This window comes from Diplotaxodon limnothrissa, linkage group LG20 (assembly GCF_057381915.1).
Source record: "Diplotaxodon limnothrissa isolate DT_005_m linkage group LG20, D_limnothrissa_male_GT1.1, whole genome shotgun sequence".
NCBI classification, from domain to species: domain Eukaryota; kingdom Metazoa; phylum Chordata; class Actinopteri; order Cichliformes; family Cichlidae; genus Diplotaxodon; species Diplotaxodon limnothrissa.
Window position 1 is genome coordinate 18787734 of NC_140615.1, and position 72089 is coordinate 18859822.

The 72089-nt window shown below is 41.3% G+C and overlaps 1 protein-coding gene across 4 annotated transcripts; it reads right to left on the reverse strand.

Moving 5' to 3' along the window:
* Window positions 1-6479: 6479 nt before the first annotated feature.
* On the reverse strand, window positions 6480-52004 carry myt1b (myelin transcription factor 1b). Of its 4 annotated transcripts, XM_085343790.1 has the most exons (23): window positions 51980-52004; window positions 43156-43262; window positions 37181-37235; window positions 35390-35420; window positions 34229-34291; window positions 32199-32560; window positions 29647-30768; window positions 27551-27685; window positions 27053-27143; window positions 26642-26758; window positions 24713-24963; window positions 23382-23569; window positions 21130-21384; window positions 20390-20544; window positions 11880-11942; window positions 11425-11493; window positions 9676-9738; window positions 9294-9374; window positions 8491-8712; window positions 7822-7913; window positions 7542-7645; window positions 6758-6901; window positions 6480-6623 (listed from the first exon to the last, which is right to left on the reverse strand). In XM_085343790.1, the coding sequence occupies exons 1-23, from the start codon at window positions 52002-52004 to the stop codon at window positions 6480-6482; spliced, it is 3939 nt and encodes a 1312-aa protein (XP_085199916.1). The 4 variants fall into 4 exon arrangements, with proteins under 4 accessions (XP_085199916.1, XP_085199918.1, XP_085199917.1 ...); XM_085343792.1 differs by lacking the exons at window positions 43156-43262; window positions 51980-52004 and having other exon boundaries at window positions 29647-30770; window positions 32243-32560; XM_085343791.1 differs by lacking the exons at window positions 43156-43262; window positions 51980-52004 and having other exon boundaries at window positions 24713-24927.
* Between the last annotated feature and the right edge of the window lie 20085 nt (window positions 52005-72089).

A 72089-nucleotide genomic window follows, 5' to 3' on the forward strand; every position in this document is an offset into this window, starting at 1 on the left:
GCAGACCACACTAATGCATCACCGATTCACCTTGCTGCTAAGTGATTGCCTATTCAGTACCAGTGCTTGTCACAGTATTCACTTGTATTATAATCCCACTATGCATTTTGATGTGTTTAAGGCATGATCGAGCAAACAAACGACAGAATACTTTTTCTGAAACCTTAACTGTGTTACCTGTTATGGCAGCTAACAGGTAATGAGCTGAGCTTCTTTCTTATTTTCCTCTTTACTTCTCTTAACCTTAAACTTATGTCTTAGCAATCAGATCCTGCCATCTTGCATTACCGCTTCGTGCTAGTTATGTTGACTTTTCTCTTCTTTTTACTCCACTTTTTTCACCCGTGTTTGGACACTCGGGGCATGGCTCCTTTGTTTACATTAGGGATCAGCCTATGGTAAACCTCCGCCTACCCCCCAGTCCTGCTTTACAGGTGAAAATAGAGCAACAGGACCGCTGAGTCTTTGACTTTATTTATTTTCTGCTGTGTTTTACTTGCATCTATTTGAAAGAGTGAGTGTAAACACAAAAAATATTTTATTTTATGTGCTGGAATGTGCAGAAAATAGGTTTAAATGTTAAACTAATTTATTCAAGTCAGAGAATGTTGCATATAATTAAATTTTTGCTTGATGCATAAAGTTAAAAGATTAAAACAAGTTAAAAAAAGAGACTTTTCCATTTGATTACATTTTGTATGATGGATTATGCAGAAAAAGTAGAATTGGGCTGAAAGATCTATCGCTTTATCACCTCTTCAGGTTGTAAATCGTGGTTTTAAAAAGTAACTAAGTAACTAATTACTTTTGAAAATAAGTAATCAGTAAAGTAACGGGATTACCTTTTTGGGGAAGTAATCAGTAATTAGTTACTGATTACTTTTTTCAAGTAACTTGACCAACACTGGTGTTGAAGGGGCCGAACAAACAAAAGCAGTCCTTTGAAAATTGTCAACGGAATATATTTAAAATGGGTGGATAAAGCAGAAAAACAAAAGGCCTGAAGAGCTACTTCTTAAAAAAAATACAAGAAGATCTGGCTCCTTGGAAGCAAAATAAGAAGAAATGCAGACACTTTTGCTCAAGCATTTCTTTAGTTTGGAAAATAAATCGTAATGACTTTGAATTTTCCAGAAATTTAAATAAACTTTACTCAACACTGGCAAAAAGTTTTCAGCTGTGGGCAATCAACTTTGGTTTCTGAAGGGACGAATGATTAAACTGTTGTAACTTTACTCTAAAACCAAATCTTAATCATCAGTCAACCATGTGATGCTGTTAGGACCAGTCAAAAGATCCACACACTGGAGAGATGTGTTTAAGATTTTTCTTTTATCATAACAGAAAGAAGAAAACACACATGTATTTACTTTGTGGGGACCCTCAAAGACAATATGGATTAACCATTCTAATCTGAACCTGATTCCTCAGGCAGGGATCAACAAATGTCCCTCACAAGGTGTAAAATTCCCCACATAGACAGATATACAAGATCACACACACACACACACACACACACACACACACACACACACACATGCACAAAATGATATAACAAAGTCACACTTGTCTATGAGTCTTTATTTGTGTTTTTCATAGAGAACATTTAAAATGGTTCATACTCCCACAATAACTGACATCACTTCTCTGCTTTATAACACTGACACAGGAACAGGGGAACATACACAAGTACACAAACAATCAGTCACAAAATTGGCCCATCTACAGTGTTTTACTTCCCAAACAAAAACAAATTAGGCAAAAAACCCAAACAAACAAACAGGAGACCCCAAGGACACACAGCCAAGGCCTGTCCCACTTTAAAAAACGTTGCTGTAGCAAAGGAACGACCACATCTACAAAAGTAACAAAAACCACCGTACAATCTATCGTTGTGGAAGTGCTTGTAATTTTGGAAGTTTTGTACTTTAAAAGGATATCAGTATCAATACCTAGAAAATCACCAGTAAAAATAGCTCATCTGTGTAAAAATGTGCTAGCAGGACAACCCTTGGCTGTGGATTTTTTTTTCTCTTTGTCACAACCTATTTTCTTTTTTTTTTTTCCTTTTTTTAAAACCATTTTCAACTCGTCTTCGATACAACAACAATAACACTGTTTCTTCTTAATACAAATATGTACAGACACTTCCACTTGTTTCAAAATAATGCCCTGCACACTAATGCATTATCTAGGGATGGATAGGATGATGATGATGATGATAATGATGATGATGTTCTTCAGATTCCTTCACAGAAACTGTCCATGCAGTTTTGGTACCTGAATCGACAGAATGGGATCACAGTTTCCTTAGGCTCGTTGTTTCGTGCCATCTCTGTCACAGAACGGCCTCTGCCTGGATGTGAAAACGCATATATTCGACATGATCGGCCCCAGCCCCTCCCCAAAGCTAACCCCGCCCCTGAACGTAAAACATCTAGATTCAGACCAAATGTTTTCAGCAGTATTTGAACCAGGTGTAAACATACCCTATCTCAAAATGAGTTCAGCGAGAAAGGCACACATGATAAGACCACACAGCTTGCGACTACAACAGGGAGGATGTTGGGGGTCTTTTGGTTTTGCTCAGCTTGATATTTCTTTCTTATTCTCAGTGTAGAGTGTGCGCGCGTGGGCATCAACCTGCTCTCGCCAGGTGACGATGCGCTCCCCTCCCCCGACCCCTCTGAAACAAGATTCTGGTTCCCCCGAATGTTTCATCAGGTTCAATTCAATTTTCGTCCCAGGTGCTTCGGGGGAAACTGAGCCCTGACCACTTTTGTTGTTCCTTTGCAATTTAGAATAATAAATCTGCTCACTCCATCACTCGGTACTTTTATGTAAATAAGAAAACATACAGTGTGTGGGCGCAGAACCAACCGTGGGCTGCATTTGCTTTCTCAGCTGACATTTTTTCTCTTTTTTTTGAAATGCTATGCTTTCATGGCCTCAGTGTTATTCATTTACATACCTCAGTAGACAGTTTCATCAAGCAGTTTAAAAGGGGTCATGCCTTATCAAATAAGTTGGGAGAATATTCAGTCTTAACACTCTCGGGTAGTATTCTCGTGCATTTCAAGAGAGGGAATACGCTACTTTGTTAACCAAATGCATCCAAACTATTTTTCCTGGAGAGAGGTTACACAAAATATGAGGAATGGGGGGTGTGTGTGTGGGGGTGGGGGGGGGGGGGGGGGGTCATGGTGTGGGGGCTTTGGCGGGGGGTGTGTGGGGAGTATAAAAGTCATAAAAGGCTCTGACATTCTTTTGAGTGACGGGCTCGTATTTATGCAACAAACGCCTCCTCCTAAAGCAAAGGGGAGATTGTGTAGCCGGGCAAATCAATTTCCCACTCCCACACACTCATCTAGGCCTTGATCCAGCCGCTGCTGTTGCCTCTAGCCTCAGCTGACTGGCTGACCTATGGCATTGCTCTGCTCTGCTTTAGCAGCTCTCCCCAATCACCTGAGAACCAAACTCTGCTTCCCATCAGTCTCTTTTGGTTGTTCTTTTTTTCCTGTTTGTTTGGAAAAGAAAGTACCACTTCCTTTTTTAAAAAATACATTTTGAACCCCCTGAATGAAACGGCTTGTTTTTTTGTGTGTTTTTTTCTATGTGACAAACAGGCGGGACAATTGCCTGTCATCTATCTATTGGGTTTCTTACAAGTCAAGACTTAAAATGCTGGCATCTTCAACAGTTATTGAGAAAGTGCACAAAGGAGATTCATTCTACATTGGCTAAAAGCACATTGAAAACATGCCTTCGACATCAGAGTTACACACGGGGTCGTGTACACCACAGCAGGTGCAACGCAAAGGCAGGTTACACTACGGTCTTCTACTTGCTCACTTCAGTATCGGAAAGCTCACAGAGCATGAGCTGTTTCCATTATTAACACAATCACTGCACAATGTTGCTAAACACTATGCGCATTACTCAGAGGCATCATCATCGTCTTTTTTTTGTGTGTTTTTTTTTCAAAAAAATTTTCATACATGAACTCACATGACACTTAGGAACAAAGAGCCAACCATCTAAACTGATGGTTTCATTTCTCAGATTCAGTAGTACAACATACAGTAGATGTTTCTGACATTTCTGGATCAGGGACAGACAAGGAAAGAAAATTTTAAAAAAGGAATCCTATGAGAACACTTCCAAAGTATTGTACTGTATCATAGCCTTCAGCTTTGACTCAATGGTATGTTTAAAGCCACAGTTGAGCAGGTCTTAGTGATATTAATTAAGGTGTAACTGCCTCCTACTGATAATCCCTCCTCATTTCTCTTTCCAATAAGCTAGTGATCTTTTGATAAGGATATACAAGAGAAGAAGAAGAAGAGCAAGTCAACAATTACACTGTAAAAATATATGTATGTTTATATTCATATATATATATATGTATATATATAGCATCTTTAAAATCTATTTATACAGAATGTATATATAGTGTACTTATGGCCATCTTGGCAGAGAAATAAAGGCATCTGAAACAATCACCACTCTCTCGATGCTGTGGTCTCCTCAGGACCAGACATTGTTACATTGCAGAAATGCGAAGAGTCAGGAAAGAAAGTGAGTTCTCTTCTTCTCCTTTATTTATTTATTTTTTAGTGGCACTTTGTGCATCAAAAAATTAAAATCTAGAGTAAGGCTACAAGGGTGTGTATGTTTATCTGATAAAAGTTTGTCAAAGGAGGCAATCCTACAGTATCCTCGAGGGTTGGATATGTCGCTGTGTGTGTTTTAGACTCGTACATCCAGACTAAAACACTGCTGGAATAGAGCTCTATACATGTACCACTGCACTGATGTAAAGAATTCAAAACCGTTACTTAAACAGCCATGGTACGTCACAGAGATTGTGGGTGAGCCACTTCTGGCTGCTACAAAGCGCTTGGGAGAGGTAACATTTTTTTAAATTCCTCTACAAATTGTTCTCATCACCTGACAAAAGCAAATACTCAGAGGATAGTGAAAGTGATTGCTTTTGAGTGTTTTTTTTGTTTGTTTGTTTGTTTTGTTTTTTAACAATCAGCTGCTGGTACATCTATGCCTAAGCAATCAAACAGTATTTGTACTGATTTTATTTATTTTTTCGTTCTTTATTTAAATATTAGCAGAGGATCTTTAAGACTACTCAGACTCAACTGTCACATCACGCACATAAATAACAAAATAAATATACAGCCATATCAGTCAATTTCTTTCATATTAAATAAATAATAAATACATACTTTCTTTTTGTTTTCATCTCCTCATCTGTGTTTTTTTTAATGTAACAGAAAGAACACAAACAAAATAAAAACGAGGAAAACAAGAGCAACAAGCCAAAAAAATATTTTTTTTTACTGTAAAATTATCAAAAAAAATTTGAGTCTATTATAAAATATTTGCACTTAAAAAGGATTTTTAAAAAGTACTCCAAAACAAACTATGCCTTGTCATTTATCTATATAGACTTTTAAAATATTGACGTACGACATCTGCAAATTGCTTTTTGACCTTGATAATCAGTAAAGATGCATTTGTATGTGTGTGTTTCACTAAACAAAGTTAATAAATAGATTGCTTCAAATAAATAAACCTCAATAACATAAATGGCAATAAGTTACAATTTAAAAGTTCACAGGTATAAATAATTCATATATAACAATAATTATTGTACCACAAAAACTAGTCATTGAAATGAAGTGCAATTCCTAGGCTGATAAGTACTATAGATATGACTAACTGAATTCGAAATGTGTGCACACTATTACTATCATTTTATTGGGGGGGGGGGGGTGGCTGCAGCGTTTAAATCTAACTCGCGACCTTGCTCGATGAGGTTTTTTTTCCCCACTGATGATTGCTGCAGTAATACCACCAAGCAAACGCACATTCAGTTTGGTGCATGCCGGGGGGTGTGATGCGAGTATGGTTGTGGATCAGAGAGATTTTCAGAGCCGCAGATGCTTGCCATTGAGAATGCTACAGGAGACAGTGGCGTTGGGAGTCTTCTGCTCCAGTTAGTGTTCCTCTTCCTGTCTCCGGGCTCTGGTGAGCAATACTCGAGCCTCGCCTGTCTCAGTGTTCCGGCCGAGGAGAAATGCTAAAAAACTGACTGACCAGTTGCGAAACCCTCTCCGAAAAACAGTTAAGGACACAAAAGAGACAACAGGTAAACATACAGTATATTTAAACCCCCAGATACAGCTTCTAGTAACATGGATCTTATTCTGGTTCCTCCTTTGAATCCCAGCAGCAGCATGATGTGGATTTTGGTCCGCGTCACTTTTCTTCAACAGAGTGCTCCCTGGGTTGATTTTTTTAAGTTGCCATTTACTTAAATAACCTGAATTCCCTTTTTTTGTTTTTGAATCATATTTCGATATATCATAGAGCTTTTCAACCTCTCTCCTTCCTGACTCCACCTCCACCGTGTTCTCCGCACTTTGGGACAGTTTGCGTTCTCCATTTGTATGTGTGGAGCCTCAAACCTTGATGCCCTTCACAGCTTTGTTGATGCTCTCCAGCAGAGCCTTGTTCTCGGGGCTCTGGAAGCAGTCCTTGTTGGTGTACATGTCAGTCAGGGTGCTGATGTATCTGTCAAAGTTCTGCTCTGTGATTGGCTCCTGCTGTGGTGCAAATGAAAACCAATCTCAACTGAGGGGGGCAAACAGAAACAAGGCTCCACACGCTCTTCAGCGCACCAGATTTGCCTTCAAACAAATGCACAATCAATGACAACAGGGTGTGAATGCGGACTTACCATGTGCGGCAGACGGATATTAGCCAGGCTGCGGATGAGGGCTCGGCTCAGACCAGACAGCTCCATGAACAGAGCCTCATTCTGCTCCTCAATCATCTTATTCTCGTGCTCAATGCTTTTCAGGTTCTTCTCCATAGAGGAGATCTGCAACGCACAGCAGCAGACCATCAGCAAATGTTTTAATATTCAACTAGAAATTCATATCTATTTAATAACAGCTGTGGTGACTGGCAATGTAGTGGCCATAGTCCAGACATTATACAGACATTTTTGTCTTCTCTAGTGGCTCGCACCATCTTCATTGTTCCTGGGTCCACAAATCTAATGTTGGTTCCAGTTCAACATTGCAAGTAACCAGTCAGATTGTAGCGATGACATAATTTTGGGATGTGGAAACACCATGCATCACACATCACAACAATGTGATTGGTCAGATGCAGTACTGATACTGGACAATTTTTACCCATCTTTAAAGTGTCCTGCTGCCTGCAGTGCTCTTTAGAGTCTTAACTGCAGAAACTGTAATCCTGGTAAAAGACGTTCCAGATAAATATCCTCCTAAAATTATAGTTCTCTATTCATTCTCAACAGTGTCATGCTTATGAAACCAAGGTTTCATAAGGTGGTGACAGTGATCAATAATTACTTTATCTCTTTTGCAAGAGACTGGCTAAGGTAGGCAGTACTGCTGTTGCATGGAGAAACTATAGCTCCTCGAGAAAACAAGAGCATACACTGAAGATCACACTAAAGGGGAAAAAAAACCCCAACAACAAACACACACCTGAGTCTGCAGGTTGACCATGTCAGCCTCCATTTCATTGTTGGATTCATTAAGGTCATTAATCTCTTTGTTGAGCTGCTTGATGTCCTCATCATTGTCCAAAACTAAAGGAGAGGCGAAGAGAAAAGCACGTTTTGCAAAAAAAAAAAACCCCAAAAGAAAACAGAAAAAAAACTCTATTCTAACATTGGCATTTTTATTATTTGACTCAGTAACAAGGGGGGGGGGGGGGATTTTCCGCTCAGTAAACACATAGATTTTTCTTAATTAACCATCGTACCATCACTGGCTCTGAACTTAGTGCTCAGATAGTCTTCTGTAGGGAACTTGGCCTTCTTCTTAGCATACAAAGCTCTGGGGCATCCTGAGAGGCTGAAATGAAATTCAGAGAGGGTCAAATTTAACATTACATCTACATAAAGAACATTATAAGTTACAGTGGCATGTGTTAGTTATATACTGCTGCTATGGGGGAAAAGCTTAGCCTAGAAAAATAACTGGAAACGGCAAGACAGACTATTTAACACATGGTGAAAACATCTCAATATTCTTATTTAACTTTCGACAAAGCAAATAAATATTTCCAAAGTGTTCAAGTGCTCATCTTTAACTATCAAGCTGTAAATTAGCTTAACTTAGAATAAAGACTTGACTACGTTTAAATCAGTTTAAAGTTGAAAATGACCAACTTATGGGGTGTTTACAGAGATTTGCGTATTCTTCTTTGGGTCAGACATAGCGATTTAAAAATATAGTATCAAACTGAAGCTTTACATTTTAGCATTTGTGATACATTTTTAAAAGAGATAACTAAATAACTAAAATATCCACACATTAAAAAAGAGAGATTCAGAGATACTTGGCCGTTGGCTGCATTTTATAAAATCTGAATTCCTCATTTAATCGATTTGTTTCAAATTTGAAGATACTGATCAAAGCCTAACCTTACCTGCGGTGTGTGAGGAAACTTCCGTTAGCATGTCCAGAGCCATCACAACCTGGGGTGGGGCAGGTTGGACCCTCTGTCTTGAAGGCCTTCCAGTTGAATGGCGTGCCATTCAGAAGACCCTCCTTTTGTCTACGGGCCGCCAGCGGGCACCCGTAAGCGCTACGATGTGTGGCGTACTTTCCACTGATGTGGCCCAGGCTGTCACAGCCCGGCACCGGACATCTGCAGAGAGCAGAGGTGGTAAGAAGAAGAAGAGAGGAGAAGAAAAAGTATGGAAGACAGGAAGCAGATACGGAAAGAAAGAGAATGACGGGGCACAAAGGTTAGACAAGGAGAATGCAAAAATGAAAGTAAAGCGAAAACTAAGATAATTCTTATCTTAAAAACTGAAAGGTTTTTAGCAGTTTTGCTAAATTCTGTATTGGACATATTATTACAATGCAAGATATTGCTGACAAATGAGCTATTACAATTTGGTACATGCTTTCTCCACATACTGTTATATTAACAGTTTTGTGTGCAATATGAAGCCCATGTATTTCTTATGTAATAACAATGTACTCTGCAATAGTCTACCATGAATTATATTCAGAATCAGTATCTGCAGTAAGTGTATTTTCCCATGAGTAAGTTGATTCAGTTACGGGGACAGATCACTACCTCTGCATATGATTCACAGTGACTTTCCTCTCTTTCTTTCTCTGTCTCTCTCTCTCTCTCGCTCTCTCTTTCCTTTATTGCATTTTAGTTTTACCGTCAGTCATGCTAAAAGCAGACGTTATGACTTTCTGAGCGGTACGAACTTTAAAAGCTCGGAGTCCTCCTGGTTGTCCTTGGCAGGAGTTTTAATTCCACTTTTCTTGGCACGCGGGCACCCAGAGAGACTGAAAACAGAAAGTATGGAGTTGATAACATAGGGCTGGAAAGAAAAGGTCTGGTGAAGTGATTACTTAATAAAGGAAGAGAACATGGTAAGGAAGAATAATTTTACAGAGGTTCTTCAACCAAATGACAAACCAAATCCATTGAAAAACGCCTAATATGGATGAAAATAGGATTATGTGTATGTGGTGCCTGTCTAATCTATCGTGAACTGTCGCTAGGCCTCTCTGACTAGCTATACATATGTATGTTTGTGTATGTGTGTGTGTGTGTGTGTGTGCACGCGCATTTGTGTTCTGTTACCTTCTGTGTGAGGCATAGTTTCCTGTGATGTGACCTGAGCCGTCACATCCGGGAGTGGGGCATCTAGGGAAAAAAAACAAAGCAATGTTCAAAGTTAGGCAGAAAAAATTAACACAGGGAGTTTTCACAACTGAAAACTGAGGTTTACTATTTATCTGCTTAATCTTAAACAAACGATCACAATGTGTATATTCAATTCAGTTCCGTTTTATTGATATACTGCCAAATCACAACAATAGTCACCTCAAGGCCCTTAATATTGTAAGGCCCTAAAACAATACAGCAAAACCACATCAATCAGATGGCCCCCTGTGTGCAAACACTTTGGCAACAGTGAGAAGGAAAAACTCCCTTTTAACAGGAAGAAACCTCTGGCAGAACCAAGCTGAGGGAGGGGCTGAGAGAGGTGTCTCCCAGATTCACCCACCCTTGAAACCTTGAGACACTAAAAGTCTAGCTGTTGTTTTAGACTCCCTTGGTACCGTCAGCTCATGAATGGCACACAGCTTTCTCAGCTGCGCCTCACAAAATCAGAAATCATATTTCTTAGCCATTGCAATACAACTTTCATTCTAAAAGTGACCTAATCTGCTAACATGGAAGAGTATAGTTTCAGAACCACACATCAACGCCGCTCTTTTCTCTCTTCTCTTTCCACTCGCCCCTTCCAGACCGGGTCTGCCTGAGGCGTCTTCATGTTAAAAGGGAATTCTTCTTTCCCACTGTTTCTAAGTGCTTACACATAGTTGTCTGATCTTTGAGGTTCTCTGTCTAATCTTTCATTATTATTATTATTATTATTATTATTATTATTATTATTATTATTATTATTATTATTAATAATAATAATAATAATAATGTTGTTGTTGTTGTCTTTACAATAATAATGAACACTTGCTGTGAAGTGGTGCTATATAAATGTAATTGTAATGACCAAGAAGTTGCTTCTGTTCATAGATGTTGTGTTTTCAGTGGGAGAAATGTTTATTTTCATCTAAGTGACTATTTCAGTCAAACACCAAAGATCTTGTCTAGTCCTGTCTTTCAAATAAGGCCCATGGTCAAAATTAATCCACTGATCTTAAAAAAATAAAATAAATTCAGCCCTTTTTTCCCTTCTAGGCTTCAGTTTCCTCCTTTCTGATACGCACACAAAAAACTCTCTCTGGACTCTGGTTTAGTTCTGAGTGATCATCATTGAACACATATCATCCCAATCCTGCCCAGCCATTTACACCTTGTATTTGTATTAGAACTGATTTTAGGATTTTATAGATCTATAATTTTTTTTAATGTATTTTTTTTATATTTGTCAGCTGCTTTTCAGCTTACCTGTGTATAATTGTATAACTGTGTTATAATTGATTTATTGCTTGTTTTAGTATTTATCAATTACATTGATAATTTGCATTTTGTATTGTATTGTAAGCTCTGATTTCACCGTGCTATATGAAAAAGTTATTCTAGCTTTCCAGGCTCTTTGCCATTCGAACACACCCGGTATCTGTACATGTTGAGCTGTGAAAAGCCTTTGTAAGTTTCATTCACATTTACATGAAGTAATTGAAGTGAAAGCAAGCACAGACATAGGAAAAACCACCATGACAGATGCAGCGGTAGCACAGAAAGCAGCCAGCAACAATAGATAAGTTAACGTCAGCAGAATGAAGTGCTGTGGTGCTGGACAGTGTCAGTAGCAGTGAGCTGAAGTGGCAGCGAAAAGGCAGTGAAGGTGTAGAGCAGACATACTTGAGTTCAGGGGTGTGGGCCGCCATGAGGGACCGAAGGCTCTTATCAGCGAGAGGACACCCAGACAGACTGAGAGAGAAAAGACAGGCAGAGGAAGAGAAGGACGAAAAGGGGGGAAGCAAGGGGTGAGAGGGGGTTGAAAGGAGAGAGGAGAAAGATGTGAGTAAAGGGAAATCAAGAATGCAAGGCATACCAAGGTCATTTAGCAAGAAGAGGACAGACAGCAAGAAGTAAATTACTGATGCATATCAAAGTCAATGACCGTCTTTGCTTCCTGGGCTCACGCTACATTATTGCCTCTGGCATGTCAGGATCAAATAAAATGTTTGAATTAGTCTCGGTGTGCCGGCTTTGGAGTGAGAAGCAGAGGGAGAGTCTCAGTAGATCTAACATTTCATGTACAAGCTTATATAGAAAGCAGCAGTGCACACTAGTGCCCGAATAAGCCTACATACCTGCGATGGGACGCATAGTTCCCAGTGATGTGGCCGCTGCCATCACAGCCAGGTGTTGGACACCTGCAGAGGGGACAGACACGCAGTTAGCAGTGGCAGAAGGAGAAAGCGACAACTTTAGGGATTAGATGTACAAAGTTATTTTTTATAAAGGAAAAACAGAGGCTGATCATACACCTATATTCACGGCAAATATGTACATAGAGTTTACATAGAAGGTCGTTAGTTGTAAGGTTCCCATAAATACCTGGGGGTAGTACATTTGTACACACTCTGATGGAACGATCAGAGTGTCACTACCCTTCTCACAAAGCACCAGACGTTCAGGGATGATTTTTATCCCGGTTGGCTGGTCATGGCCTTAAACTCACATCCACAGAACATCTAAATGTGGTTGAAAATTGCAATATGAAAAGTCATCTTTTCAGGATGTTACAACAAACTAGTTTCAACCTAATTTCACTAATAGCCCACTGAGCAATTTTCTGTTTATCAGAGCTTTAAAAGACGTCTAAATGGTACATGCTAAAACAGGGTTACATGTGGTTCAAGGGTCAATGTTTAGTAGATTTCTACATCACACCGAGCAGGTTGTTTGTTTTTTTCCAGAGCAAATACATGTGTCTGTGTGTTCTAACTTTAATAATTGATTAACAAAGGATTGCGGCCAGACTATCACGCAACATTCTCTCTCTCTCTCTCTCTCTCTCTCTCTCTCTCTCTCTCTCTCTATATATATATATATATATATATATATATATGTATATATATATATATATATATATATATATATATATATATATATATATATATATATTGCTTAGAATTGTACAAGATCAACAGGACCCTAAGAGCCTTCATCAGGAACTCAATGGGGATGTGGCGTACAACACTAGAGGCCAACTCCAAGCCCATAGCACAAGTCACCATCAAGTGCGGGATCTACCAAGGAGATGCTCTGTCTCCACTGCTGTTCTGCATAGGCTTGAACCCCCTCAGTGAGGTCATTAACAAGACTGGCTACGGATACAGACTACGGAATGGAGCAGTTGTCAGCCACCTCCTGTACATGGATGACATCAAGCTGTATGCCAAGAATGAATGAGACATCGATTCACTGATCCACACTACCAGGCTATACAGCAATGACATTGGAATGTCGTTCGGACTGGAGAAGTGTAGTCGAATGGTAACAAAGAGAGGGAAGGTAGTCAGAACTGAGGGGATTGAACTACCAGAAGGCCACATTGCAGACATAGAGGACAGTTACAAGTACCTGGGGATCCCGCAGGCAAATGGGAACCATGAAGAGGCCGCTAGAAAGGCTGCAACCACCAAGTACCTGCAGAGGGTCAGGCAAGTCCTGAGGAGTCAGCTGAATGGTAAGAACAAGATCCGGGCTATCAACACGTACGCCCTGCCCGTGATCAGGTACCCTGCTGGGGTAATAGGCTGGCCAAAGGAGGAGATAGAAGCCACTGACATAAAGACAAGAAAGCTCCTTACCATGCATGGAGGGTTTCACCCCAAGTCCAGCACCCTGAGGCTGTACGCTAAGCGGAAGGAAGGGGGCCGGGGACTGGTGAGTGTCAGCACCACAGTCCAGGATGAGACAACGAACATCCAAGAATACATTGGGAAGATAGCCCCAACTGACCGAGTGCTCAGTGAATACCTCAGGCAGCAGAAACCCAAGAAAGAGGAGGGAGACGAGGAACCATCATGGAAGGACAGGGCCCTGCACGGTATGTACCACCGGCAGATAGAGGAGGTGGCTGATATCCAGAAATCCTACCAGTGGCTGGACAAAGCTGGACTGAAAGACAGCACAGAGGCACTAATCATGGCAGCACAAGAACAAGCTCTGAGTACAAGATCCATAGAGGCTGGGGTCTATCACACCAGGCAAGACCCCAGGTGCAGGCTGTGTAAAGATGCCCCAGAGACAATCCAGCACATAACAGCAGGGTGCAAGATGCTAGCAGGCAAGGCATACATGGAACGCCATAACCAAGTGGCCGGCATAGTGTACAGGAACATCTGTACCGAGTATAACCTGGAAGTCCCAAGGTCAAAATGAGAGATGCCCCCAAGGGTGGTGGAGAATGACCGAGCTAAGATCCTGTGGGACTTCCAGATACAGACGGACAAAATGGTGGTGGCTAACCAACCGGACATAGTGGTGGTAGACAAACAGAAGAAGACGGCCGTAGTGATCGATGTAGCGGTTCGGAATGACAGCAATATCAGGAAGAAGGAACACGAGAAGCTGGAGAAATTCCAAGGGCTCAGAGAAGAGCTCGAGAGGATGTGGAGGGTGAAGGTAACGGTGGTCCCCGTTGTAATCGGAGCACTAGGTGTGGTGACTCCCAAACTAGGCGAGTGGCTCCAGCAGATCCCGGGAACAACATCGGAGATCTCTGTCCAGAAGAGCGCAGTCCTGGGAACAGCTAAGATACTGCTGGGTGTTTTTATATATATATATATATATATATATATATATACAACACCCAGCACGCCCCTGCGGGCGGTTTATCCTTCAAGCTCGGGTCCTCTACCAGAGGCCTGGGAGCTTGAGGGTCCTGCGCAGTATCTTAGCTGTTCCCAGGACTGCGCTCTTCTGGACAGAGATCTCCGATGTTATTCCCGGGATCTGCTGGAGCCACTCGCCTAGCTTGGGAGTCACCGCACCTAGTGCTCCGATTACCACGGGGACCACCGTTACCTTCACCCTCCACATCCTCTCGAGCTCTTCTCTGAGCCCTTGGTATTTCTCCAGCTTCTCGTGTTCCTTCTTCCTGATATTGCTGTCATTCGGAACCGCCCCTATAACCCCGGCGGAAGGGGCTACATGAATAGGATGAGGGACCTATGGATATATATATATATATATATATATATATATATATATATATATATATATATATTAGGGGTGCAACGATATTCGTATCTATATTGAACCGTTCGATACAGTGCTTTCGGTTCGGTACGCATATGTATCGAACAATACAACATTTGTAATTTATTTTATCAACTTTCCTTCTGACGATGCTGTCTGTGTTGAGCGCTCAGTGAATCTGCGTTCGACTACTCCGCCTAGGCTGCACTGTCGAGCGCAGATCCACTGAGCGCTCAACACAGACAGCATACTCAGAAGGAAGAGCGCAGGGCAAGCTAGCGAGACAGAAGTTAAGCTCTCCTTGCAACATGGACCTCCCCCACCCTCATTCAGATCTGGCATTTGGAATTATTTTGGTTTTCATGTGACGTATGACCCTGAAGGTAAGCGAGTCATGGACTAAAGTAAAACAGTACGTTGGATGTGCCATGCAATGCTCAATTACATGGGTGGGAAACTAGTGTGTTAGCGCAGTTAGCTCGTTAACGTGTTGGCTGTCTAGCCCCATGCACGGGGCGATCGGCGGTAGCTCGTTAACGGAGATTTGCCGTGTTGTGGCGTTAAGGTCATTTCAACGAGATTAACCTGAAAGCACTAGTGGGAACACAACGAATATGACTGCACATTTACGCCGACATCATCCTAGTGCAAAGACAAAAACAACAAGCATGCTACTAACTTTAGCCGAGTCATTTAGACAGCTGTTAGCACATGATTCTCCTTATGCTGCTGAGAATATAGCCCAGAAGAAGCGGATAGTATAGCTTTTATTTTGGAAAGAGACATTTCTCTGTAATAAACTCTCTTTTCCAAAGATGAGTGATTCCTCAATCAGATACAGGGCTTGCAATATCGCTAGCCCGAAAGTATCGAACCGAACTGAACCGAACCGTGAATTTTGTGTATCGTTGTACCCCTAATAAATAAATAAATAAATATATATATATATATATATATATATATATATATATATATATATATATATATATATATATATATATATATATTTTTTTTTTTTTTTTTTTTTTTTTTTTTTTTTTTGCAAGCTTTTTTGTGCGAGTCTCTGGACAGTCAGAACGGTGGTATAGTGGTGAGTATTACTGGCTCAACATGAGAAAGTTCTGCTAGTCAACAGAAATCTCTTCTTTAACTTTTATTTAGAACTAAAAGGATGTCTTTTTCTACATCCCTTTTCACTGATCTTTGTACTGAACTGTAGGGATGGCAAAAAAATCACTACAGCACAGTATCGATATACACAGCAAATTCAAAAGTGTTAAATTTTTTGGTGTTAATAGTCTCCTTGCAAAAGTAGAGTTAATTTTACTCTAAGCAGAGTCACATTCTTTTAATGTATCTCTGAGGTGTAAAATGATAGTAGTTAAAATCGAGTGTTAAAAATGAGTGTTTCTCTGTCAAATCTGGAGGTGTTAAAATGGAAACATTAACTCTTGACCTCTTAACTCTGAACTCCTACAGGGGCTATGACACCAATAGAGTAAATTCACAGACTCCGCCCCCAGCACGGCTCCAATCGAAGCTGAAGTGAAGCCGTTTCAGAACATTTTGCTCTACATATTTGAGTTGTTTGCCATGCTTGGTAAGTCATTTTTTCAAAGATTGTTTCAATTATTATTATGAGCTTTTACTTCTGTGGCTCTTTGGAGTTGAGACAAAGCTGTGTGAAAGGCATTAGCCATGTTGCTCGGTGATAGCATAATATTCTGTTTTAGCTAGCTGAAAGGTATTGTCTGCGGGCAAATACCACAGCCTTGAAAAAAAGCTTGCATGTGAATTTTCAGTCAAACTTTTGGTCAAATACACCTAAAACAATGTCTAGAATGTGAAATGTTGGTATAATGGTGCTACTTGAAGCCTGAAAACGATCGCCCATAAAAAAAAAAAAAAAACACGAGCAAACAGCAGTAGCTGACGTCCTGACTGGATTCTACGTTAGCATATTCCCTCCAGAGTTTTGTGCACACGGTTTAGGTAAAAATGAAAAAGGTTGAGGTTTTACATTTAGTTCAGTATTACCTGTTGCCTGTGTCTTTGTCTTTTGGGAAAATACTTTACACAAGTAATGGCTCAAAGAGGATTCCTTTTTCTTTTTTTTTTTTACTGTGCTGCAATTGTTTACTGGATTATTTGTGCCATTAATTAGTGTCAACTAATTTTTATTCAATCTCCGCACAGGATATGCTTGTGAAGATGGAATATGGGGGAGAGCAGAAGTGCGTTGAAGTTCCACAAAGTGATGAATGAAGGACATGCATATTGTATTGAAGAAATAAGTGATGAGAATGCTGTTATTTGCATTTACCATGTCAGACCTTTTGATAAACAAAATTCTAATGAAAGTGAGAACATGTATACTGTTACATCTTTCAGAAAATGTTTTGAAATTGTGGTGCACAGTTCAGAATAAATGTTTTTCAAAAACCATTGCGTCTTTTTAGTAAATGTTTATTTCCAAAAGAAATTTCTAGAAGTTCAGAACAGTAAAATTCCCGCTTTTTAGAATGAATTAGAAGATAACTCTTACGTAGTTAAACTAAAATACTCTTTGAGAGCTAATATATAAACTCTTAACACCAAGTGTTAAATTATCAACTCCAGACAGATTTGGTGTTTAACACTAAATCAGAGTTAACGTACCAACTCTCCAAAAAGAGTTAAATTAACACTCTCTGGTGTGGACCCATATAGACACTTTAATAGTGTTGAAATCAAATCCGACAGTGTTAATTTGGACATGCTGGATTTGCTGTGTAGGAACACTAAACATTGATATTTTTTATGAAATTAATTAAAATACCATGGGAGCACTATGAACAAGAGTGCTGATTAAATGTGAAGATATGTTAAAACCGAAAAACCACCACTTAGCTTGACAAAGCTACCTCATAACGAAGTGCAAGTTTATGGTTTTAGTCACACGAGTAAAAAATACAACATCAACCTTTGTGCATCTACAAAAAAGATCAGTGACTTGTGACTATAGTGAATTTTGTCACATTTGGTGATCAGTTGCAACTCATAGTGATGGCTTGAGGGTGTTGATTGCAAGGTGATTGGATTGCACAGGTTGCCTGATAGGAGGCTACATTTCTACAAGCAGTCTGCAATCACTCTCAGAGAGATTGTCAAAGATTTGCAAATAACTGCTATTAAATGTATACATTTATAAATTCAGACAGATTGCCAGCATGTTGCCATCAGTCTGAATGAGTCTGTCAATGAACACAACGCGAGGGGCCTCAACTCTGGTTTTGTTCTGCTTATATTCCTATGAAACAGAAACGTTACAGTTAAATGTGAATTTCTGTCTATTTAGACAGCAAATGGATATGTGATTTATCACAGTTAATTGCTGTTTTATCAAAAACAGATTTCATGTAATTGCCAACTTGACCTCATTCAACTGTAAACTGGTAGCAGATTGATAGCAGACTGACTCTTATAACAATTTATGGCAGGTTTTAGTGACAGTGTTGTTTTGCTGCAAAAAGAAAAAACATATTCAATAAAACAGATATTGACAAAGTGTAAATTTGAGGGAATATTTTGTAGTTTTAAAAAGGTGATAAATTACAGTATATGTTATTGCAGTAATCAGGATGCAAAATGTTAAAAATCACAGTAATACTGTAACTGAACCCTGACTCCTCCCTTAGTAATGCTGCAATTATGATGCATTGAGTATTTTTTCCTCACCTTTCTCCCTCACTATGTGTTAATAGACCTCTCTGCATTGAATCATACTTGTTATTAATATGTGGCTCTCTTTCAGAGCATGTATTTCATCCTGTCTCCCTTCTCTCTCCCCAACCGTTTGCAGCAGATGGCCCCGCCCCTCCCTGAGCCTGATTCTGCTGGAGGTTTCTTCCTGTTAAAAGGGAGTTTTTCCTTCCCACTGTCACCAAAGTGCTTGCTCATAGGGGATCTAATGATTGTTGGGTTTTTTCCTCTGTATGTATTAAAGTAGGGTACTTTACAATGTAAAGCACCTTGAGGTGACTGTTGTCGTATAAATAAAAGTGAATTGAATTGAATTGAATTAACCTTGAGTTCAGTTGAGATATTATGATATTGTTGGGTATGTATCGATTCCCTCTACTAACATAAAGAGAAAACTTTTTCATTTTTTAGCCAAATCTCAACATCATGTCTAATAAAATCTTCTTCTTCTATTTCCTTTAAATTAGTTTTTTATGATTATTTCTTAACCTGGGTTGATGTAATTAAGCACATATAATCTTATGTCTGTGAAGGTTCTCAGTCATCCAGGTCATCGTAGTCAAAGGAGCTTGCAAAGAAAAGCACCTGGGTCAAAATCAAGACACAAGAAGTGGAATCCTTCACTGCGCACATTAACTCTGTGGATAAAAACATCAAGTTCACCAGGGAAGACACAAAGGACAACTGTTTGCCTTTCCTGGACTGCGCTGTGCACATTGAAGAGAATGGCAACCTCAACATCGAAGTTTACCGGAAGCCCACACACACGGACCAGTACCTCCTGTTCGACTCCCATCACCCTCTGGAACACAAACTTGGAGTAATTAGGACCCTACACCACCGGGCAGAACATGTTCCCTCTAAGCCTGAAGGAAAAAAGAAGGAACACACACATGTAAAGGAAGCACTCAAAAGGTGCGGCTATCCTAAATGGGCATTCTTAAAGTCAGCAAAGAGGCACAGAAAAGAAGATCAGACACCAGCGAGGGAGGATAAGAAGGACAGACGCAACAACATTGTCATCCCCTATGTAGCCGGTGTATCAGAGAAACTCAGGAGAGTTTTCTCCAAGCATGACATCCCAGTGTATTTCAGACCCAGCAACACGCTCAGACAAAAACTGGTTCACCCGAAAGACAAAATGCCAAAACACAGACTTAACAATGTGGTGTATGCTGTACAGTGCAGCGAGGAATGCCCAGACCTCTACATTGGAGAGACCAAACAGCCACTTCACAAGCGCATGGCACAACACAGAAGAGCCACCTCCACAGGACAAGACTCAGCAGTCCATCTGCATCTTAGGATAAAGGACACTCTTTCGAGGATGCCAATGTTCACATTTTGGACAGAGAGGACAGATGGTTTGAAAGAGGAGTGAAAGAAGCCATCTATGTCCACTGTGAGCGACCATCTTTGAACAGAGGCGGGGGTTTACGACACCAACTCTCTGCCATCTATAATCCAGTTTTGAGATCCCTTCCCAGACGCCTTAACGCCCACTCACATCCTGGGCCATCTGACCTCAGGAATTCGCATGATAAGGTGGGGCCAGGTTTCACAATGAACTCACCCGAAACTCTGGCTGATTGGGACCCACGCCCAGTTTCACACCTTGGCTCAGGCGATTAGAGGATCATCAGGGGGTCCTTTTGTCCCTCTGTGGGGGGATACTCCCACTAGGTTTATATCTGGGACTCTCCACCATTTGACCTTAGAACTGAAGAAGCTTCTCGGATGAGAGGTGAAACGTCTTCAAGCAACTTAAAGAAGTCCAGACGCTTTTCTTTGCAAGCTCCTTTGACCACATATAATCTTGTTACCCATCAGGATATAAGAATGACTTCTAACTCATTGCCTTATTACTTACGAGAGCAACTCCTTCTTGCTATCTTTGGGCTGAAATTTGACCTTGAAGCTTGGGGTTGTGACCTCTCCTGGGTATTTCCTTTCCTCTAGGCAATCCTGCATCATGTCACAGTCCTCTGGTTCGGATGAGACGTACGACTGGCCGGTATGCTCCATCTGAAAAGTGATTAACACACTGGTAAATCCACTGCAGGCCTTTTGCTCTTTAAATTGTGGCTTGACCTATTATCTGAATTTAGTTTTTTAAATATCTGCTTCCAGGTAATAGTTTGCTATTGTATATCTGAATGCAAGCAAAGAAACTTTGCAAACACCATGTGCACACAATCCTCTTTTATTCTTTTGCAGACAAGTGATGTTTCCAAATGCAGAGTGTCCTCATAAAAAATTAACATTCAAGGCCCTTTATATTTCTTTTGAAAAAGTTCAAAGGAGTAAAAATTAGCATATGCCAAATCCAGGATGGTGCAATGCACCTGACACACTACCTCTGTTACACAGTGCAATGTTTTAACTGTACAGTAACTCTCACATTTCAGTGAAATAAATGAATAATACAAAGAGGAAAAGGGAATTACACAAAGACAAAGTGATGTAAACAATTAAGAGTTTTTCATTCAAAAGGCTTAGGGGGAATTTTGTCTGTTGTTATTTATGTCGCAATATCTCCTCTGTGAGTAACATCTGAGGAAATACACCGTGTTTGGAGCTCGTACTTTTGTTCTGTCTAATTGTACTGACCTCGTCCATTTCCTCCTCTCTTTGACGGTTAGGTTTGGTGTAATCCAGAGGTCCCTCCCAGTCCTCCTGCTTGTAGGTGTGTATGCTTGGTGATGTCATCCCGCTGTTTCCACCATGATGCAGTGAGGAAGAGGAGGAGGAAGGGTCTGGAGACCGAACGCCGGGGCTCGTCCCAGACAGACTTCCCTCTCGTTTAATGGGTTTTTTCATGCTCAGGTCCAGGGTGCCGTTCTCATCCACTTCAATGTCCATTTCCTGGAGACAATGCAACAGGAATTTATAGCTGAGCCTATGTTATTACCTGCTTATAAGTATCCTTGTAATTTTCAGTTGAGCCCCAATTTGAGACTTCAACAAATAAATAATTTTAGACAAGTGACAGTGAAGTACCAAATGAAAAATGATTAATAATATCCCTATATGCCCACTTTGAGGGTATACTACACACGAAATAGTCTGCTGAAATCTGCACTGAGATACCATTACAGTAGAATTTAATTGAGCTTTGGGCATACAGAACTTAGTCTTACACACATTCATGTCATTATTTGAAACTTTTGCCCTGTTTGAAACTTGAGTTTTAAAATATATTTGTTTTTATTGCAGCTCACTCTGTATATGAATGCAATTATGCTTTATTTCCTGTTAAAAACTTTGGAGCTCAGTGCATAATCTGGGAGAAAATTAATGGAGAAACACAGCTAACTAATACATCTAATTAAGTATTCTCAAATGTGAATAACTAATGCAGTCTCCTCTGGTGCACTTCACTGTATATGTGAGGCAGTCCTGTGTGATGATGATTGGGATTATTTTAATTACCCTCTTGAGCAGATTCTGATGCAGCGCTACATATCTGCCTGAATTCTAATTTCATATATTCTAAATAAAAACTGAACTTTCATGTGGAGAAATGTTGCTTTCGCTTCTACCTGCTTGTAAAACTGCCCTCGAGCCTGTATCAAACAAGCATTTTCACAGTCATGCACCAGAGTGACGGCCTCTTTCAGAGCACTACACACTCAAGTTCAGAACACCAGCCTCATCGCCTAAGCATGTTAGTCATGATATCTAATGTACTCTGGTGCCAACAGCACGAACACTGTGCTCCATCTCTCCATGCTTTATTATAGTTCTGGCAGGTGAAGAGAAACAGAAGGGTGAAAAGAGCAATGTTTTCAGCATTCATGTAAAATGGTGCTCATATGGGCTGGTCAAGGGCCAGAAAATTCAAAGGGTTAGGAGAAGAGGAGAGAAAATGGGAACAGTTCCCAGAAATGTCCCAGGTTGATAAGCTCAGTGTTCCAGTGTTTCAATATTGGATTTCAACTGGCTCCAACTCTGATTCCAGATCAGTCCCCAGTTGATCTGCACAGCTAAGGCATGCTCTTGGATCTGTGCCTTGCTGAACACCTTGCTCTGCTTTGCTGCCAGAGACATTAATTTTCACTTTTTATCTTCCTAAAAGCATGTCAGAAATCGAAAAATGATGAAGCAGTCACTTTCTCTCCTCTGTGAGGCAAAAAGGCTTTTAAAAATCACAATATGGGGGAAAGTGGAGCTCCTATTATACCTCCTGTGCACAGAAAAGAGAAAGAAAGTGAGGGAGATAGGGAACGAGCGAGGAACAGGGAGGCTTGCTTAGGGAGGAAGAGAGAAAGAGGGTAAAAGGACATGTGAGAAAGAAAATGATAGAAAGAGAGTGGGAGATCCGTCCAGCAGATAATGAAAAAAGGCTACCTGGTGGAAAAGTAATCCAGGCAACTGGCAGTCAGCCAAATTCAATAACAACATGAAAAGTGTGTGGGATGGAGGGATGAAACGATGAAAGAGGATGGGAGAGGTGATGCAACTGAATCTCAACACCATCCTGTTGCTGTAAACCAATGCCTCCTGATGATATATTCATGCAGAGTTGATGGAGAAAAAAAATGAGCGAGAGGAGAGGAGAGAAGAGGGGTGGAAAAGGCACACCCACTGCTATCTCCTCTCATCTTACCAGCTGTGGCCTGCAATGTTTCATCTGCACTACAATCAGATAATAAAATCTTTCTCTAAGTGTTTTGCAGAGAAGAACAAGGCAGTACTTTACGACAGTAAAACCATCTGTACTTGACTCCCTTCAAATTGAGTACATTTTTGATCATCGAAGAACTACCAAGTGATGATGAAACCAACTGTGCTGTTTTCATTCCAACTGTGCTCCTTTATAATGACTGGGAAAAAAACATTTGAAAAAATGGTGGGTTTACCTTGTTTTGGGGTTTGGTGCTAAGGTTCTCAGGTTTCTCCCAGCAGCGAGTAGACAGGTTAAGGATGGCAGTGGCAGCCATGTGAGCAGCTTCGGCATCATGGGCGTAGTCGTAGGCCAATGAGGAGCTTTTCCCATAACCGTGGAGGCTGAGACTAGGTGATGATGACTTGGGGAATGACGGCTTAGCTGCAGGGGGACAAAGGCACAAATCCCAAATTGGCTAATATTCTGGGAAAGTACTAAAACAAAAGGGGATTGAAAAAATATGTGCGCTCAAGAGAACCTTTGTGTTTTGCTAACACTCTACCTTCATTTTTCATGATTATTTTCTGCCCCACACTGCTGAAGCTTTTTAATTTAGCTGATTTTTTTAAATTAATATATTTCAATATATATTAAATAAAGATCAATCAATCAATCATCTTACGTTTCTGTATTTTTCAGAAATACATCTTCCTCACAGGACAGCCAATACAAACACATGATTTATAGAATATGATGCCAGACATTAAACAGATAAAAGTACTTAAAATGAGCTCAACCTTAAAAATATGCAGAAGTAATATTAAACCATCCAATACTGACGAGGAACATTTTTCTGCAGAATAATAATCTTTTAATTTGCTACTTCATGCACAGTTTTCCAATAATGCAGTTTTATGTGTACTGAGGTGCGTTCACTGGGTTTTATTGCTTCTTTTCTTAAAGGAGTATCCACCACTTGTCATTGTCATTTGGTAAAACAGCAGATATTTATTCAGCTACCATTCTTCAGCCATGAAGGAGTGCAGAATACGTCCACGCAGAGTGCAGACAGACAGCACAAATGGCACATGTTTATCTGATCCAATTTATCTTGTTATAAAGTTAAATAGCAGAGGAAGATGTTTTCGTTTGTGTGTGGCAATTGTCTCTGCTTGCCTTTCTGTAAAAGTCACTGCACACCACTGAGTCACAGCCACTGCTATGCATGCAGACAGGACAGAAATGGCAAACTGAGTGAAACAGTAACTGAAATTTGAACATTTGTCTCTCTCTTCTTTTCACTCATTTTGAAGAATAAAAGTCAGCCAAAGAGCCATGCTGGAGTAACATTTTCAAGAGCCTTAGAAAGGCCAACACTGAGAGCAAGAATTAGCACAAATGAACATATCACACTATCTCACATAGCAATGAGTGAATGGTTAGTAAATAACGTGGCCCAGATCTTCAGTTTTCTGTGTGGCTCACAGTGAATCCGGCTGCTGTAACCTAGCCACAGGTTTGCCTTATAGAAAAACAAATAAATAAATATGCACGATAGAGAAGAAGCCCGAGGTTCCCTCTTACTTTTGAAGGCTTTAGGTGAGGTTTCGCTGGTGGGCATCTTTGGAGCAAGCGTGCGCTTCCCGAACACTTGAGCATCGAAGCTTGCATAATCGAAGGACACCTTGGAGTACTTCTCCAGCTCCTTGGCCAAGTTGGCGCGAGGTGTGGAAGGTGCCATGTTGGGCCTGTAGCTCCCATACTGGGGCACCTCTAGCTGCTTCACAAAACACATGGGTCTGCAGGGGGGAGAGGGAGAGGACGTCAGGGTGGGGCTGGGGATTAAAGACAAAAATAAAAGCAGAAACAAGAGATGAGAAATAAAAAGAGGATTGATGCAATAAAAAGACACACACACATAAAAGCAAAACGGGGGAAGAAAAAGAGAATAAAAGAATGAGAGAAAAAGGTAGAATGAAACAGAAAGAGTGAAGACAGGAGCAATGGTGTACTTAGCGGGAGTGCAGCAGGATTAAAAGCTCTCTTATCAGCAGAGGGCACATTTGCATGTTGTACAGCACGGAATTTATGAGCTTTAAGCCCTCTCGTTTTCTGGAGAGCCCGGGCTTTTGTCAGACCTGTTGGCGTAAATCCACTGATAGACCAGGGGGAGGTGGAAGGGCATGGGGAGTGAGAAAGAAGAGAGAAGGGGGAGAAGAGAAGACTAGGAACCAAAGAAGGGGGAGTGGTGAAAGAGGAGAGACAGAGGAGGGGTAGGTTGGGGGTATAGAGCCTGGAGGAACAAAGTGACCTTACTCATTTTTTTTTTTACATCCCCTAACCATCTTATCCAAGCCCTCCACCCACTTTGGCCCAGCCCTATTTATTCTCCTCTGCACCAAAGCCTTTCCTCAGTGTTTTTCATTAATAGTCTACAAGACCTGGCCTGTAGTCATACTGCTGCAGCTGGGGTGGCCATCACATAGAAGCCCACTAATAATAAGTGTGCAAAGCAGAGCTACAACTGATCACAGGTGACTTTTTTCCATTTTATTAATTCAACATTGTTCCATTAAAACGAAGAATTCTGCAGCTCCACGTATAAGAGGCAAGGAAGCTCATTTGAATAACAATCTATAACAAAAAAACAAAGCAGGCCTTATTATGTTTTAATACTCGATGCTTTGTCCAACCACTGATGAGGTTTTCCTCAAGGAAAGCAATTATTTTTCCTATCCCCCCGCAATGCCCCTATAACTTGCATAATTAGCTTATCGGTTGCATTATTAATTAAAATACCAATGAGGAAGAGCACAGACAGCATAATACCAGTGTCTGGTTTGCACTAATTATCATTCTTTTGGCCGGGATCTGGCCGGTCGGGTGAGATGAATGTAGATAAAGAGATCTTAGCATGTGAGGTGACAGTAATGATTAGCCTGCCAGCCAGGATGTTTCAAGACTTTCTTGTTATTATTGAGCCGTTCAGAGGCCAGGCTCCACCTTTCATGCAGGGTACCGTAACCAAGGTCAGGATTCTCTCTGCGGTTTCAATGTGGCTCAGCAGTAAAGTGGCTAACCTTGACAAGGACTCAGCTGTGAGGGGTTTGGATTGGAGGAGACAGCTTTTATGTAGGTGAAAGGGTCACTGAGCCCAGTCTATCTTAGTTTCTGCTATTCATTGTGTCATCTATGATGGGCTTTGGAAAAGGACAAAAGGCATGAATTTTTTTGCCACATAAACCTTAACTGTGCAACATTAATACAGTTATTTACAAAATTTTAATCAATATAGGAATCAAAAAGTTCCCTTCTATGCATATAACTTGTAATTAAATTATCAAATAGATAAAATCTTTACATGTCAATGTAATGATATTGGCCAAAGTCAATAACTGCCACGTTTGTATAACTGACCTCTCGTGAGGGCATTAGGGCTCCATATCTACAGTATGTAATGTAATAAAGCAGAAAAAACCTGAACTATGAGTTTGTACTTTTTTGATGACCCACCTCAGCACTCTGTCATTGGGACTTCCTTTGAGGTGCTCGCTCGCTGACTGAGAGAGATGCTGCTTATCGTGGCTCTTAGATAGCTTCTCTGCAGCAGCGATGGGACAACCAGAAAGACTGCAGGGATAAAGGAAGCAAAGCAGATGAATATTACAAGTACATACTGCTGACTGTGTAAATCTACATCACAGTACTGATGTGGGCTGACACATTTGCTGCCCTGCATACATGAATATACGAGCTTGCAAATACACAAAGTGCACAACACTCTAACCTGCAGAGATACACACACACACACACACACACACACACACACACACACACACACACACACACACACACACACACACACACACAAACAACTTTCATATATAGATATACAGTATAAAGGTGCAATGTATATAAATATACCTGCGGTGTGTGTTGCGGTTGCTGTTGACATGGCCCTGACCTGTGCAGCCAGGAGTCGGACACTTCAGCACGTTTTCATGCATGGCCAGAACTGACAAGATGCACAATCATGTGATCAGAGAAAACTCAGAAAATGAAAATCACTGAAGTGGGATTTGCTTATTATTAAATTTGTTTTTATTTCTCATATTAATATTTTTGGTCTTCCTGCAAAAATAGATTTGAATACACAGCTGCACAGACTGTATAACCCCAAAATCCCCAATAATAGAATAAAATTAGAATTAAATTACGTATTTGAGGGCATTTCTTTGACTGAATTTCACAGCATTTGACCGATGCAAATCAAAGGACTGGTTTCTTCCAAACATATATACCAAGTCATGGAATCGGTGGCTCCCGAGACCTCAAAAAACCTCATGGCACAACAATTACACTGTTTAACTATTTTTTTATGCTAAGCAGCTGGAATAACAAAGAACAACAACAAAACCTCACTCTCTGGGGGGATCCTGTCCTTGTGCGGACAGCCTGACAGGCTGCGGTGGTGGGGGTAAAGACCGGTCACGTGACCAGTGCCATCACATCCCGGTGTGGGACACTTGTTCTCCCTCTTCTCTGGCCTGCTGCTCTCTGGGTCAGAGTTGGGTAGGAATGTAGAAGAAAACGGAAAGGAGGACAGGAAGATGGAAGGCCAAGTAAAAGGAAAGGGGAAGGTGGGATGAATAAGGTGCACAAAAGCAAGTGGTTAATGTCATCAGACAGTGTGCTTGGCTGAGCATGAAATCCAGACATATTCCCAACATCTGCACAAAACCCACACCATCTGTATCCCCCGACTCATGGCTTATGCATGCCTGTAAATACACCAGGTATTCCATGCATTTGTCTTAATGTTTATTTAAATACTTTTAAAGATAAAATACTATAAAAATGATAAACTACACCATCTTATCCTGTTGAGCTGGATAATCCCCCCATGGCTACATTTGCACAACACTTTCAAAGACCTTGTTTAGATCTTGGACAAAGCAGCACCTTACAATACATCAGAAGAAATTCACACCACTATATAATTTACACATAATTAAAGATGCCTGCTCCTCCCCTCTCCTATTGGAGGCAGGCCAGGCAGTATCAGTGGCACTGGAGAGAGGAGAAGGGTGCAAGAGGATGGTGTGATGCTCTATTGGCCTTCAAATTGAATGTTAACGAGACACGCATTTCCTAATTAGCGTCGAGCAGAACAGGAACGTCACCGCAGGAGGGAGTTAAGGCCAAGGAGAGGGCAGCACTACCGGGCATGTAATCACACTGCTGCTATACTGTGAGAAGCATGACAAGCGGGCAGCGTGCCAACTGTGTAATACAAGGCCCGAACACACGTAGCATGTAAACGAACACTCCATGGCTGACTGTGGAACAACCTGCACTCCTCCTTTTTCTCTGTTGATATGTTGTTGTCTCTCCTGTGCTCTCTCGCATGCTGTCATCCCTTCTCGCTCCCTCTTTGAGTACTTCCTCCCAGCTCTTCATGGAAGTCTATTCAGCTGGAACCACTTCAACCCCATTACAATAGAAAAGGGAGGATCCAAACAGAGCTCTGTGACTCATCTCTTATTTGGTACACTGTGTTTATTTGTACCCTCTGCTCCCAACATAACATTTAGCACATTTGCCAAAACTTCAGAACATCATTTTCTGTGTGCTCCCTTATTGGTTGTATTCCTCTGATATTGTTGTGGTATTTAAAAAAGCACTTGCTGTCTTGCAGAGTATTAGAGAAAATAATGAAAGAGCACATTTGGCCTGTATTTTTAATATAAGGATAAAGCCAGGGGGCAACTGCCCCCTTAAAGCTAGCTAACCTAACAAAAGTAAAACTGTCAAATTCTGGCACTTGCCTCTGATGGTTTTTTTTTGTGCTGGTTTGTGTAGAGGTTAAACAAAAATAGCAAATGTTCATTAGGCTTTTTTTTAAGGCCTGGATGAAAACGTGCCAGCTGATTCTTCCTGTCAAATGCTAATGACATCTGGGTCTAGTTTCACTAAGAATTGTATTAGTCAAACTTAGTTACTTTGATTACATACTGTTTTGCACACATTATAGCCTGTGAGAAACATACTGCAGTAGATTATCAGTCCAGCTCTGTTCAGAGTAAAGTACTTAAAGCCTGTGACATGTAGGTGCTCTTCCACTGTACGAACTGTGGGCAGACACAAAGTGATGCCAAGATTTACAAGAACACTCCCCTAACACAGGACCATTCTGTTTTTAAGGCGAATAAAAACAGGTGGGTGCAGAAGACGTGCTCAGTGCATCACATAGAAGTTTTGTTGGGGTTTTCAGAAAATTTTCATAGAACGGAGAAAATGTAAATTTTCCAGGTAAACCTATAAAACATTGTTGGATGAGGAATAAGTTTGCAACATGGTATTTCAGTACCATGTGCAGCTAATGTAGCTTTAAAAAAACAAAGATATAAAAAGAAACGGACTAAATGTGGCTGATGTGCTGTCTCCCTCAGGCAACTTTCACAATACCCTCTCAGTACATGTTGTAGCTCTGTTCTCCCCTGGTTACTAATTCATACCTTTGCTGAAATAGCCCTTGCGGATGACGTCCAGGTGCTTGGGCCTGTCCTCCATGGTGAAGTACCGCTGGTGGTGGATATCTGGTGTGCGGAGCAGCTCTCTGGGTCCTGCTGGCTTCACCTGCTCTGCCTTCAGGGCAATGGCTTGCTCTAGCAGGCCCAGGTTCCCTCGGGTCATGTCGAACATCTCTGACTCGTCCGTCACTGCCGAGCGCTGTGACAGGCTGTCTTCATCATCGCGCTCGTCATCTCCATCCACATCGTCAAAGTCTTTGTCCTCCGACTTATCGGATCGTACCTCGATAATGTCAGGAGAGGCTGAGGATGAAGCTTTGTGGATTTTGTAGTTCTCCCCTCTGGGAATGGGAAAGTAGTCCTCCAGTGGACTGGCCCTGTGGGAGCTGTAGCTTAAAGGAGGGCTGGCCTTATAGTTCTGAATTGAGCTAGCTTTAAGAGAGCTGTCTTGTGGACTGGCTCTGTTCTCAAAGGGACTTGCCCCGCATGAGTTGTAGTCCTCCAGAGGACTGGCCCTGTGGTCTTCAGCCTTGTGTGTTCCCTGAGCTGCTGCGGTGCTGGTGATGATGCGGATGGCAGTTGGCACATCAGAAATGGGCAAAACATCCCTGTGCTCCTCCTCATCTGCTGAAGTGCCCTGCCTCTGCTGCATTGGCACTACTATCTTTTCTTTTTCATTGTCTTTACCTATGAACTGTTCACACTGGTCCCTTTTAGTCAGATGCTGTGGGCTCATGTGGTTGCTCATATCTTCGTGCTCCCCTTGCTCATCCTCCACATCAGCTGCCTCCTGCTGCAGAGCAAATGACTCCTTCAGTGCTTGAACTCCATGTGCCACCTCCTCATCTTCCTCTTCTCCCTCGTTCGTGTCCTTCTCCTGCTCTTCCTTTACTTCTTCACCCTGTGTAATGGCCAATGTGACATCCTTCTTGGTCTCCATAGCAACAGTCTGCTGAATGGCCACAGTTGGAGCATTGTTGCTGTTGACACAGCCCAGGTGGAGGAGAGAGTTGGCCACCTCCTCGGTGCTCTGTGAGGGAGAGTGACACTCCTCAGCTGCAGGTACCGCTGCTCTGAGCTCAGGCTCGATGATCACACACTCCTCCTCTATCGGAGTAAAGATGAAGAAGTCAGAACAGTGACACAGAGGAAAACATGAGTCACATAGTGACATCAGGCTGTTGTCAGCAATATCTTTATCTTCACTTGTATCACTTTTATGCCTGCTAAGTCTTTCACTGTGTATATTTATATATGTGACATAAAAAGAACCTACTGTTACAAAACTGTAGCCGTAAAGCAGTTTGTTGACAGAGAAAGACACTCACAAAGTCCTTGTGCTCCTAGTGGCCATGATTTCATCTTTTCTCTAAAGGCTATAATCTATCATAATCAGTGAGTCTCATGGACTAATGGACAAGAAGACAAGAAGTTCCTAATTTTGAAATATATACAAACAAAGAGTTTGGCAAATGATTATTGGTAAAGAGTGACATCTACTGTCTCTGATACCTGCTCTCTATTGGACTGGAGATCTGCTGATGCTGCTGCTCACTAGAGCCAGTGTTGGGGAGAAAAAGGAGAGTGGAAAAGTAGAGCTGTCACCGACCAGAAATGGGAGATGGAAGCATGTAAATATAATAATAACCACTGCAGCTAAAAAGAGTGTCTGACAAGCCCAGCTGTAAGTAAGCTATTAAGAATTGACTGTACACTGTGTTCGTGTTTTGCTCCGAAACAATAAGTTCCATTGGAGCAACCTTTCAACGCCTCTCTCTGTCTCTCGCTAGCAAAGTTGACCCAGACAACAAAGTAAAGCTAGTTTTTGGCTATGGGTCCAAAACGGAACCCAACGTATTGGCCAGAGGTCCCTTTACTACGGTTCTGTTTTATATAAGTGAGGAATAGTTTTCTATACGAGATCGCTGCAAAAAGTGCAGCCTTACCTAATGTCCACCTACTGTTACTCATTTATATTAAGATTTAAAAATCTAGTTGCTATTGGTATGGTGAGTAACCTTCAGTAATAGTAATAAATCACACAGCATAGTACAATCATGTAGTTGTAAAACAGCATAATAATATATTAAGTAATCCAAAGTATTCAGAATACGTTACTCAATGAGAGTAACGTAACGGAATACGTTACAAAATACATTTTGGGGCATGTATTCTGTAATCTGTAGTGGAATACATTTTAAAAGTAACTTTCCCAACACTGACTAGAGCCAACATAGCGATACAATTAAATATATCAGTTCTGCTAATGGAAATACCAGTCTTCCTTGATTATAGTAGTCCTGACTCAAATGAAGAAGCAGGTAGTGAGGAAGCTGAGTGGGGTCTAAATAAAAGACACTCCAGTGGGAATCGTACGATCAACCAATTTGGGAGCTTAACCCATCAAGCAATTACAGTCAGGTATCTTGGCCTTAATCTGCTTCAGTATTGAAGTACATGATGAATATGTGCTCCTTTGATGCTGTGGTTATTTTTCACTGTACCCCTCTTTGTTACCAACAAGCTATGTTTCATACCTTCATCAGCTGCAAAATTCTCCTCCTTCTTATACGTCTCTTCCTCCTCTTTCTGTTGTGTGTTCTCCTCCCGACCGTTTGTCTGTCCGTCCTGTGTGAGTTCTGTCATTTCCTCTCTCTCCTCCTCCACACCTGTGTCTGTCTCCTCCACTTCCTCTTCTACCTTGGCTCCTTCTGTTTTCTCTCCATCGCCCTCAGCCTCACTGCTTGCGTCACTCTCTGCACTGAAACCTTCATCTAGGGCTAGTTTCAGGGGGTGGGACTTCCTCTTGGAGGCAGGCCGTTCTGTTTCCTGTTCTTGTTCCTGCTCTGCCTCTGCTTCGTCTAGACGGCGCTTTCTTGCTATTGGGCAACCCAGAATGCTTGTGATGGGGGAAAAGGAGAAGACAAGAAGAAAAGGGAGAGAACAAAATTAAGAAAATCAAGCTGGGTTATAAGTGAAACAACAACCTAACATGTCTAACAGAACCACAGCAGAAGGAGGCAGGGGTTTTTTCTGACATGAAACAGGATGGAGCTGCTTTTTCCAGTATGAATCAACACGCCTGAGGGGGGCGCCATGCTAGCTGACTCAGATATCACAACCAATCTCAGCCAATTGAGTGGAACGTTTAATGAACAACTCGTATGGAGAGGCGGGCGGGCGATGCAGCAGAGGGTGAAATCCAATAAACTCCTTCTTACGCTCACCTGGGAGACGCTGAGGGAGTCTGAGGAACGATCTATAAACAAAGTGCACCTCAAAATTGCCTGCTGAACAAATACACATGTAAACAGATAGCTAATATCTGCCCCTCAATAAAGACGAGTCACAAGCCAGTGAGCTGCCCCGAGTCTCCCAGGATCTCCCAGGGCGAACGACACAGACGATGAATGGAGGGATGGGGAATGAAGCTGGAATAACACCTGAAGAAATCACATTTCACCACTGCCCACTGAAAGGTTTATTACTTAGGTTTAGATTTAGATGCTCTGGGAGTCTGGTATGTGACATAATGAATGTGCTCTATTTGCAATCTGACTCAGTAAGTATCTTTAAAAGTCATTCACATTGTCTCCATCTGCGATTTAAATAACAAAGAATCGAAATGGTGCTGAGGAACCCAAGAAGCTGTGCAGTTTACCATTTGGTTTTTCTATTTTTTCTATTTCTATCTTTATTTTACAAATAATCAGAAGGAATTATAAGGATAGTAATGAGTGGGAGAACTAGATTCATTTGATGACTGGGAGATGTAAAAGCAGGAAATGTGGACATAAAGCAGAAAAACGTATCCTCAATCAGCTTCCCTCTAATCTGTGCTTTTTCTCTTGTCAAAAACACTTTTGTTGAACCTGATTTCTTCTGATCTGAATGTAAACAACTAACTCTCTGCTACATCCTTTTCCATTAGCACTGCAAAAGAGGACCATTTTGCTCATGACTTGACTTCAGTAACATCATACTATTAACACTACAAAACTAAAAGATGTAGCTTACCTCAGCTTAACAAACGTCTAGCCTGGCTGTGTCCAAAGATAAGTAATTAAGTTGATAAGAATCTTTAAAGCTCATTAATCAAGAAATCATTTGTTTGTCTGTAATGTGAATAGCACTGTTTTATGCCAGGAGATAGATTTTGGAATCTTGTTGTCACGGTGAGGACAAAAGTCTCCCAAGACCACCACTTTGAACTGTGGTTCCAAAGTGCTGTTTGGAAGAATTTGGGTGGATATAGCCATGGCTACCTATAGTTAGAACCTAGCTATTTCACTCAATTCTGTTCTTTATGCTTTTTTAATAATTTTTTTTTTTTTACATTTCATCTGTATTCTTTATGCTAAGCTAGAAATCCAGCTGCTGGCTTGAGCTTCATAATTAGCGCACAGATATAAAAGTAGCATTGATGTTCTCGTCTAACGCTCAGTATTACAGCGAGTAATGCCGAATAAAAGCACAAAGCAGATGATATGGGACAGAGAACAGAGAGGACAGACAAGACTGAGACAAAGGACAGAGAGACAGAGGGTGGGGTTTTAATCTGCCCTACCTTCTGTGTCGTGAGTATCTCCCACTGATATGGCCTGAGCCATTGCATCCAGGGGTGGGGCAGCTGGATGGGATGGATGGAGGTTAGAGATATGTTTAAGGCACGGGTGCATTTTAGTCCCTGTGCAGTAGCAATGATAAACACAGGCAGTAAATAAAAAAGAAAAGGTCAATTAAGACAAACAAAATAAAGTGAAGCACAGACATGCAATCTGAGCACATGTGTCACACAAACGCACGTGTCCCCACTCTTCTACCAGACACACATAATGCATGAATTCAGGTGGTATCATGCAAGAGAAAACATAATATTCTCTGTCATACATCAACCCTGGCCTATATCCTGTTACTGTGAGAGATAAGGATCAGCCGAGGCCTGCTGTAATTTCCCCTGCTCTGCTCTCTTCACCAGTCATCATCATCAGTTCTTGCTCACTCTATTTTCTTTCTCTCTCTCTCTCCTTTGATTCAGGTTGCTATGACCCCTCAGGATGGCTCATTTCAATTCTCATTAACTTCCCCCAGCAATTGCCCTTTATTACTCCAATTATCCTTATTATTAATTTCACTTATTAAAAAATGCTGCATTTGCATTTTAAATCAGCCACTCTCTGGCCTCTTTTTTTTTTCTTCTTAATCCCAAAACCTCAAGTATTTTTTTGGAGTGCTGAGTAGAGATCAATGCTCAGAGGTGAAGTGTGACAAAATGAGAGAGGATGAAAAAATCATTTGGAAGGAGGGCAAGGAAGGGCGATGACTGGCTTTTGTGGACCCTGAAAGCTGGTCCCTGAGTGGGAAACTATGGAGAGGAGCTAAGGGCGGGAGAAAAAACTAAATAATAGCCCTTCACAGTCCTCTCTTCTTGTGCTGCATCCTTTGATCAGACTGCAAAAAGATCGTACACCTTTTTCATTGGATGTACTGTATGTGTTCATAGCAGGAAACAGCAAAAGGCTGCAAGAAATCAATAGCAGCCTGTTGGAGGCACTGACCACAAACTGAGAAGTGCTGATAATGAGTAATAGGAAAAGAATAATATACAGCGTCATCTAAAGAGAGTGTATGATTGCCAGGGTGGGGGAGATACAAGGTGAGGGTTTGGCGGGATATATAAATGAACTTTATGAAAGGGATTTTCACAAAGATGAAGGTGTTTCCTTACCTCAGCTCTTGTCCTACAAGCTCAATAGGAACTGAAAGGGGGGGGGGGGTCATGGGGAGAGAGAACAAAGGTGAACAACTGCTCAGAACGCCGTGCTGCTAAAAGAAACTCAGATCAATAAATCACAAATGCATATGAATCCCAGAAGGATTCCTCATAGAGGCTTAGACACACACACATTCCGAAAAATCCTAAAACACACCTACATGCTCCTGGGTTCACACATACACATCTACATGTAAAACAAACAAGAGTAAAGCAAACATGCTGCATAAAAAAGGCACGCACACACAAACAGAAAGGCTAAATCAGCCAAACTGCACAGCACTGTTCAGAAAAAGTGACAGTTATATGCAGACTTCAGCAATAAAACATGATTAATTGTTACACTTTAGTTACCATAATTGGGGAAAAGAAATTAAAAGGAAAACTGCCTTCATCAGGAGAAAACAGCACTTCATTCAGGGCCAACTTATAGTAATTGCCTTCAAAACATAAATCACGCTCTGCTCCCATAGAGCACGCGCACACTTGCCGGCTGTGGGCATCGATTGGGAGTTGAGCGATAGAACGAGTTTTTGGAGAAATATCCTATTTTCATTTGAAGCCAAAATGAAAAAACAATAGGATCCTGGAGAATTCAGTTTGGCCTCCAATATCACATGCATTAATCACATGTCAGAAATAGCCTGGGTATCAAGATACACTAAGAGCACTAAGACACATGCACACATGCATACACACACAAGTTTGTGTGTGTGTGTGTGTGCGTGCGTGCGTGCGTGCGTGCGTGCGTGCGTGCGTGTGTGTGTGTGTGTGTGTGTGTGTGTGCGCGCATGCAACATCGTAGTTTCTCAGTCTTTCATCATGCAGTTGGAATGACTGGACGCCTTCTGAACGCCCTGTGAACTGTTGCTTTGCTGTCTTGTTTCTAAACATCAAACACACGTGCAAATGCAAACACACCAAGGAACTCACACATATCAATATGGATATTTACACATTCATTCAAGTGCACATTAAATTTACATGTGTTTGTACACATAAACACACAGCCATACGTACATGTGGACTAAAAAAATATGGAGTAGCAAGGGCTGTGGTTTTTGTGATATTCTAGGAGTTATGACTCAAAAGTAATGCATCGATATTACTGATCTGTTCAGTGGGCATTAGCACGTACACATAAAGCCACAAGGTTTCCTTTCATTCGTTTGTGCCCTTAGAGAGAAGGGTCATACATTGGGTATGAGGGCTCAACTTGAATGGTTTATAATGAGGATGAAAATGATTAGAATCGTGCTCTGGTGTTATCAGATGTCGACATAATTGAACACCTATGGTAGGATTTGGAGCAATGTGTTAAGACAGCCCTCTCCAACACCGTTATTACAGCACCAAATATGTTTTGGGAGAACGGTGTTCATTCTTAAAGAAGAGTTGCAGAGACTTGAGGAATCAGTAGCCACATACATGTACAGATTTACTTAGAGGAGCAAATTAGCCTTTGCTAATATTGGGGCAGACATTTCCACGTGTTATGTGTTACATCCAATACTACAGAGAAGCTCTGATGTTGGAGAGCAGCGTGTGTACATACTGCTGAGTAAAGACACGCAGAGACCTTTTTTTATTCACCGTCTTTGTCACTCATGTTTATGTGTACAGACAAACATACATTCTGAGTCCACGAACCCACACGCTTGTCAAAAAGCAGAAGAGATGCTTGGCTGTGAAGGAGTGTTTGTAAATGTAACTGTTGCAGACTGGGCCTGAGTGACCGACACTCACCTCTGATTCCCTTGGACCGAGTGCGAGTTCGCTTATCGTCACCCTCTACGCTCATCTGTGAAGAAAAGGAGAAAGCACGAGCAGAGAGAGCAAAGAAGAGGAGAAGGAGAGGGGGAAAGAAACCATCAGAGGTAATTTCTCAATGCTCTCACTATTTTCCACCACACATCTACAGCTAATTGCACTTGTCTTCCTTCAAAACAACGACTATAGTAACCCACGCTCAGGAAGTTCCCATTAAAACACACCAAAGGTAGCTCTGACACAAAGAGATGATCATATCTTTAATTCTCCTTTGCTCGCCCAACCTCACTCACTTAGTATACTTTAAAAACCTTATAACCCACTAGAGCCAACATCAGTCTCGTTTAGGCTACTATAAGGGCAGCATGGTGTAGAAAGAAAAAACAAACTTGGTTGTTCAAGCTACTTTTTAGCTCCCTCCCCACCCTCACCCCTCACACACCTCTTATCACTCCCCCTGTAATTTCCTGCATCTGAGTGGTGCTCATGATTGTAGTCTGTAGAGAGGCAACAGGCGGTGAACGCAGAGGGGCCATGGCCCCTGTAAGCAAAGGGACTGACAATCATAACTATGCTGAATATAATAATAAAGCAAAAACACACAGGCAGCCAGAAAGCCACTGTAATAACCCTTTTAAGAAGAGGACTTGTATGTGTGTGTGTGTGTGTGTGTGTGTGTGTGTGTGTGTGTGTGTGTGTGTGTGTGTGTGTGTGTGTGTGCTGGGTCTGCCACTAACTCCTGGCTCAGCTTTTAAGGCACAAAGGAGCAGGTGTTAACCCTGCTACCTCACACACACACACTGACCACACCTCCTCAGCATTACCTCTCCACACTGAACACTGCTCCCAATGCACTCTAAAGCTATCAGATGCTTTTTAGACACAATGGAGCCATTAGCTTTGATTACTGGACTCTGGGTAGATTTTTTTTTTTTTTAATCACAGGTCTACCCCTTTTTCTGTCTCACTCTTCCTCCATCCTATGCTCGTCTACCACCCTTTTATCCCCCTGGTTGCCTGTACTCCCCTCTTCATGCCCAGCCACTTAGCTGCTTTGTTGCTTCTCTATAGTCAAGTTGGCAGAGCCACAGTGGGATTCAAACACGGGGTCCCTGTTTCTTGTAGTCTTTTTCTCCTCCTCTCTCTATTTGGCAATGTCCCTTTCCTGCTAAAAGACTACTTATGAAAAGAAGGAGGGAAAGAGGGATGAGAGGAGGATGAAACACGCTGTTGTTGTTTTTGTTAAGGGCTTTTCTTTCCCCCTGTCTCCCGAAGAGGGTGCACTTCATTCATTAATGTTTAGTGTTTGGCCGGAGGTACAGGTGCAGGCACAGGCCCCTCCCTTCCTCTGCGAGCATCCACTGCCTTGCCTTGCCCTATGCTCCTCTCTCTCTCTCTCTCTCCCTCTCGCTCCCTCACACACACACATGCACGCACACACACACACACACACACACAGACTGTCTCTTGCCACTCTGGCTTCAGCTCTTTTGATCAAGCGCTTAGTGTAGAAGTCATGCAACAAGCACCAGCTTTGTGCCCTGCCTGAAGGGAGCAGTTGACTCCTTCTGTGCTCCACTCTCAGTGCTGTGTGGGAAGAGGAGCGGATGAGTGTGCAGTAATGACTTCTCGGTCATGTGTGTATGCTCTTTTAGCCTACACAAGTGCGTGCCTGCCTGCATATAGCTCAAATCCATTTCCTTACACTCAATTGTCTGCACTTGTTAGAATGGAAGCGCAGACATGGAATATAAGAAATAGATTTGCAAGCTTCCTGTACTTCATGTGCATGTTTCGGAGTTGTTGTTTTTGGGGGGTTTTCCTCCTTCTCATTCTGTCTTAAAGAGAATACTGTTCATCTAACCCCACTAGATTTAGAAAAAATGTGGAATGGCTTGTCTAATTTGAAATATTAAGCACAAATTAATATTATCAATAGCAATGAATGTCAAATATTAAAACAGCTAAACAGCTAAACAGCATGTGCTGAGAAAATGCAATAACCAGGTGAGCCCTCAAGCTTAAACATTAAAAACTTTAGCTCAGTATTTTAAATAAAAAAGTAAAAGTAATAGATAAGTGAATCTGAAAATGAATGTAAATATTAGGTAGAAGTAATGGCTAAAGAGATAAAACAGCTAAAAGTTAAGACATATAGTACGATACCTCAAAGAGAAAAGTGGTGGAGCAGAAATATATTTTGCTTATAATAACCAGCTTGTATACTTGTATGAACACAACTTTTTCTTGTTGGTATTTTAGATTTTATTACTGATACAGCATATAACCTTGTAATATTAACACCCATACCTATAATTTAATTAAATGGCTTTCCCAAAGCCCCAACTGTCAAACTAAAATAGTTTATTTATCCACACCCAAGTTTGCTAACATACATGACAAGAAATTGATTTGGCTTGAAAATTGACTGAAAAGATTAATCAGTCATCAAAACAGCTGCAGACTCCTTTTCCTTTGAACAACAAGGCTAATTGAAAAATCAATTCCTCGTTTCAGCTCTTATTGCTACTTTTACTTAACCAATATGATATGATTACTTTTTCTACCGGTGAAGCAGAGTGGCCAGACAGTTTGCAAGGCAGCAATTTGGAGAAAAAATAGAAGACATGAAACACAAAAAGAGCTTTCTAATAAATGTTTAACCTCTAAATCAATTTAGATTTTCACAGTTACAAAAGGTAAAGTTATATTTAAATGTGATTAAGAGATTTAGTAGATGCATCAAAGAATCAAAGGCTAACATATGAAAACAGATCTATGTGATCTATGTTTTATGTGACTGGGTTTTATTGGAAAGGAAAGAAGATGTCTGTGAAGATGCGATACAGAATATGTGCATATGAGACTGAACTACACATTCCTCCTTCATGAAAAGATGATATACTATTCTCTTACCCCTGTAGTTCTCCCCCCTCTTTCCTTTCCCTCCTCCCTATATTGATAGGCATTGGATGAATCAAAACCTGGACTGAAAAGGGCTCCCATTGCTTTCATGTTTGTGTAACCATAGCTACGCACATTTAAATAGGTAAGCACATCTGAGCTCTCCCCTCTTTCCTGTCCTTTTTCTCAATTCCAGCTCATTAAATTTGTATGAACACAAAGTCACTGCAAATGAATCCAGATGCAGCCAGGCAAGCATTCACCTGATTTTTATAATCATTTTCAAAAGGTCCTTTTTAAAGGTATGTTCAAAACTTGTCCTTTACCTTGCTTTCTTTTAATTAGACTCCTTGAACATTGCACCTATGTAGGTGGACCTACACAGTACCAGTAATGTCTTATGCACAACAGAGAAAGGCAGAGAATGAAAAAGAAGGAGATAGTGTTTCAGGCTGTGAGTGTGCGGCAATATGCGCGCGTGTGCGATGTGGGGTTTAACTAGTATGAAATGATGAAATGTGGCAGCAGAAGAAGGAGAAAAGAAGAGGTGGAGGAAGAGGAGGAGGAAGGCTCTTCCCTACAGGCTGTGTTATACATTATCAATTATGTCCTTCTTTGTGTGCAGGAGGACCTCAGCTCAGCTCTGCATTCTGACAGCTCTATGTAAATGGCTGGCTGGGGGCAATGACTTCAGAGAGAAGGTCATCCTCTGTCCCCTGGTGCACATAAATGACTCTTTTATTCATTTTCAGGTTTACAAGAGTAGATGAGGAAAGGAGGGGGTTAAGGTGGGGGGTTGCGACACAGGGAGAGGAGTTGGAGAAAAGCATTTGCAACTGACAGAGAAGACTGACATCTCCAAAAATCACCTGAAGCTGCCAATTAGAGGCGGGCCTACAGTTCCCTCTGCATGGCCTCCATGTTGGACCGTCGCACGTCGAGCCCCTTGACAGCTCCACTTTAATGATTCAGGGAGGAAGGAGCACGCGAGAAGACTGAGCATGTCTGACTGCATAATGGGTCAGCTGCTGTCAAAGGTTTGCCAGTGTGAGTCATCCTCGAATGATTTCAAGGTTTGTAACTAAACATCTTTTCGGTGCTAATGCTCAGTCTGTTTCATCTATCTCTACTGCAAGTCAAAAAAGACAATAAGAAGGTATCATAAGTGGCAGAGGCCTCTTCACGTGATGTAGTGTTTGAAAGCAGCACATCTCTCTTCTCCTCCTCTCTGTCACTCCTTCAGTAGCAGAAATCAAACCAAATCAATAAAAGTCATCACTTTAGATGAACCCTAGCCATCAGGGGGGAAGCAAAACTACTTTTACTGGGCCCAGGGGGAAACAACCCCCGCTCCTCTCTCCTTCAAACTCTCTTCCATCTCGTTCCATCTAATTGTCGCTCTCATTTGCAGTGCAAAGAAAAAACTAAAAGTTGGTCTTAATGATGAAAGTAGAATTCTTAGAATTATGACATTTTCTAGGTATTTCCCCTCAAAGACTAAAACCCAGTTAAGGTAAAAATTATTTCAAAAGCATCTTTTTCAAAAGAGCTTCCAAAGCAGAAAATTAGTAGAAGCACAAAAAGGGGCTTTAAAGAGACTCGGGAGTTTTTCAAAAGGACAAAACGGCAGCAAGACAAAGTGCTGAGCAGCAGGGGCACCTGGGGTCAAAGCAAATGCAATATCAGTGACTAATGTCCCCTATAACTGATAACATGATCTTATTGAAGGCTTGTGTCAGCATTTCATAAGAAGAACATTATGCCAACAGTCAAACATGGTGGTGGTAGTATGATGCTGTGAGGCTGTTTTGCTGATTCAGAACCGCTGTGATTTACCATAATTGATAGAACCATGAATTCTGCTCTCTACCAGAAAATTCTAAAGTCTGCCCTGAAGCTCAAGTACACCTGACTTATGCAGTAGAACAACAATCCAAAATACACAGCAAGTCCACCTCTGAATGGCTAAAAAAAAAAGGTTAAGAGGTGGTCAAGTCAAGGTCTGGCCTTAAATCCAATTGAGATGCCTTGGCATCAAAGAAGAGCACTCCAAAATTTCTCCACAGTGGAGTGAAAGACAATTGCCAGTTAGCGCAGATGCTTGAGTGCAGTTTTTGCTGTCAAGGGTGGCCCAACCAGTTATTAGGTTTAGGGGGCAATCGCTTTTCCACACAGCACCAGGAAGGTTTGGATAGCTTCCTTCCATTAATAAATGAAATCGGGATATAAAAACTGCGATTTGAATAAGAAATCGGGAAGGGGGCTCTGTGCAAAATAAGCAATTAATAGCAACAGTTTTGCTTCACGTGTGGGTCTGTGCTTTTCAGTCACTATCAGTTTCAAAATGTAAACGTTTTAGTCCCTTCCTTGTTCAGAGTTGCTTTGAGAATGGGAGTCCTTGCCGGAATTTATTTGGGCTGTGTCTGAAAATCTCAGAGAGGACTGTCAGACTGTTGTTTTCAGAATGGAGAAACCTCCTTGAAAGGATGGCAAAGCAGGTCAGAAGTTTTAGACACGGCAGAGCAGGTTAAAGAGAAGAAAAGAGGTGTTGGTGGAAGGGAGCATTTTTCTCCTCTGCTGATAAGGCAGAATATCATGCACTTAAAAAAAGTATGAGCAGCTCAAGGACATCCTTTTGAGTTTCTTTTTTTATTGTGTTTCAATAGGAAAAAAAACCCTGTGAAGTGAACTCAGCAGTAGCAGGAAAACGCTGAGCTGTGCCACGCTGAGCTTAACTAAGCTGAGTGGGGCCGAGGCAAAAGATGGGCAGGGCCAAGCGGGAGATTTGATGTGCTGTTTGATTCATGTTTTTTCTGTCCTGCATGGCTGTCTAAAATACCCTGCACCCTAAGACACACACACACACATACATATACACAGCCTGCTTTATTGCCCTCTGCTCCATCTGCCTCCACCCTTTTTGACTTTCCCCTGCTGAGTTGGGGATTGGAGGGAAATGCTCAGGAAGCAGAATCAGATTGGAAAGGGGTGTGGTGGCGAGTGATGAAGCGGGTGGGGATGTACAAGGGGGCTGTGTTGTCACTCACCATGATTGGTCGACGGCTCTGCAGTCTCTGGGAGGCCTGACAGCGGCTGCTGGTCCTCTCGCCTCGTGTCCACCGCTGGTTCACCAGCTCACCCCGAAACTCATTTTCTGTTGGTAGAAAAGGAAGAAACAAGAGCAAGAGGTGGGGCAAGAGAAAGGGATGGGTTAGGAGAGGGGACAGATTTGGGAGAAAGAAAAAGAAGGGAAAAAGAGAGAGAGTTGTCATGTGAAATCATCAGCGCCAGTAGATGGGCAGTGTGTGGTTAGAGGAAGAGAGAAGAGGGTGGGGGTTTTACTTTGAGGGAATGCTGGGGCACTCAAGCGTGCTGCAGACGATCCTTTATTAACTAAAAGACAAGTATGTATGCATCTCGTGGGCGCACGCGCACACACACACACACACACCGAGGCACAGTTAAGTGCCCCAGCTGGGATCCCTGTCAGTCTACTATTAGAATCAATCAAATTTGTGCATTTTTATCAAGTTTTTCAGGGAGCGTATATATGAAGAAATGGGGTGGTGGTAGTGGTGATGGTGGTGGTGCTGGGGAGCAATGTCAGGGGAGAGAGGTTGAAGAATGGCTAGCATATAATGAATCGCACATAAATCAAACCGCTCTTCTTCCTCCCCCCCTCACTCTTTTTTCATCAAGGTAATAGCTCTTCAGTTTATCTTTGTGATGACGGCCTGAGACAAACACAGTATTACAAATCCCTTTGTGCTCATAGTGATGCCAGTGCAGGTGTTAAATACAAAACAGAGACGTAGTTTCAAGATCAGGTGGGGAAATAAAGTGTAGATTTTTCTTTTTTCTGGGAGTGCTCAAGGCTGAACTTTGCAACTCGTGTCGCTTCAGCTCTGTCTCTTTCTCCCACTCGGTTTTCAAGCACTGCTGAGCTGGTACAGTGAAATCTGATCCTTTCTGAGATACACACATATATTTATGTGTATGTGTATGTGTATATATATATATATATATATATATATATATATATATATATATATATATATATATATATATATATATATATATATATATCAGAACACTCTGAAAGAGAAAGCGTCCTTCAGCTTAGACTGACTGTATGACCAGGCATTTGGGCCACTCTGTTGAAAATGTAAATGGAAGCTGCAGTGGTGCTTGAGAGCAATCATGCCCAGAACTCAGAATTTGTGGTGGGAATTCAAGATAGAATGTTTTTAAATAACTAATGCAGCTCTTACAAATAACCTCCAGCAGTCTTCTGAGGCAACAAAACCTAAAGCTCTCTGAACAAATCCTCGGCCTTTATTGACTGCATCCCTACCTTTTCATTTCTCTTAAGTTTTTTTATTCTTTATTTCCATGCTTGACTGTCCTGTGCGTGAACCCGTGAGTGAGAGTGGCGCACTAAAAGCAGTGAGAGCAATGGTGGACGAGACAACAAAAGGCTGTGTGTCCGCATCCAAGGGGTCCTGAAGCAGACCCCTTGAACACCCCCTCCCCTTTCCCAACACACACACACACACACACACACACACCCTGACACACCAAAGCTCAGCCATTTACAAAATGCTTGTTTATCAACTTTCACCACCACCCCACCCCAGAGTGAAAAAGTGATTACAGCAGCAATACTTTAGGTCTGCATCTCTATCTCTGTCTCAGCTATCTCCACACAAACACATACACACACAAGTAGGCAAACTCCCATGCCTATTTTGCTTCCTCTCTGGTCTTTCTCCCTCCTTTTAAAGTGAAGTGAAGTGAGCATCCATCCTGTATTGTTAGTTTTGGGGACAAGGAGCTGAGAGCCCTTCCTAAATGCCAAACATATAACAGCACTCTATTAGGACACATAGCCTGGGGCCGTGTGTCAGCAGCCCCCCGTTCACTCTGCTTAGTCTTGACCTCGTGCTGCACACACACACACACACACACACACACACACACACACACACACACACACAGAGAGAGAGAGAGAGAGAGAGAGAGAGAGAGAGAGAGAGAGAGAGAGAGAGAGAGAGAGAGAGAGAGAGAGAGAAAATACAGCTGGAACCAAAGCTGAAGCGATTCATCACAGAAAGAGGTGTCAGAATTAACCCTTCTTTGGCATCTTGTGTTAAATTTAGAACAAAAAAAAAGGAAATTAGAAAACTGATTTGAACCTCGCGTGCTCAGGATCTGCTCTCTCTGATTCTTTGATCACATGCTGCTCTTTCTCCATCTAAAAGACTCACAGCTCATTATTTTACAGCAAAAGTTGGAGGAGTATGAGACAATTAGCCATTCACCGGGGACGTTTGGTTAATCAGAAGTGAGACGGTAGGTGGGAGTGAATGCAAAATGAATGGGTTTTTAGCTTGGGTTTTTTTGTTATTGAGGGGCAGATTTGCCAGTTATCTGCACACAAAGAAAATAAATGATAAGAATCAATACCTGATCCAAAAAAGAAAACCTTTTACCTGAAAACAAAGTTTAGGCTGAAGTAATACCATTACAGGACTACGGCTTACTGTACTGGGACAATAGAGCAAAGAGGTCTAAATCCATAGTTAGATTAAATACCAGGGTGAACTGTCTGTAACAACATTAGTGTGTGTACAGCGCTGGGGCCAGCTGTACACCCCTGGCCCCCTGTTAAGCAGGATTTAGAGACAACTTAGTGTGATTACAGCGAGCTGAGCAGACGGGAGCGAGAAATCAAAAGTTGTGCACCGGCGGGGTGGTTTCATGTTACTCTGTTGGTTTCTTTGTGTCAAAGCACAAAAGAAAGGAGAGTTTCCAGATTATGAGGCAGGTGTGAAAAGCAAATTTGTGATTTAAAGATCCTAGCTTGAAGGGCAAATTAAACAGGAAAGGTGACTAAAAGAGGGGCAGCTTGCAAGATGCTACTATCAGTTTAGTGATGGGGATTGGATGGAAAGGCAACAGCACCATGGCAACCAGCTTTTAGGAGGGGGGAGCTCCCCTGAGGGTCACCTTGACCTCTGAGAAAATGACACAAACCGCTGCTTCTAAGACTAAACTGAGCCGCACACCTGAAAATCTGTACCTCTCCGTTTTCCAAACACTTCTCCAAGTTGCGTTCCTCTCTCGAAGAATCTGTGCACTTTTGTCTTGCTTTTTTAATTAATTTTCACTTTTCTTTTTTATTTATTTCCCATTTCAATGCAGGCATGAAATTCATTATTTCCAGCCTTTCAGTTGAAATGCTTCCTCTCTACTGAAAGCCAGGGCCAACCCTGACCTTTGCTTGTATTGCTTAGATTTCTGATAGGCTTTGAGTGACGAGGGTGCAATTTGGCCCCAGCTGCTCCTCCAGTGCGTTTATTGCGCTCCCTCCTCCGGCACCTGCTGTCCTCACCATCGCCTATTCAACCCTTCATAAATAGCGAGGTTTCCTCCTATCACAGTAACTACAAACACACACACACACACACACACACACACACACACACACACACACACACACACACACACACACACACACACACACAGGAGCAGGTCATATCAGAGGCTGCTACACGCAGCTCTATACGCTGCTGTAGCAGCATGAGGCACCAATAACCTAATTCGGTAATCCCCCTCCAAAACTAGGCTACATTTCACTGGAAACGTAAACAGAAGAAAAACAATAGGTGTTTTATCTTTTCTGCCTAGGATGCGTTACATGTGTGGCTCGGTATTTATTCTACATTAAGCCAAACAATAGGCCTGCGGATGCTTTTTCCATGCATTTAAATGAGCTTTAACCAACTCCAGTGGAAGATTGTAAAAACTATTTTAAAGCCGCAGATATTTAAAAGCAGCGGAGACATTCTGCCGTTTAAAGTCCGCGTTTCCAACGGCGAAAACCAGGAAGCAAAGTAACGCCGAAAGCTTTCCTGACGGGCAGCTCAAGTTTCTCCCACTCTCTTCTGAGGTTACTACTGCTACAGTGGAGTGGGGAGAAACTTAAAGAGCGGGTGACATAACACTCTGTGTATCACCATCATCGGCAGCCCCATCTCTTTCCTCCATCTTAGGACGCGGGTGCTTTGACAAGCCGCGAGGCGCACACATCACGCGGCCATCTAAGCAAGGCAAGAAGGTGGGGTGAGCAAGAGAAGGGAGTGGGGGGTGTGAGGGATAAAAAACAAGAAAAAAAAACAACAACAGCACAGACGCACGGGCTCGCTTTCTGCACCGTGCCACAGTCCGAAAAGATCCAGTGAAACGTGCCACTCGAGGCTCCCCTCCCCGGCGTCTATTTTCAGTGCGCTTCTGAGGACTTTTTTTTTCATCTGCGCACTACTAAAGGCGGCTGACATTTGAAGAGAGCATCTCTGTTTTTTGCTGCAGAGGATCAAATGGTCAACCCCTCCCTCCATCCTTCCCTTTGCCTTTCTCTCTTTCTCGCAATCACACTCACTCCATCCATCCATCTGTCCACACACAAACACACGCAGGACTCCTGCTGCTCTACCTTTCTAATAATACAAACTCTGCACACATATCTCAATTTACTAGAAAGGGTGGGACGTGGTACAGTAAACGAGCAAATTTATTCCTGGAGACAGGAAGGTGAAACTAGAGGACGGAGCAGAGGATGGAGCATCGTACTGAGTGTGTCTTCTTCAAGCCCCACACTCTGATGATGAACTATTCGACACGGGCAGAGTGGCAGAGAAGTGCACGCATCAACTGAGGTTCCGAGAAAGCGCCATAGTTGGTTTATTCCCACTTATTACACGGCGCCGGTGTAAACACACGCAGCATGGAAGGGGCTAAAATATAGCTTCATCTCCATCCTGAGCGGAAAATACTAATAGCAGCTGACAACGTAAATAAATGGAAAAAAGAAGAAAAAAAATCAGGTCAAACTGTGGGGAGATCGCAGCTGTGGGTAAGTTTTAATCCACACCGGGGAATTAGGAAATATAAAAATGTGACATCAACACTAAACCGGTGCTAAATCGCGCTGTGGGGGGATGCTTTTAAATATCACACAGTCAAAGTCACGCACAAAGGCTGGGTAATTCCAGATGAATCATCACAGATCTAAACACTCAAAACATTTCTGATTACCTGTATCCGATAATATTTCCTCTGTGGTTTCGGCGCCGCGTTCTCGCTCTCTTTTTAGAGTTGCAGGCCAAGTAGTTTTCTTTAAAGAGGCACGATATCCCGAGTAAAAGCTCTATGTGTTTGTTTTTTTCTTGTAAAAAGCAATCGTCTATCCCGTTCTAAACGTCCAGATGTGATAAATAAGAAGAGCGAGCTGAAGGTTGCACCGGCCTCTCTTGCGCAGCGCATCGGCGCACGGCTCCGTATCCGGGCGTTAAGATGTTACTTGTTTGTAAGCAAAAAACATGGCTTCATTTGCCTTTGTCAGCGAGGAGGGGAGAAAAAACGTAATATTGACTTACCTTTCCCTCATGAGCCATTGTACCACCCCCTCCCTCCACCCTTCCCTTCCTCCCTCCATCCATCCCATCCCCTCTCAACTCCCCACCCGCCCCTTTCAACTCCTCCCTCCGCCCTTTGCCATGACATCACGGAAGCTGTAGTAAAACCTCCAGCATCAGATGGGCAGGGCTTGAAGTCCCCTCTTACTACACACTAACTCAATGGGCATATGTGCACACACACACACACACACACACACACACACACACACACACACACACACACACACACACACACCCCTCCCTGACTTTCGTCCTTCCTCTCTCCTAAGCATGTCTCAAGCCAGCGAAACGTACAACTTTAAACCAGATTTGACTCTAACTGCGCGCCATTTCCCACATATGAAAATAAAGTTTCCATTTCCCCAAACATCCCATAAACACCATTATCAGCGTGTAATCGTTGGTGAAGCATCTCTACGCCTCTGGGCTCCAACACAATATTAGACACCAGAATTAGCTCATGTTTTATACATTTCACCCGCTGACAAGTTCTTGATGTCCCCCAAAAGCATTACTGTAATCCTTCACCACCCCCAACGCACCCCGGAAAGTGGTACCGTCCAATAATTCATTCAGGGGGACTTTTTTTTTTTTTTTTTTTTAGTCGAGGACCGTGAATTGATGTAGTAGCAGAGTCTGGATATGCGCGCAGCGCTGACAGCATCTGATAACTCCTCCGTATGGGAAGAAGGGGGTGGGGGTTAACGACATATAGGCAAAGAGGGAGATTATATGTCTCCCCCGAGCATAAAAAATATTTATGCTCAGGGGAGGCGACGAAAGGACTGAAGTGTGATATCGGTTTGAATAAAAAGAGAAGCAGGAGTTTACTAAGACAACTAATCACTCTCACTTCCTGATCTGCTCATCGTTTTTAGGCTGACCGCCGCAGCTCCGAACAACAAACAGCCGGTCTTAACAGAGCAACTTGGAGTCACTCCCAAATGTTGCTCACATCATGCTTTTTGCTTTGCCGTTTTGAAACCATTAGTGGAAATGACAACCATTCATTACAAGCCATTTGAGAATAGTCCCCACAAATGCCATCCTTTATCTGCTGTCTCCACGCCGCGCACGTAGGGAATATTCAAAAAGCCCAACCTTCAGCTTTCAGAAATTCTATTAAATTCTTATCTCTTTGCAGCAGGCTCTTTTTGTGAAATCCCATTGTTATGCATTGGAGCTGAAATCAATCACCGGCCGTGCACGCCGCCATCAGTATGATTTCAGACAGTGGTGTGCAGAAAGAGACACGCAGAGAGAGAGAATGGATTCACAACAACGCCATCGACAACCCAATAAACAAAAGAGAGGGGGGATAGGAAATATCCCGGGCCATGATCCAGCACAGGGTGGACCGGTGTCGCAAAGTTGAGGCCTGTAGGTCAGGTGTGAACTAGAGACACACGGAGGTTTTCTGGCGGTAAAAGAGAAGAGAGAAAAGGCCTCAAATCTCAAATCACAATCGCTCGCTGCTATCAGCACTGCGGACAGCTCCAAAGTGCTGCTCCAGAGATTCTGTGCGTGTTCAGAACCGTGGACAGCTCTGGCAAACAATATCTACTACAGCTCATTGTTGAGGCAACAAAAGCGTTTGTCTGCCCACTGTTGACACTAACTATCTGCCATCAGCTAACTTTAATGGCATCAAACAAAGGTTCTATTTTTAAAATGATAATATTTCACCTTTAAAATAGGCAATATTTGCTCCATTTGTCCCAATCATTGATAACGTTGCTTCAAACTTGTCAGTTTTTCATATTTTATTTTAAAAGGTAAATCTTATGGTTTCAAGTAAAATCATTTTACACTAATAATATGAATGCTTACATGTAAACTTCAATACTGTTGAACACACTGTCACAAGAGTACCAAGTGGGTGGGTTTTTGTTGTTGTTGTTTTTTTACTGTTGTGGCTTTTATTTTGAAGGATAAAACTTGAACCATATTTGCCTTCGTTATAAACTAATACAGACAAAACGGAATGCCAAATCTATGAAAAATGAATATCCAAAACTAATGTTTATTCCATTTAAAGGTCTAAAAACTTTATCATATCACCACTGCATTTTATTTATTTTTTGAACGGAAACATTGACAAAATAAAGTACAATCATTTCATCCTTAATATAAACTGAAATAAACAAAGCAGAATGCAGCTTTTATAAGTCCAAGCTCTGAAAATTAAACTGTCTTTAATTTAAATATCTAATGACTCGTATTTATAGTCGATCTATTTACGTTTTTACTTTGAAAACATATATAAATATATATAAAACTATTTTCCATACTCACCCCAAACTGCCCCCCCCCCCCGTAAATAAATAAATAAATAAATAAATACATAAATAAATATCACTTTCATGAATGGACAGATCTAAACCTATTTAATGTATACGTTTGAAAACTTTACAATATCAAGTCATTCACTTGTTCTTGCCTTTTATTTTGAAGGGTAAGACACGGGTAAACTCACTTCATTCGGAAAGAAAAAGTAAAATACACCGTGTCACTTTGTATAAGCCTATGTTGGCACAGTTTAACATTTGTAATCGGTCGCCCCTTGTGGCTATTATTTTGAAGAAATAAAAACTGAAAACAAAAACTTTCTTCTGAAGGCTGAGTGTGAGTAATCGAGCAGCCGGTGCACGAGCTGGGAAAACTTGTTCCTCTGTTGTTCTAAAGTCTGTCTGCAGATGCAGATGGCAGAGGCCTGCAGCACTATAGCTCTTGTATGGTGGCTATATTGTGCGGAGTGCAGGCAGCCAGTATAAATATTACATGGGGGCAGCAGCTGAGTGAGCGCTTAGGATGGGACCGGGGGAGGCCCCTATAGTCCCTCGACAGATGGAACAAGCCGACAGACTAAACACACACACACACACACACACACACACTCCGAGAGAGAGAAAGAAAAAAAACTTTTTAATAAGCCCGCAGCTTTGGCAGTGTCCCCATGGTACCGGGGCCACACGGTCCCCCAGGGACCGACTGTCCTTTGTCTGGCCAGTTTTTATCCGAAGAGGCTGGAGTTTATCTCTGCTGTGTACTCAGAACTCAAGTTTACATTTCTTAAGTTTATTTCGAAATGCTTGCATGCGATGAGTTTGCCCCGCGGAGATGTTTTGAAGTTACAACTGGTGTAACCAGACAGAGCTGTAAGCGTCTTTTAATTCAGTACAGCGATGGTCACAATGTCTCTAAAGGGATTTCTTGAACAGAGCTGCTGCAACTTTTTAAAACAAAGTTCCGGCGCGTGTCTGTTGACTGTCTGCTTATATCTGCGTCAGCACAATGATTCTAAAGAGAGATGGAGATGCCGAGACACAAAGTTTAAACACTAAGTTTCAAAGTTGCTCCTCTACAGTTTAAAAAAGTGAGCGATACGAACCTAGAAAAGTGCGGCACAGCTTCATCTCTGCGGTGCTCCTTCTCTCGGTCCCTCTGAAAAGTCCCGCAGCGGCCGTCAAGTGCTGCTGGCAAGTTTACTTCAGCCTAACAAAGTTGCTCAAACTTTACTTCAACTTCCCGACGGAGTGACGAGGGGCGGTGACAGACCACTGACCGACACGCGCGGGAGCCAATAGGAAGGAAGGCTGCCCTCCTGCTGCCAAGAGCTGGAGCCTATCCCGCCCCTTCAGTGTCAGCTTTCAACAACAATAGCCCGAACAACAGCAACAAAGAGCATCTGCTGCGCCGGGCAACTTCTCACACTCACGCTCCCCCAGCGATCTGACTGAATGCACATAAACTCTCATCTGCTTCATTTACATCAACCTGCACATGCTGCTGCACTGAAAACTTCCACAGACATCAAACATAGATTCAAACGTGTTGCACAAAGAGCTTCGCGGGATTAGATCACAAATATCTCACAAGTCCACCACAAACTCGTGGACAACTGCATGGACACGTAATGAAGTAGAACCGAGCTGCAGAATGATGAATCTAGCTGTAAACAAACATGGAATTAAAGCAAGGTATATTTTTCTACATTCTGCTTATGTTAGCAACATCTCTTTTCTTTTCTCTACTTTTTTTTAAAACATGATTGGTCAGTTTCCACCAGCCTCCCTCATCACGTGTGACCAAATGTACCAGATGTACAGCTAATTTAGGGAAGTTAGAGGAGCATTTTCACTGGAACTTCAGGCCTATTCAGAGCGTCTGTGTCTGGGACAGACAGACAGTTCCTCCCTCCCAATAGCAGATGGTCTGCTAGATAATGAGCTCTCCCATTGCTTGCTCCCATTACCCCCATCCCCATCTCTCCAAGATGTAATGGGGGGTAAAGCAACCTCAACACATTCTACAGCCTTTTCATGTACATTTAATGTTCTGATTGCTTATTGCTATTGTTTGTTGAAGAGAGTTGCACATTGCCAAACAATATCCTCTCCTTTCTTGGAGGCGTGTGCTTGTCTACACTTTGAAATTTGTAGTGTTAATGTAAAACCAGATTCGGTTTAGCCTCCCTTTTTGCTCAATTGAAGTGAATTAAACTAAATTTCATTATCCTTAACCAGAGTATAAGCTTCGCTAGCAAATAACTATATGTTACTAGAGTAAGCTAAAAGACAAACTCAAGCAAAACCAAAAAAACCCCACATTTGCTTGACTCACTTCTAAACTTGAATGGTCACAATAAATAAACTAAACTACACTGAATTCAACTTTCCCTTTCTGTGTAAGCACAGTAGATGTAAGTGACTAAACCAAGCTAAGCTACCTGTATACATTATTAGAAGAATCAATGCTGCTAAATTAAACAAAAATAAAAAGAACTTGGATGACTTGGAAAAACTTTTAAAATCCCCCCAAACTAAACTAAGCTGTGACAGCACAGTAAATTAACACAGTCGGACTACAGTCAAATTTCCAGTCTTCATCATAAAAAAGGAATTATTAGAACAAGTCAATAATTGTTTCACCAAGCTGGAAAATAGAAAATGAAAGACAGAATGAAAGAAAACAAAACTAAATTCACAAAGCTCGCTCCTAGCCCGTTTGTACTGTAACAAATGTAACAAATCTGCACGAAATGCATTCCTCTTGACCCAAAGAAAAATCCCTTAACTTGCTTCATAAAGCCTGAATTTTCAACACTGAAGACTAAAGATATTCAAATAAAACGTAACTGAATTAGAAAACAAACAGACAAATCTGAACAGCTGACAACAACTGTGTATGCTAAACTCAACTCAACTTGTGTCAACCAAAACTAAACTCCAACAGATTAAATTAAATGAAGCTAAACTAAACCTAACTGAAACAGCTGCTGCAAATGCCCTTAAACAGACTGTTGGAGGCTTGTTTAAATGGGGTTGCAGAGGGACTGTAACCTGTTCCAGCTGACATAAGGTAAAAGGTGTGGTACAAGCTCTACATGCTGCCACGGGGCTTAAACTAAACTAAACTAAACTAAACTAAACTAAACTAAACTAAACTAAACTAAAGTGCTTACTTAAAAATTACTTAAAACTAAGAAGTCCAACTAGATCAAATAAAACAAAATCAACTTAATCCGCTTATTTGAGCCCAAACTCTGATTACTGAACTAAACATTGAATGAAATGAAACTAACTAGATGAATTTTAGTTTTAGCCGTGCGCATCTGAGCTAAACTTACTTGAATGTGCACAGAAGTGTGGTTCTAAATGCTGTCAACAAATATCTGACCGACACAGCCTTTAACTGAAGCGTAGTTTTCATGTTTATTCTTATCATCGAGTGAACAACAAAGCTAACCATATCTAAACATTAAACTGAAACTAATGCTCCTAAAAAACTGGATGTGGTTTTCTAGTTTACACATCTGCTCTCCACATCCCTTCACTCTCCATCTCTTTGCTTTTATGGCTCCAAAAAACGAGAGAAACACATCTATAATGAATTCACTGCTTATTAAAGTGGCTTTTGGTGTGCGTGGACAAAGAACGTGTCGCCGTTAAGGAGGACTGCTGGGTCTCCACTAATGCCTCTGCAAGTTTTTTTTATCTGGCCATGCCAGACAGCCTCTTGTATTCTTCCTAAGCACGGTGCTCTCATTAGCCCATTAACTTCACTATTCACCCCCCTTCACCCTTCTGTTCCACTACCCAGATAGGACTAAACATGCACATACACACTCACGTACAAACACACACACACACACACACACACACACACACAAACACACACAAACACACACACGTACACACACACACACACACACACACACACACACACACACACACACACACACACACACTACACATTCACAGGCATATGCAAACGCACGCAAATGAATGTGAACACTCCTCCCCACACCATACCACCCCACCCCCAACCCTCTCTCCTCTCATTCTCTGCTCTGTATAACAAGCAGCTGAACTCTGACATAGCCTCCAGCTGTCCTAGAGACACCAGTGACAATAAAGTTTAAACAAATACACGCAGAAACACACACAGGGACGAGCAGGAAACAGAACATTGTTGAGAAAATGACTCCCGTGAGTTAATTAATGGAAATTTCACTCCATCTTCATCATCATCGTTATTCAAAAGTCCTCTTAAATGTTCACTCCTACGCTTTCATTATCATTATTCAGCATCTCTATTTGGAACAACTTTGGGCTGCGCTGGTGGAAAGACGTAAGAGTCAGTGCTCCACCGGAAGGGAAAAAGTTTTTCTCTTTGATAAACGAGCAAATTTGTGTTTGAAGTAACAAATGATGTGAACGATGTGAATAATTTGTTAAGCAAAATAAAGAGCTTTATTTCTTTTTTTAAAAAATAGCAACTAGACGCACGCTCACTTTGACACAGAAACACATCCTGGTTTCGTGCACAGATGGACACCAGAGTCCACTCTTGTGACAACAATCAGATTCATAACATGATGACTTTATTTTCCTACATGCCCCCTCCCTCCAACCCCTCTCTTACTGTCATACCCCCAACCTTGCTTCTTCTTTCTCTCCAACATGCATGCATCTTTATCATACCCATATCTGTCAGCTTTCATTAGATACAGATAAGCCAAGGTGCTTGGATTTCTGAGAAATCCATGATTTTAAATGTCCACCCAGCAGTGTTTTGCTAAAGGACAGCTTCACTTTTTTCAGGCTGGTCTAAAATAATAACACACCCATACTGAAATATCTTCTGATAGACATGACTTCAAATTTTTTAATGAAATAAGAAGGCTGCAAATAATGAGTATTTGCATTGTTAATTAATCAGCAGATTAACTAAATAAAATCATCCAGTCAGATCTCTTCTGCTGCTTGTAGGAAAGCAAAGATTTGCTATCTTTCAGCTAAAACCATACCCCCCCCCCCCCCCCCCCCCAAAAAAAAAAGCACTGAGAGAAAGGGTTAAGATGATGTTTGTCATGGAGAAGATCACAGCAGGACTTTATCTGAAAACAGAATTGCTGATGGAGAGATGGGCACTACATGTACAGGCTGTGCAGGAACTCCACATCTAAGATGTAAAGACCCCCACTTTGTTTTGTTAAATGTTAAACGGACTGAGGGAAAATAAAGTAGAAATCCAAGGTGATGTCTTTGAAAGCAGGGTTTTGGTATTCTTCACAGCTTTTGAAGACTGAACTATAGATCAATCAAAATAGTAAATATGTTTTGATTTCCCTTAATAGTTTCAGGTCTGCTTTAAGTAGTTTCCTTTTTGTGTTTCCCCATTATTTGTTCCTGCTGAGCAAAAGAAAAGCTGATACAAACAGAGAGCCATGTTACTTTTGCCTAAACTATCTCATGTATTTTTGGTGACATGAGGACTATGTCCAACATCACTTACAATGGAAGTGCGTATCATGACAGCTAAGCCTTAGCAATTCAGCTGGTGGATAAAATCAAATCATAGTTGCCATTAGACTAGCATATAGTGTAAAATCTTATAGACGTTAGACTGCTTCTGAATTTCCTTGTTTTTATGTATTGTGGATATGTGACAAAGTGATATAGATGCACAAACAGTCTTAAAATGTTCACATTTTGAAACAGAGTTGGCATTCCCATGGTTCTCAGGTGTAAGCAAGTAAAGTTTATTTATGTCACAGACAAAGATTTAGAAAGCGCTGTACACAAAAAGAGTAAAATAAAAAGACCATTATGTGCCATAATAGCCCATGATAAGATACAAGTCACAATATAATAAACTACATAAAGATATGCTGCTAATTCCCAGCTCCATACATTTATTTTTTTAACACTGTTTAGGTAACTTTGAATGAGCCATAGTTCGGAACAATCCTTATTGCAGGCTTTCAGTTCAACCTCTGACTGGAACACTGTACCCCTCTCTGTAATCCACCTTACCTCTGATTGGCTGTCCCTCCTAATCGGAACATGTCAATAGCAGGTGGATGTAGACCACACACACATCATACAGATCCAAGAGTAAAGACTTCCTGAAGACTGGATGTAGAGAGCCGTCTGAAACCTGAACATCTGTTACTTGTACGTACACTGACCTCATTATCTGAGAAACTGATGATATTTTATAAAGGAAATCCTGAGGAGAAACACTGAGGAGAAGGAGTCAAAGTGCTCCCTGATTTCTTAAGTCTTGTGGCTGGTTGAAACCACAAGCATAGTTAAGTTCACTGTCGTGCTCGAAGCTTAACGGGTAAGTTTCAAGCATGGGTAAGCCAAGTGTTAGTGAGCATATCACAGATACATCTATATCTGTGTATATGCTCATTGACATTTACCATTTTTATTTTTTATTGTTTTAAACAAGACCTAATACAAAAAAATGATGCAGAGTGGCCCTCATTTGTGAAATGCAGCGCTGCAAATTGGAAACAACGTCAATTCAAATACTGTGTATGAATAACCATACATTTACATAACCATTTACATTTACATTTAACCATACATTTTCTTCATACATTCTTATATAGTTCTATATTGTGTATTGTGTCTTTTGTTGTACAGTTATTTTATTTTCAACTTTAATTTATATATTTATCTTTATCTTATTCTTCCCAGTTAAATTTACCCTTCATTCTAATTTGTGTTGTACAGTTATTTCATTTTTAACCTTAATTTATATTTTATTCCTTCCTAGTTAAATTTACCCTTTTTAATTTTTCATATTTATTTCCTATCTTATTCATAGCCTTTTCCTTTTTTGTTCTCTTTAGGTCACGAGCAGTTGTCCAAGCATTTCACTACATATCGTACTGTGTATGACTGTGTACGTGACAAATAAAATTTGAATTTGAATTTGAATTTGAATTTACATCACTGTTTCCTTTCATCCATCCATCTGCTTATCCAATCCACAACAATCTGTAAGAGGTCAGATGTTTGACATAGAATGACATATCTATATCAGACGTTTTGTGAGCTCTAGATGATAGCAAGTGACATCGATTTTAATCTACACCTCGAATGTGCACTTAGCTCTAAAACTGTGAACCAACTCTCTACCATAATCAACTCATATGCAGTCAAAATATATGCTGTTGTAGCATGATGAAGACACAAGCTGCCTGTAGCTCTTCATTACTCACAGATTCCCCTTCTCCTTCCTCTGTCTTTTGTGGGAGTTATGAATTTGTAACAGGCGTGCACACACATACACTCAGAGTGAAAGGAAAAGGCCAAGAGACAGACAAAGTTGGGTCTGGATGCCACTTCTGATGACCGTCATCTCTAGAGACCCCTCCCCTGCGTACCCAACCCCATCCGCAGCCTGAGCCTCCCCATGGGGTGGGTGGGAGTGGTGGGCAGCTCTGCCAAAATGCATCACGTCGTTCAGCTCCTCTGCGTCGTCTGCTCCTCTGTCTGTCCTCTGTACCGCTCTGTCACGTTGCCTGTCACTTACACAAATCTACACTGCAGGACTTTTTCTCTCTTTCTCTGACTTGAATATGAATATCTTAAAGTGAGCTTGAGCCACAATGCAGCATCGGAGTTGTAAATAAGCCCTCCTCTTCCACCCCCCTCCTTGTCAATCCAGTGGTACAGACTAGCATCCTAGCACACTCCCCCCCCCCTGCGTCCTACACTCTGTGCCCCCGCTGAGGTCACCCGCCTGACCTCTTGTCACCCTCCAAGTCGATAAGTCAAATTCTTCCAGGCCTCTCCAGGCTGATTTCTTCACTTCTCTTTCTCCATCTGGAGTCACCGCACCTTCTCTCCACACTTGACCCCTCCCATCCTTTCATCCTCTCTCTACTCATGTCGACAACTGCTTCCATCTCCTCTTTTTCTCTCTCCAGCTTTCCATCTTTCCCTCCCTGTCTTTTAGCCCTCTCCACGTACAGTTTCTCACCCCCTCTCAGACCGGGCAGCAGCAGCGGCAGCAGGCTTGGCAAATATGCAGCCCGAGCAGCGGTAAATACAGGCAGCACTTCAAAAACAAGGCCTGATTACAATGACAAAGGCTGCCACACTTTAGGGAGGAGCTTGGAGCAATTTGGAGGCTGTGGGGGCCATTGAGCGAGTGGCATACTTAATGGGCTTTGTGTGCCAGAAGAAAAGGGTCTGAGCTTCTGGGCCCAGCTGTCACTACGGAAAATATCAGACTGACACAGCACCCGACGCTCTTTGGCTTGCTCTCTTTTCTTCTTTCACCCCCTCCTTCTCCCTCCCACTCCCTCTTTTCCCCTCTCCACTCTTTTTTCTCTAGTTAGTGAACACAAAAAAGTGAAAGCTGCTAGAGAGAAAGAAAAAAACTAATTGAGAACTCCCTTTCTTGATCTCTGTCTCACACATAAGGAATAAAAAGAAAGCATGCAACCATGGTCTCTCTCTCTCTCTCTCTCTCTCACACACACACACACACACACACACACACACACACACACACACACACACACACACACACACACACAGACACACACACACACACACACACACACACACACACACACACACACACACACACATAATGCACAGTAGGCTGACTCTGCAGCAATTATTTAAACCCTAAACCCAGAGGGATAAATTACATTATTACATTTCACTACTTAATTACGTGTGTGGATAGTTACTAAGTGTTAGCCATCATGCATGCATAATTCAGTTCAGTATAGTTACTTTGCTTCATAAAGCACCCCTTTCATTACCAAATGTATGGCAGGAGAACACCAAGTGAACACATATGTGGTGCATATTTACGTGAGAAAAAGGAAAATACAAGTATGCATTAGTGTAAGGCCTCGCAAGGCAATAGTAAGTCCTAACATTTAGTGTATTTCCAGCACAGCCAAACACCAGTTTATTTTATGGAAATGATTTTTCTCCAGTGATAATGGGCTTGGCTCAAAAACAAAGACTTGAGAGATCCTCTGAAGCAGCTCTCTGGTTATGCTGTCTGAATCCTTACACACAAAAAAAGCTCACACTCCAGATCCAACTGTATTACACCAGCTCTGTGACTTATGGCACTATAACACTGAGCATAATACGCACACCCACACACATACACAGCCGAGCTTGCGCGCCAGCGAGCAAAGCAAAGCGTGCACTGGAGGCAAAACAGGCACAACAAACACTTGCGCATGGTTGCACGGCGCTACATTATTGAAACACAGCACAAAGCCAGAGTTGGATGTTGTTTCACCTAATCTCTTTGATACCACTGTGGTGCTGCTAAGCTCCAGAAAATCAGCTTAGCAGATGTCCTAAAGTGTAGGTGGCTTGTTTCATGAGGCAAGAGAAGAAAATGCTACAAGAAGAAGACGAAGAAGAAGAAGAAAAAGAGACAGAGGGAGGGCGGGGGAAGGACCACAGATTTAGAACCTGGCCCTGACAAGTTCAACTCAATCCCCCTTTTTACTTCTGTCTGCCAGGCACAGTTGTTCCAGCAAAGTAGAAGGAGTGTTTTTTCTCTCTCAATTCTCCCATCACTCCATCCTCACTTCCTCCCCCAAATCACTCACTTTGGAGCCTTCTTTCTGCTGCTATTTTTCCAAGCCAAAGAAGCTGTCTTACTTCTGATAATGACCCCGATAATGACAGTAATGAGGCTTTTTTCCCTCAAAAGGTTGCACGTGCTGCTCTGCCTTGAAGCCTTAACCTGTGCTCAGATGTCAGCTGATTACAGTTGCAAACTGCACACACACACACACACACACACACACACACACACACACACACACACACACACACACACACACACACACACACACACACACACACAGACTGGTGAATGCATTATCAGCACAAGTGAGACATCTGTATGCAAATGTCATTATGCTGGTGGGGACAGGGCCGATTGTGAGTGAAGCTATGATAGTGAAGGAGGGAGGGAAGAAGGTCAGGTCTAAAGAAGTGTGTGTCAAGAGTTAGTATATACACTATATGTATACATAAATGGTAGCCATAGTAACCAACTAGCCCTAGCTAAATTCAAGATGGCTCACTGATGCTGTCACCTTTTTCTCCAGCCTCAACTTGTTTTACTTGCACACGTAGCTTATCTGTTCACAGCGATAGAGGAGCAAAGAAAGACCTGTGTTGTAGACGCATCGATGAAACATCTAATCCTTCATTGAGATACTTCACTTCCATGGTGAGATAAAAAATGTTAATGATCCCAGGTGCTGCATAAATTAAATTCATCCCGCTGTAGCGAATAACTGCAAATGTGGACATCTCAGTCGTTTCTAAGAGCTTGTGTGATATGGAGCCAGCACTTCAGTGTCAAGTCATCCTCCTGTTTTAGCAGATTCTACCATGCCCACAGCAGCAAAAGATGCCAAATGGAATGAAGGACATACTGGAAAAGCTACAAATGCTCTAAAGAAATGCTACATGGACATGAAACATTTTACCATGCTAGTTTCAACAAGCACCATAACTTAAACATCCATAATCTGTGTCCTATTACAGCTAAGCAGCAAGCTTCAAGACTGAAAAATGAAGCCAATGCAGATACTTCATTTATTACACGCAGGTTCTAAAAGCAAGTCAGTCCCCGTAGACTCCCACGTTAAAATCTTCAAGTTAACAGCATTTAAAAGCTGCAAGAAAATGGACAGAAGTAGTCTATCACTAACCACTGTGGTTATGGGATGGGCTATCACATGACAAACAATGACAGGGATATGCAGCCCCGAGATTTTAACTTTTGGTAGTAAAGCAATGAAAGTCTCAAAATCTCAAACCTATAAAAAAGACATGGAGATATTCTAAAAAGTTAAAGGCAAAACTGGCCCAGCATCACTCTCAGCAGTTGTAGAAAAGAGGCAATAAAGAATTTTCTTGGGAGGCGAACAGGGAGTCTTTGGTCGGTCTGGGACTACATGAAGAGACACAACCTGCATCCTCAGAAGAAATCTAGCAAGTTCTCCAATATGCTTCAAACAGCCTGCTAAGTACTTTGCAAAACTGTGCGTGAGTGCATGTGTCTTCGGCACCGTGCTGTCAGAAAGGCAAAGGGTAGTCATGCCAAATTGATTTGATTTTGTTTTTTTGTTTTGTTTTTTTCTGTTTACTCCACTTTCTTGGAAGCGATAAATAAAACCTATTGATGGAATTATATTTGAAAGCATCTCCACTTTACTTTTAGTGACTAAAACATTGGCATAGTACTGCATATTGTGTGACTTCCAAAGCTCCCCCTGGTAGTATATTTTGTGGCTGGAAAGAGAAAACAAGAAATTCATAAAACATTACTTTCTGTGATTTTTTCCCAGTCAATTAATTTATAGTCTTTTTAAAAGCATTGCTATTTTTATGTCACATATCTACTCCTACAACTCCTACAGATTGAAAATTCATTTTTAATTTTTGTAAAGAAATAAAACAAAAACAAAAAAAGGTTCTTCATCAAATTGTAGTGCAGTACTTCTAGTCTGTGTAAAGCTCAGCACTCTTTGGATAAGTGTTTGACCAGTTGCCATGGAACATGTAAGGCAGAATTACAGTAAGCCAACGACAACTTCACATGATGCTGTTTTCCAACCTCTTGGATGTCTTGGATTTGCCAGGATTCATATTACATCTTCAACAGTAACTGGAAGATTTACACATGAGTAACATTTAAAATTAAAATGCTGGTGTTTTGATTATGGTAGTGGAGAGAGGTATTTAGCACATCAGTCCAAAATCTTTTATTGGCGTTAAGTTAGGCTAAAATAAAATCAGTGTTTGTATTGTCCTTTAATTTGTCTTTCTGAGCGTACGGTCAGAATGAACAGTTACATGCTTTTATTCACCATCGCTGTAATCAGTAAAAAATATGAAATACAAGTAAGAGAGAGAGAGAGAGAGAGAGAGAGAGAGAGAGACTATTTGGTGTACATACCAGTATCTTTAAAAGTGACTCACCTTCATGCATGAATATCTATAACAGCCTAATTATAATAATGAGCCATGATGACAGAAAAAAGAGAAATGCATGAAACTGCATTCCAAAAATGGCATATCATAAATATTTAAGACCCCTCCCCCAACACCCACCCACACAAACTCATGAACACACACACACAAACAAAAAGCATGTATGTATTTTATATGTATGTAAACTCTACTCAATATATGTATTAAGTTTTATTACTTTGGGAACAATACTTATTGCTTGTGTTCTTACCAAATGCCTGAAAAAGATATTCACTTCCTTCCTGCAATTTTTAAATTATGATTTTATTAAGGGGGAAAAAAACTCCAAATCTGCCTGATCCTATGTGAATAACTAAGTGCCTCTGTAGTTAAATTAAAATGTACTGTGATTAACCATACTCTTTTGGAAAGGTAAATTTTGGAAAGGTCAGTTTCTCACAAGCAACACCCAAACCTGATTACTGACAGACCTACTGAATCAAGAAATGAGTTAAATAAAACTTGTCTGACAAAGTGAAGTAGGCTAAAAAAAAAATCTCAAAATGCAACACATCATGACACAATGCAAAAAAAAACAGATGAGAAACTGTCAAGTTTGATGAGTGAGGGCCCGATATGCAGACGCAGAGAGACAGGTTGAGGCCAAACAAAAGGCGAGTCATTTATCTAAGCTGATGTGAAGAGAATATGGCAAAAGACAAAGACAAATGAAAAACAAAGTTCAAGAGAGAAAACTCACAGGACATGGAGAAGTGGAACAGAATAACACTGGGCAAAGACAGAAGACAGCAAGTATAAATACACAGAAGGTTTATTGGGGCAGAGAGGAAAGACTGGGGGAAAGCAGCTGAAACTCTTGGGAAATACAAGACTAGGGAAAGTAAAACAGAACACAGGGGCAAGGATTAAGAAAATAAAACAGATAAACGTGGCACAGAGAAAATAAATACAGGGACAGGACTGACACGAAGACAAGAGTGAGGGAACAAGAAGAAAATACAAGGAGGAACTAATAAACCTGGAGTCACTAATAACTAAACTAAGACTAGGAGGCACAAATATTAAAACTCATGACCACTAGGAAATACAAATACTCTTAACAAAACTTGTAATCTCCTCTTAATCTAATCGCCTCTCTAAAGCCACAAAAACTTGAAACTCAGGGCCCACGATAGAAACAAAATTATATACATCTCTCAGTCTGGAAGGAGTTACAAAGCTATTTGTTAGGATTCCAAGTTCAGTGAATGATGGTGAGGGCCATTATCTACAAATGGATAAAACAGTGGTGAAACTTCCAAAGAGTGAATCAACAACTCATCCTGGAGCTCAAAAAAGAACCAAGAACATCATGTAAAGAACTGCAAAACTCACTTGACTCAGTTAAGGTTATTGTTCATGACACATCAATAAGAAAGAGACTGGGCAAATAAGTGATAAACGAGAGAGTTCCCAGACAAGCCACTGCTAATCAAAAAGAACACAAAGGTTCATCTCACATTTGCCAAAAAGAAACATCTGGATGATCCCCAAGACCTTTTAGAAAGATATCACATGGACAAAAAAAGTTGAACTTTTTGGAAGGTTTGCATTCAGTTTCATCTGCCATAAACTTAACATAAAAAGTATTTCATACCAACTGTTAAACATGGTGGTGGTAATGTGATGGTCTGAAGATGCTTCAGGACCTGGACAACTTGCTGTAAATAATGGATCCAAAGCTGCTTTTTACCAGAAAATGCTGGATCAAATGTTATAAGTTCATGCCCTGAAGGTCAAGTTCATTTAAGTTATGTAGCAGCAAGTTATGTAGCAATGATCTGCACCAGACCAAATCCATCTCTAAAAAAAAAGAAAAGAAGTTTGACGTGGACTGTGTAAAGACTCCTATCTGATTGAGATGCTTTGGCACAACCTTAAACAAGCCATTCATGCTTGAAAATCCTCCAGTGTGACTAAATAAAAAAAATTGTAAGGAATAATGGACTAAAAATCCTCCACATTGAAGTGAAAGACTTGTTACGAGTTACTGCAAAGTAGTACAAAGCTAGATTTGGATAAATTTTTCCCTTAATAAATGAAATCATCCTTTAAAAACTGCATTTTGTATTTAACCAGGTTGACTTTGTCCAATGTTAAAATTAGTTTGATGATCTGAAACATATAAGCATGACAAATATGCACAAAACCAAGAAATCAGAAAGGGGACAAATCCTTTTTCATAGCACTGTAGTTAGGGGAGAGAGACTTGTAAGCACAGCAAACACGAAATAGAAGAGAAACGGTGGAGTGAAAGGTTGGCACTCTAGAAATGAACTTTATCCTGTTCTCTGTTATTATGTTTCAAAGTCTTTATTTATAAATGTTCTAATATTAAGAATGATTTATTTAGGAATGTTTTCTATGTGTTCTCCCTGAATACTATATACTTACAGTATATATACTATATACACTTCACTAGTTGATTAAGACCATTTCCACACTTACTTTTGACACAGGTCATATGGCCATGTTCTCCAACCACTGTTTTCACTAATGTGACAAAAAAGTGATAGAGGACTGCATGTTTCTTTCTGTCATGGTAAGGTCTTGCCCTTGCAACTTAAAACACATTGATAGATGTGACCAACTGAATGTTAAAGGTGTTACAGGAGTGATACATCTCCTGTTGTCAGGCCTGCAGGTATCAGGCTGTTGTTCTCCTTTATCTCATAGTGGACAGAAATAATTTTTTTGGAGTGGCACAAATAATTTGTGTGGCATCAAATTTGATGCAGAACAGCTGATTGTTCTGTAAATTGAAATATTTATTTACACAAACGCCTTGGCTGCATTTTTAGGTAAACAGCTGCAAAAAACTTTGTTGTTTGCATAACTCAGTTACTTTTTTGAAGAAGTAACTATATAATTAATTGCCCAACATTGGTCATTATATACTGTATTTTGCAGACAGAGAGTTACAGGACTCTCTCCCAGACCACAGATTCATGATACAAGTCAGCGCTTCATTAAAAAAAAAAAAAAAAGAAGAAGAAAGAAAGAAAGTTTTGTTTTCAAAATTGAAGTTCAAGTTATTTTTACTTCCAATAGTGTTAACATACTACACAGGTCATGAACAAGATTTTATTTAAAATTTCATTGTAAGTGGGCTAAAGCAGTTAATTAAAAGTAGTCTAACATAAATGTAAATGCTGTAATTTGGTTATTTTAATAAACCCTGTAACTTGGATGGATTCGATGCTGGCGTTTGCCCGGTATGCCCGATGGTGATTTTTAGTTTTTATGGGCCGATGATTTTTTTTTTTTGTAACAGTATAAACAATGTAAGGTGGTGGATTGTCCAGATGCTGACCGGTGTGTAAAAATAACTCAGTTGTTTGGTGGTGGCTATGGCGGAGCTTCCACAGAGGCCAGCAGGTGGATGAGGAAAGGTTAGGCAGGAGGAGGAAAGACCCGAGGCAGCCGCCGGTCCGAGTGTCAGGTGAACTGAACTTCAGGTAAGAAGTTATGACCTGCAGTCTATCTGGGTCAGATATCAACCAAGTTTAGGTGTCGTTTATTTTCGTTGTGCTGACTTTTTACAGACAGTTACAATACAATAAGTTTCTATACAGCTGGGTGGGTGCTATGATGTTTCTGATAGTGAACTTTATTTTATTCATAAGGTTAGTTAGAGTTGCCAACCGTCCCGTATTCAGAGAAAATATTACGCGTTTTGTATTGAGCTGAAAAGGAACACAGTTTGTCCCGGACTTCAGCTAGAATGGAAAAACACACAAAGCTGGATTTATTCTGTGTCTTTGCTGCACAGCTGCCTCTTCTTCTCTCATTCTCTCCCCTTCCTCTCCTGTTGCTACTTCAATCATGAAACTGATCAATGATCAGCTGATCGGCTTTTCTCTCTTGTTTGTTTATCGTCCACTTTGCGCCAGAAAGAGTCAACCAGCGGATGTCACGCTAAACAACAGCAGCACGCTTGATCAGCTGTTGTTAGAATTTATTTTAATTTCTAGTATCAGCTGATGTTTGCTGGAGCCACAGCTGTAAACCTGCTGGTCATGATGTCGGTTTGGATATGTGGTGAGAGGGAAACATGAAGATGAAACCAGGAGATGTTCTTACTGAATCATCAGAGCTGTGATGGAGAAACAGGTTTACCTTTTAGGTGATATGAATGAGTTCAAGGGAAGTTATGAACTGTTTCTGAGAGACAAATAACACCAGGATCCTTTTCTACGTAGCTGACAGCTGGTAACTGTGCAGGGGCGGGTCTAGCAAAGTTTTGCCAGGGGACAGGTAACAGGGAGAGGGGGGCACAAAGAAATACTTTTCTTTTTTATTCTCATTTAAAATGTTTAGCTTTTATTAAATAATTGTCTGAATCTTACAACCAAAGTTTTTATCTGATGTAAAATGTATAGAAATCATAAATATACCAACAAGACAGTGTACATCACTGTCACAACAGCATCTGTTTTCATTCAAAGGCTTTATGGCTTTTCCTGTAATACCTGGTGGGCCGGTCCAGCCCTGACAGTGACCACGTCTACTGTTGCTCACAGTGGTCCAAGGAACCGCTCAGGGAGTTTGTGTGTTCGCTCAGACACATGAAAAATTAGAGGGTACATTGCTCGGGGCCATAGGGTAGGGATGTAGATCGACCGGTAAATCGAGAGCTTCGCTTTTACTCTCTCTTCACCACTACGGACCGGTGCAGCGTCCACATCACTGTGGCTGCAGCACCAATCAGTCTGTCGATCTCCGGCTCCCTTCTCTGCACCAACAACATAATACCCAAAAATATAATACAAAATGTGTGCAGTACCGGACACAGTGCAGCACACTTTTGTGAATTATAGCAAAGTGCGGTACAAAACAAGCAGTGGTAACCCTAAAAATCTATTTACAGCAAATGAATGGTATCTTAAAGGAAATAGGAAAAAAATCCAGTAAAGACCTGACACAGGACCTGGGAGATCCATCTACTGTTTGGAAAAGCCTCATCAGAAATGTTCTCTCAGCTGGAAAGGCCTTATAGGAGCCTCATAGAAACAAACAAACCAAAAAAACCCTCTGAGGTATGTCAGGTTAGAAAAAAGCTGGACTCAGAAGCAGGTCTTATGGTGTGATGAATCCAAATTTGACATTTTTGGTTTCAAATTGTTAAAAGTATATCCAAAGGAAATCCGGAGAGAAGTACAACAGTTGAGTGTCTACATGTTTGAGGTGTTTCCTATCTTATCAAAACTGATGGAACTATGAATGCACAAACATCTCACCAGAGTTAGATCTATCATGTAATACCATCTGGTATTACAAATAAAGAAATGTGGGGCAAAATCTTTTACTAGCCTCAGTTTCTTTATGAAAATGATCTATCAGCCACAATTAAATAACTTGCTGAATATCATATTATTTGTATTTATCTATTATTTCATTATTTATTTATTATTTTATACAGGTTTTGATGTTTTTTGCACATGGTTTAAATATAATGATATATAATAATAATGGATTGGATTTATATAGCGCTTTTCAAGGCACCCAAAGCGCTTTACAATACCACTATTCATTCACTCACTGGTGGAGGTAAACTACAGTTGTAGCCACAGCTGCCCTGGGGCAGACTGACAGAAGCGAGGCTGCCATATCGCGCCATCGGCCCCTCTGACCAACACCAGTAGGCAAGTAGGGTAAAGTGTCTTGCCCAAGGACACAACGACCAGGACAGAGAGCCCAGGGATCGAACCGGCGACCTTCCGGTTACAGATGCGATTCCCAACCCCCTGAGCCACGGTCGCCCGTGGCAAATATAATGTACCACACAAATATGATTATCATCTTCAAGGCATAGATACTGGCCCTCTTGGGGTTTTCTTTGTTGTATCTGGCATTAGGAGGTTGGCAGTGAAACCTTTGGTTGTGTTGTGGCTGTCTGTGTATTTCCACGTTTTGGTGCAACATGAGGAATGTTCGTTGTCACAGAGATATATAAATTACTGCAGGAGGAAGTAATAATCTTCTTTTGGTAGTGGTCTTGACTGAACTAAAATACTTCAGTCAGGACCACTATAAAAATATCCCCCCAAAAAATCATTCTGTGAGTATTCATTATACTGACTCGTATTGTTATAAACGTTTTATTTAATATGTTTTCTTATAGGTCCAAACAAATGAAAAAGATGGTATACAGAGGGCCCCGTCACTGGAGCAATTTTCCAACATATTTTTCATTAATCAAATTATGTCAACTAAATTTATATGAGGTAATACAAATGTCTTGGGATGGGAGCTTTGCTTGGTTAGTAATCCAGCTGCTTGTGCCAGTGTGATGAAAAACATGAAAAGAAGTGGAGATAGAAGGTTTGGTGAGGACACTGTGCTTTGGATTTAAGTGTCTGTGAAATAGCAGATGAGAACACGAGTGCACACTCAAAAAAATAAGTGGAGATTGGGGAAACATCAGCTTGCTGGAGATAAAAGACACAAGAATAAGGAATCATCCATCTCCGTTTACAGCTACACACATACTCCCTCTCGCTCTCTCCGTCTCTCGCTGTCAGGATGATGGGTAATTGAGGCAGTCACAACACAGATCGGGATGCAGTGTCATGCTGTGCCCTGGGTCTGGCTGCCTGCCCCGGCCCTTTGGCAGCATGCTGCGAGACGCTCTGGAGCGTGCGCACACACACACATGTACACACACGCACGCAAATAAAAACACATGCTTGCTATGCCTGTGCACATATAGGGACACACTCTTCACACATGCTCATTACAAACATACACAAATGCTAACAGGCGGTCTTTACACATGTGTGTGCAGTCACACAGGCAAATAAAGACAGAGGCACAGGCAAGTGTGAACACACAAACAGACAACTTGAAGTCACACTTTCTTTCCAACACACTACCATTGCATGCCTCGACAAGTCTACTCTCCTCCTTTTATTTCCTTTCTTTTTGTTGTTAGCCTGTCCTGCCCCATGTCGTTTTTCTGCTCTCCAGTCTCTTCAGCAACTTCCCACTCCAGCCTCGTTTTATCTCCTTTCTTACATTGCTTCCTTCTTACATACCATCTTTTTCTTGCGTCTTTTCTCTTGTAACTGTCAATCTTTCCTCTTACTTCCTCTTTTCCTTGTGCCCTTTTCCTTCTACTTTCTCTACTTGTCGTGGGGCAGCTGGCTGGACTGGATATCTGTTTTTATTGTTCATTAACCTTTTTTTGCAATGCTAAGTCTCAGGTGGAGTTGCTCTGCTGGCTCCTCTCTCTGGGCCCGCCCCTGGGAGGAATTTCTGTTGGAGCAGACCTGCCGTTGTCTAATAATCAAATGTGGAGTATATCAAGGCTGGAGGACGCAAAAGTTCTCTGCCAGATTGTTGTTGCCATTATGATGAAGATCAGGCCACTGACCTGTTGTTTGTAATCGCCTGCTTCTTTTACTTCTGTCTCTTCTTGTGTCCAAACAGAAACCTCACTCACCTCAGTGTTGCTGGTGGAAACCTCCAGCTCTGCTTACCTGCTCTGACAGCAGCTCTCTGTAACCTGTCAAAGGAAGGAGTTACCTGCTCGTCTGCCTACCCGCTCTCCATCTGCCATCTCCACCAACTCTTGGATAACCACCAGCTGCCCACAAACTCCCTCCAACTCTGTATTCATTCCTAACCACAAACTGTTATTAGCTATCAAGATATCACAAGTGAACCAAGTTCTCCTCTTGGACTCCTGCTAATTCCTTATCTCTTTTCTGACAGAGCTCCTGTGTAGAAACCTGTAGTGCTGCTGAATCTCCCTGCCAACTACTCTCTATCAGCAAACCATTCACTCCTTGACAATAAACACTTTAAACCTGCCAACTTCTGTCTGAGTCTCCTCTTTGGATCCATCTTTTGCCAAATGTATCAAATGTATATTTCTAGTTTTTCTGTTTGGTTTTTTTAAAATATATATCTCTTTTATCTGTTGTACATTGTCCTTAGGTGCTCTGAAAGGTGCTATTTTTAAATAAAATGTATTATTATTATTATTATTATTATTATTATGATGATGATGATGATGATGATGAAATCATGACACTACTCATCACTGTTTTCTTTCCTTTCTTCTTCAAACTATTTTTTTCCCTACTTAGTGCTATGTGATGTCTTCCCCTCTTCCATTTCCTTCTATCTCCTATGGCCCCTTCTCACCTGTTTCCTTTTTTGCTTTGCCTCACAGTTCCACATATCTTTCCCAAACCCAATCCCACAGAATTGTTTTTTACTTTAATCTATTCCTACATGACTGCATCCTTGCTTTCTATACTTTCTTTTATCTCTCATCCCTTTCCTTCCCTACTTTCCCCCTCCCTTCCTTTCCCTGCTTCTCGTAGTTTTGGTTTCTCATTAGTTTTCACTCCTTTGCTCAGTTGTCATAAACTCTTCTCTTAGTCTCCACTCTTCTCTTCTCCTCCTTTCCTTCCTTCACTTAATTTTCCTTTACTCCTCTTATCAACTCATACACTATACTGCCAATAGTATTCACTCACCCATCCAAATCACTGGATTCACATGTTCCAATCACTTCCATGACTACAGGTGTTTAAACTCAAATTCAAATTCTTTATGTATATGCCATATTTGACTTTTTGTTGCGCTTCTGTACACTCTCTGTACATTCTAGAATTACAATTAGAATTAGATTTCAGTATGTATGTACAGTAAGTATGTACAGGCTATAACTGAAGTGAATGTACAAGCTATGTACAGGCCTGAACAGGTTATACGTATGGTTATAAATTTGAAAAGCTATATAAAACTATAATTATTGTATTGTACAGTATGATTGTCTATACAGCATTTACAGTAGTGCAGTCGAGATCAATGAGATATAAGGATAAATTATACAGTAGTTATGCCAGTGGTTGTAAGTGGTGGTTCAGTCCAAGTTATTATTGTGTGTACTCACTCTTTACATTAGTGAGTAAAGTTTACTTTGACTTGACTTTGATAAGGTGCCACCTGTGCAAAGAGTCTAGTTGAAATTTCCTTGCTAATAAGTATTCCACAGTTAGCTGTTAGTCATATCATTACAAAGTGGAAGTGATTGTGAAGGACAACAACTCAGCCACAAGTTGATGAGTGGGGTTAGTGGCACCAGCTTTCTGCAGAGTCAATAACTACTGACCTCCAAACTTCATGCAGCCTTCAGATTAGTTT

What these genes read in the sequence shown, in the direction of transcription:
- myt1b (XM_085343790.1), bottom strand. Translation starts at nt 52,004, where the DNA reads ATGAAGCTGTGCCGCACTTTTCTAG. An exon ending in GCTGTGCCGCACTTTTCTAG is followed by an intron (nt 43,263 to 51,979) that starts GTTCGTATCGCT and finishes TTCTACCAACAG; the next exon opens with AAAATGAGTTTCGGGGTGAG. An exon ending in AACTATGCCTCACACAGAAG is followed by an intron (nt 9,375 to 9,675) that starts GTAACAGAACAC and finishes TTCTGTTTTCAG; the next exon opens with TCTCTCTGGGTGCCCGCGTG.